This window comes from Lithobates pipiens, unplaced genomic scaffold (genome assembly GCF_037356315.1).
Source record: "Lithobates pipiens isolate NorthernLeopardFrog02 unplaced genomic scaffold, aLitPip1_a1.2 Scaffold_3, whole genome shotgun sequence".
In the NCBI taxonomy this organism is placed as follows: domain Eukaryota; kingdom Metazoa; phylum Chordata; class Amphibia; order Anura; family Ranidae; genus Lithobates; species Lithobates pipiens.
Window position 1 is genome coordinate 26,112,504 of NW_027507790.1, and position 72,089 is coordinate 26,184,592.

General features: G+C 42.8%; 1 protein-coding gene across 1 annotated transcript; it reads left to right on the forward strand.

Annotated features, from left to right (window-relative positions):
• Positions 1 to 27,133: 27,133 nt before the first annotated feature.
• Positions 27,134 to 54,432, forward strand: LOC143940235 (olfactory receptor 11L1-like). The gene is made up of 2 exons (XM_077461407.1): positions 27,134 to 27,203; positions 52,940 to 54,432. Exon 2 carries the CDS (start codon positions 52,970 to 52,972, stop codon positions 53,921 to 53,923), a length of 954 nt encoding a protein of 317 aa, XP_077317533.1. The 5' UTR covers positions 27,134 to 27,203; positions 52,940 to 52,969; the 3' UTR covers positions 53,924 to 54,432.
• The last annotated feature ends 17,657 nt before the right edge of the window (positions 54,433 to 72,089 follow it).

The window sequence follows — 72,089 nt, forward strand, 5'->3', positions numbered from 1 at the left end:
TATTCTTTATTAAGGCTAGGATTCTTTTCCAGAAAGGCCTAATTCTGGGGCATTCCCACCAGATGTGGGCCATGGTCCCCATCAGGTGGCACCCCCGGAAGCAGCTGGGGTCAGCTGAGGGAAACATTAGGGAGAGTCTCGAGGGGGTTAGGTACCACCTGGTAAGGACCTTGACATTGGCTTCAATTAGTGAGACATTTCTAATGCCTTTAAAGGCTCTGGAGAAGGAGGCCTGCCACTGCTCTACCGTCATGCTAAGTGCCAGTTCAGTCTCCCAAGCTGTCATGTAAGAGGATCTATTAGGTTGATGAGCAAGGGCCTTGTATACCACTGAGACTGCCCCTCTCTGTTCCGTGGCTTGTCCGCACCATGATTCGTACGGAGTGCAGCCTGAGGAGGCCTGCTTACCCATCCAAAGCTGTAGAAGGAAATGGCGGATTTGGTAGAACCTAAAGCGTTCTGAAGGAGGCATCTCTAGTTGGTTCACACAATGTCCCAGGGTAATAGGGCCCCGAGCGTCCAGAAAGTGCCCTATGCGATATAGACCCTTATCCAACCACCATCTAAAAGCCGTGGGCTCCTGGCCCGGTGGGAAGTCCGGGTTGTTGAATAATTGAGCTAATGGTTTTAGGTGCGAGATGAGGTGGGGGGGATTTTTTCAACCTGTCCCATAGATGGAGCGATTGTGAGAGAATCGGGGATAGGATGGGGGGCCTGAGCCTTGGGGGGGACCAAAGGAGAGATTCAATGGTGTAATCCGGGGCTGCTTGATTCTCCAGGGAAACCCAGTCTGGTTTTTCAGAGCTATTGTAAATTATTGAGATCTGTGCTATTCTGGCTGCCTGAAAATACCAGAGCAGTCTCGGCAACCCCAAACCTCCCTGCGATTTGTGGGTGTACAAGGTCTGCTGGGGGATCCTATGGCCTCTCCCTCCCCATATAAATTTGTTTATTTTAGTTTGGAAAGACCTTAGGTGATCCAGTCTGATATTGATGGGTATAGCCCTGAAGAGGTATAACAATCTCGGGAGCAAAGTCATTTTGATGGAGTGTATCCTACCCAACCATGATAACTCTCCCTTCTCCCATTGTCCCAGATCCTCCTCGAGTTTTCGATAAATGGGGGGGAAGTTAGCGTCGTATAGCTGTTCCACCTTGGCCGTTAGGTTGATGCCCAGGTATTCTATAGAGGAGTCGCTCCATTTAAATTTGAACGAGCTCTGCAGCGCTAATTTAGTTTCATGTCTGAGAGAGATATTCAGGGCATGTGATTTAGTGTAATTAACCGTGAGACCCGAGACGACTGAGAAATCTTGAAGGAGTTTACATAGATTGGGGAGGGAGACTGTCGGCGAAGTAAGGAAAAGAAGTAAATCATCGGCAAAGAGGCCGCATTTGTGTGTCCCGTCCGTGACGCCTTGTATGTCAGGGTTTGAGCGAATTGCAATGGCCAGGGTCTCGATCGCCATTGCGAAAATTAGGGGGGATAGCGGGCAGCCCTGCCGGGTGCCCCTCGCTATTATTAGCGGTTCTGAGTGCTGGCCCTGTATGCGAATCAAGGCTGTAGGATTAGAGTACAGCGAGCCCAGGATTCCTCTAAAGCGGGGACCAAATCCCCATTTGTCTAGAAGGAAGAAAATGTACTTCCAGTCTATGGCATCAAAGGCCTTGTGTAGGTCTAGGGATAGAAGCATCCCTTCCTGAGCTTGTTTACCGTTCCAGCCAGATTGGAGGAGGGAGACAATGTCAACCGCTCTTCTAATTTGGTCAGGTCCCTGTCTGCCCGGTATAAAGCCTACTTGGTCTTTGTGGATATAATATTTAATAAAGGAAGAGAGGCGATTAGCTAAAATTTTGGTTAGAATTTTGAGGTCGTTATTGATGAGGGAGATGGGCCGATAATTTTCCACTTCTTCGTGATTTTTGTTGGGTTTGGGAATAACTGTGATGAAGGCAGTGTTGAGGTGTGGGTCTAAGGGGGATCCCTCCGTTTTGGAGTTAAAAAATGTTGCCATGTGCGGGGCTAAGATATCCCCAAAGGTCCTATAGTACGGTGTAGATAGTCCGTCAGGGCCAGGGGCTGAACCAGGTTTCAAGGCCTTAATGACTGCCAAAACTTCTTCCTCCGAGAAGGAATCTTCCATAATGTCTTTATGTGCTGTGGTCAGGGACGGCAGTCTGAGGCCTTGAAAGAAGGCAGTCATAGCTGGGGCCTTCTCTGTGGCGTCTTGGCTATATAGTTTGGCGTAATAATCTTGAAAAGCCCTCAAGATCTTAGTCGGGTTGGAGGTAGGGGGTTGGCCGTTCAGTCTTAGTTTGGGGAATGCAAACGATTTGGATTTAGGGGTGAGTTTACGTGCTAGCATAGTTCCTATTTTATCTTTATGCATGTAGTATTTGGCCCCACTCCATCTAATGTGTTTCTCTGCTGATGCGGTGAGTTTTAAGTTAAGTTCTAATCTGGTGTTATCTAGTTGGTCTGCCGAGGCCTTTGAAGTGTGTTGCTTATGCGCCCTTTTAAGATCCGCAAACTTGGATTCCAGGTCACGGATTTCTAACAGTCGTTCTTTTTTGAGGCGGGAGGAAAGCTTAATCAGTTCTCCTCTGATAGTAACTTTATGAGCCGCCCAAATAATTTCTGGGGAGATGCCTTCCGTTGCGTTGGTGGAAAAGTAGTCCTTGATAGAGTCGGCTATGCATTTGGCATGAATGGGGTTACTGAGGATAGACTCGTTTAGACGCCAGTGTGTTCCTCCTTTGTTGGTGAAGACATTGCGGATGGACAGAAGGACCAGCGAGTGGTCCGACCATGAGGAATCTATAATGGATGCTTTTAGGGCTAAAGGAACTAGCGTCGGGGGAATCAGGATGTGATCGATCCTGGCATATGACTGATGCGGGGACGAATAGTGTGTGTAGTCCTTACTCTTAGGGTTTAATTCCCTCCAGATATCCACTAGACTTTTAGAGTGGAGGAATTTTGCAATTTTACTGCTCATTTTTGAGGGTCTAGTCGCTTGATCTTTAGTGGGTTTAGTCTTGTCAAGTCCCTGGTCGAAAGCTACGTTGGAGTCCCCACCCATAATAATTTTGCCTTCCAGCATCGGACCCAATGTCGAGTAGAGAGATTTGAAGAATTTGGCTTGACCCTTATTGGGAGCATAATATGAGACTATGGAATAGAGTATTCCTTCAAACGTTCCCTTCACTAGGATGAATCTACCCTCTGGGTCCCTATATTCCGAAATATGTGTATAGTTGCAGTGTCTAGAGAAGAGGATCACAACCCCCTTGGTTTTTGTAGGGGCATTTGCCAGGAAAAACGTGGGGTAGGAGGAATGGATAAATTTAGGTCTATATCGAACAGGGAAGTGCGTTTCCTGCAGCAGAACGACATCAATTTTAAGGGCTCTATACCATTCGAAGGCTATTCTCCTCTTCCTGGGGGAATTTAGGCCTTGGACATTGTGTGAGACCAGTCTCAGATCCCTGTTAATAGTGGGAGTGTTAGCCATTAGGACAGAGAGGGGAGATTATCAACCAAATACATCCACTTACCCTTTGGGTGGAGATACTCCGGACCGAAGCCTCCAGTCTGATGCCGAAATCAAGGATGGCCCCGGAACCAATCGCTCTATTCGTCTGCGGACACGCTTGGGGGAAGAGAAGGAGAGAACATGAGGGGGGGAAGGGAAGGGAGACAAAAAACATAGAAACGTGTCTTCTACGAAGACTGGTGTAGGGTCGGTGCGAGGGATCCCACCGACCCCCAACAAGAATATTTTGGGCGATCCCGAGGATCGTCCAAAGGCCCATGCCAAAGAGGTGTAAACTACCTCTATGAGATGGGTGAGAGCACATTGGGCCCACCCCGGACCCTAACTGAAAACTATATGAAACAGTGTAAAACTTAAGAACTGAATGCTATAATATTAAGAGCAGCAAAATCCTGCCAACTGTTGGACCCCGGATGCTTCTGGAGAGCAACTGTCGAGTGGGGAGAAGACCCAACCGGGCCCGGCTAGGTCCAAACCCAAGGTTCAGAAATCTGAGGCTATGGCGAGGAGACAATGAAATGAGGGGAAAAACTACTACCCTCCCCCGATCTATTGGTCCGAAGAAACCATATCCACCTCCCGCCCCCCGGCCAACAAACTAAGGATCAACGGGAATCCGAGGAGGGGGAGGGGGAGCCTGGGGACTTGTAGACCCATTAACCTAGAAATACCATGTAGACTTAAGAACACCAAAGGCCCAATAATGAAAAGAGGGTCTGCTCGGGCCTAGGGGGGCAGGCCAAAGGTAGGCCTGAACCCAGAGGCGGGCAGAGGGACTCTTCCCAAGCAACCCAGTGGCCACCAGGAAGGTGTATCCAGAGCTTAGATGAAATCATACCGCTGTGGGGGTATAGGGGGACGAACCCGCTAAACTGCCTAGAGGCCATCCCCATGAGAGAAACTAAAAAAAAAGCTGAGTGAAAAGAAATCAAAAATGAACAAGGAGGAAAAAGTCAATGCAACCGTGAGGTGGGAGGTTATCCCTCCGTCAATCGAGTGGGCTATTGCCCGAGGAAGTCCACTCGAGGTTGGGAAAAGTAACGAAGAGGTTGGCTTCTCAGTAGACATCTATCAGGGGGGGCCTCCGTCCTTGCTCTTCTTGGTGCGGCCGTTAAGCCAGAGTGGGGATACTGGGCTGGACGGGGGGGGTCTCTTGGCTGACCCGGCCGAAGAAGAAAAGTCCATGGGGAGCTCCTGGGAAATCAGCTTCAAGTGTAAGAAGAGTTTTTCTCCATCCGTCATATTGGAAAAGGAGTAAGATTTGCCGTTGAGGGAGAACTTCGCTGCAAACGGGAAAGTCCATCGGTATTTTATGTCTTGCTGGTTGAGCACCAGCAGGAGTGGTTTGAGTGCCCTTCTCTTTTGTATGGTGGAGGGAGCCAGGTCTGCGAAAATCTGTATGTGATGACCCTGAAATTGGAGGTCTGATTGCGATCTGGATTGGCGCATCACTTCTTCTTTAGTAGTATAGTAATGGGGTTTCACAATAATATCCCTGGGGGAGCCATCCTTTCTGGGGGGCCCTAAGGACCGGTGCGCCCTGTCTAGGTCCAGACGTTGCGGCGGAATTTGTGGGGCCAATTGGGAAATGATATCCCGTACCGTAAGGGGGATGTCAGCAATGGACTCTGGCAGGCCACGGATTCGGAAGTTGTATCTCCTGGACCTATTCTCAAGGTCGTCGATTCTTGCAATGGCAACGTCAAGTTGATCCTGGATAGTTTTAATATGGGCTTCATTTTGGTTGGTCCTGGAGACCGTAGTGTCCATTTTGTTTTCTATGGCCTCAATTCTGGATCCCAGATTGGCAAAGTCAGATTTAATGTTATTAGTAATCTGAGTAGCAGTATTAGCTAGCCCCCTGTCAAGTAATTCCGAGAATTTGGAGAAAAGATTCGCTTGGAGAGTGGAAATGTCTGTCAGGGAGAAGTTCGGGGATGCAGGTCCCTGTGGCTGCGGTGCGGCTGGGCCCTCCGGGGAAAGAGGGAATTCCTCCATGTGGTGGCCTATGAGAGATTCGGTTGAAGCAGGTGACGGAACCTGTGGCGAGCAGGGATCGTCGGGTGGTTTATGTCTGCGTTGGGGGCCGCTCTGTGCCACCTGAGAGTAGGACAGTGTGGCCGGGGTCAGCACTTGCCTGTGTTCTGGCAGTTTGTCCGTGTAGGCCGCAAGTGTCTGTGTAGCTGAGGTGGCGGCGGCCATCTTGGTACACCCTCTCCCCGCTGAACGGTTGAAATGCGGCACTAGATCTCGTCTTGCGGGGGGGCCAGGCATCCGCTATTGTGCTCCGACCTTTCCCACATTCGGGGGAGTATCTGGGGGGAAGCTCCGTGCGCTGAGTGCGGCGTCAGGTGGATCGGCGGTCCGGGGTGGTGCGGAGCTCGTGGCTCAGGCGGCCATGTCGGAGCTCTCGCGCATGCGCACTCTGTTGTAATATTTTTGTTCTTTACAATGACATCACTGAGCATGCCCATATCTCCCATGATTTACGGCATGCTCTGTGTGCTTATCTATCTATTATCAGGACTTCCTACAGCACAACACTTAAGTCCCACAAGACTGCATAATCACGCAGAGCTTCCTGCTCCAGCCCATGTGACCATGTGACATCACATGGAGTGGAAAAAAAGGCATCTGACAGCATTACTGCAGTCTTATCAGCTGAAGCTGATAAGACTGACATAGGCAAACACTAGATAAAAATAAAACAGAAAAGGGCTTGATGGCGCTACCTGTATACTACACTAGATATTAGGCACAAGTAAATTCTATGAAATAACCAAGTCAGCTATGAGCATGGAGCAGGGTTGCCATAGAAACGTTGGATTGAGAAGGAGGCTTAGTTAACAGTACAGGAAGTGCTCATGGTAAGGGTGAAAAAATACACTCCACTGTGGACTCAGAAAACAATACTTAAGATGGTGCTGCCTAACCCCTGGAAACACGTTTTTTAAAGTTTCTTTAAACAGTAAGTAATTTGTGATTTGGGCTGGATCACAGTGGCTGTAGTTTGATAATTACTTATTATAATAGACTAAATGAAAAGAAGCATCAGAGTGGGAGAGTTTACTTCCTCTTTAATAGTGTTAAACTCAAAATGCAGACTTCAAAATAGCACAGTCAAGCAACTTAAATAGATCTAGAGTGGCCTATGCACTCGGGCATAAAGGGGAATTGATCTGACTTAACAACGGTCAGTCTGTTTCCCTCAAATCCTGAAATCACACACCAGGGCAGTTAAATGTGAGGCAATAGGCCACAATTTATCACTTTAACAATTAACGTGACAGTTCCCCTTTAAAGGTGATATATATGGAAAATGTACAGCACTAAGCTAATAATGATCAATATCAAAAATAAAATTGACATATGAAAAAATGCAATATAAATAGTGACACCTGTTCCGTGAGAAATTAATGTCCAAGGTGTAAACAAAAAAAAAGGGGACACAGACAAGTCCCAAATGTATTCTAAAAGGGTGATGTTCAAAACATAAATGGATAACAGTCACAGAAATCTTGAGTGAACATCCAAAATGAGACAGAGGTAACATAGAAGATCCGCCACCAAAAGCACCAGTGGTTTACCAGAAAGGATAGACTCATACAGTTGTACACCTGATGGGTCAAACAGGCTTTACAGGATGACCAGGGAATTCATGCTTACTATGTGGATACGGTCTTCAGGCAAACACTACAAAACGATGGATAAAGCAGGTAAAACAAACAGGGCACATAGCATAATTCCATAAGGAAAATTTTTTATTGTAAACATAAGAGTTGCACTTACATTTTCCAAATTAAAAACAAGCGCACCAAAATAGACAGGAACAAGGGGATCATCGTAACAATCTGACGTGTTTCGTCTAAATAGGCATCATCTGGGGTGCTGTTCCATGATAGTTACCACCTTTATGTAGATATATGAGCCCTCATAATGAACAGCAGCTCTGACACCAATTGCTGACACTTCTGAGGTCACTTCCTGTTTTGGGTAAGATGGCGCCACCATGTGTGTTTCAAGCCTCATTCTGTGTTTCATATATCTACATATATCTCTAATTCAATTCGACCCCGTCTCAAGCCCCCTTTCTCTTTCCCACTTCTTTTCTGTCTCTGGCCCTCTTGCTCGCCGCTCTGTTCTACACTATTATTCCACTCCCCCCTTCCCCACTGTCCCCCTTTTTTTATTGTTGTTCATTTTTGTTTTGTTTTTTATTGTTTTTCTCTTCCCCGTTCTGCGGACAACACCACTCCCCCTTGTCTGCCTTTGCCCCTGGGTCTCAAGGCTCGGGCATAACGCACTGACCCCAGGCCCTAGCTGATGGGCCGGTGTCAGTTTATAGTCTATACCCTCATAATATACGTTTTATTCTGTACTTTTATGCAAACCTCTTTCTTATGTTGTATGTCCATATCCCCTGCATGGGAATTCGGCATCTGGTTATCTCCTTTTTCATATTTCAATAAAAAACATTGTACCAGAATAAAAAAAAATACAAATTTTCGCTCGATTCATAAACTTTTCATTAAAATAACGAAAGTTCGTTATAATGAATTTATAATTATGAAGAGCTCCCTCCATCCCTGTGCTGTGCTGACTTCCTGAGTTTTTAACCTTTAGTTTCGTTAACTTTTCGTAAAAATAATGAATGTTCGTTACAAAGAATTTATCATTATGAGGGGTTCCCACCATGCCTGTGCTGTGCTGACTTCCTGCGGTTTTAACTTTTAGGTTTGTTAACTTTTCGTAACAATTACGAATTTTCGTTATGAATATGTATCCGAAATTTGTAAACTAAATTTTGTATTTCGTACAGAATTCGTATGCATAAAAATCCGTATTTTGGATTCATACGGATGTATGAATTTCCGGAAATTTGTATGAATTTTCAATTCGTACAAAACTAATCGTACATGTCTAGTAAATAGCTCTTCACTCTCTCTGTTCTTTAGGCTCTGTAGTTAAAGGCACACTGGTCTCTGCTTCATCCACAGCTTTTTCTTCTACCTGCATATCAGCCTCAGCTGCTTCTTCATCAATGGAAAGAGAATCCTCAGGGGGCCTGATGCTGGCTGGGAAGATTGAGAGTCTTCCAGATCTTCCAGAGGCTTATACTGAGGCACACATTCAGGAGCCTCTGGTCCGAGAATCCCAATGTCTGTCACCTTGGGAGGAGACAAAGTGGGGGTCCCTGGCATTTGGCAGGGCCACAGCCAATCCATTCCCATCTCTGCAAGAGGCAAGGTGCAAGAGGGACCTACTGAGACCTAGTCACCAGCCTAGATCTCTGAGAGGCTATGGATGTGGACTGTGAATCTGGCTGTGGTAGCACACAAACTGCTTTCGACAGAGGCAACTGAAGTCTTCAGCGGGCCTATGCTCCCTTCTGGCTGGATTTGATACACTGGGAGTCCTGCCAGTTGTTTGCAAATGACATAGGACTGTGACTTTCAGCGGTCAGCCAACTTGTGCTTTTCAAGGACACCCAAATTTCTTAGCAGTACTCTGTCACCTGGTTGCAAGTCCTGCACTCATACCCTGAGGTCAAAGTTTCTTTTGTTCCTCTGTCCTCAGGCATCAGAGGCAGCTTGGGCTTTGTCACAGGCAGTCTTCAGATGTTTCCATAAGTGGTCCACATACCCTCTGTGGGAGGTTGTTGAGGTATGGTCTAAGGATGTGACGAAGGCCAAGTCTACTGGCAGATGGACCTCCCGTCTAAACATCAGACGATAGGGAGAGTATCCTGTGGTATCATTTCGGTGCTGTTATAAGCATGCACAATAGCAGCTATATGTTTTCTCTAGTGCTACTTTTGTTCTGAATTTAAAGTCCCAAGCATATCCAGGAGGGTTTGGTTGAACCTCTCTGGCTGAGAATCCCCTTGAGGAGGGTACAGGGTGGTTCTGGACTTCTTAAGGCCTAAGAGGTCTAAAATTCTCTTGATGAGGCTGCTTTCAAAGTCTCTCCCTTGTTTAGGGCAGGCCATAGTGTACAAAGAACTTCTCCACTAAGATCTTGGCCACCGTGGATGACTATTTATCCTTTGTGGGAAATGCCTGGGCATACCGAGTGAAGAGGTTAGTCACTACCAGGATATTTCCCTGTCCTCTCATATCAGGCTCCAAGCACAGAAAGTCAATGCATGCCAGCTCTATGGGTCCATGACTCTGAAGATGGCCCATTGGGGCAGCTTGGTGAGGCAGAGTCTTCTGTTGAATGCACCTGATGCAGGAGTGGCTGTAACCTTCAACTTCAGCCCGCATGTAGGGCCAGTAGAATTGGTCCCTCACTATGTGGAAAGTTCTTTCGGGTCCTAAGTGGCCCTGACTGTCATGCAGGGCCATTAATAATGTCTCTCTGTGTTTTTCTGGCAGTAACAACTGCCATCTTCCTTTGAGATCATCAGAGGGGCCCCTTCGTTAGACCACCCCTTTATGCAGCTGCAAACAATCCCACTCTTTGTGCAGTAGACTGGCCTCCTTTGGGGAGTCAGTAAGGAGCATGTCAGGGCGTTGGCATTCAATACCAAGCTACAGAGGGGGACTTCAAACTGGTCTCTTCGTAATTCTTTCTCAGCTTTGGCAGACCTTCATCCCCAACTTGGGGGACAGTGCAATAACATTTTGGGACACAAGCAGCTGCAACTCCAATATCTTCAGCCCTGAATCCTCCTCCAGCTTGGTGTTCTGCTCCTTGACATAATGCTCATACCCCTTCAAGTGTCAGCCAGGCCCATTCTCCGGGAGGGTCACTGGAGCAATGGGGTCTTCCTGACAGAGCATCCGCATCTTTCTTCCTGACCCCCAGTCGATACTTCAGGTTGAAAGTAAAGCCCGATAGGGCAGCCAACCACATGTGACCTGTGGCATCCAACTTGGCGGTAGTGAGGATGTAGGTGAGGGTATTATTTTCAGTCTTGATCACAAACTCTGCTCCATACAGGTAATTCCTCAGCTTATACACCACTGCCCACTTCAAGACCAGGAACACAAGTTTGTGCGTGGGATAGTTCTTCTCGGCAGATGCCAAGCTCCGACTCACATAGGCAACAGGCCGTAGGTGGCATCATATGGCTTGGATGGATCTGCATAGGCCAGGACTGGAGCAGTTGTTAGGCTCCACTTCAGATGCCTAAAGTAATTTTCATATTGGGCAGTCCACTGTTCCTGAATGGACTCTGTGTTTTCTGGGCCCTCCAGCTAGGCAAAGTGGAATGTTGGATGCTAGCAGTATCCTGGTAGGCAAAGTGGAATATAGTGACTGTTCAGCAGGGTACAAGTGTTCCTACAAATGTGAGCACTGGTGAGGCAATGTTGCCTGACTACCGTGTCTTTAAAGATGGGCAAACGCCCGCCCACCCATCCTGTGACCAAAGGATCAAGCATCAAGTTCCCCAAAAGGCCTGACTGGCCACCTTGTACCCAGATCTGCCCACACCCGCAGGAACGCCTGGAGATATAGTCAGGATCCCTCTCAGATGGGATGTCCATCACTGCCTGACTCCTGGAACCATGGCAGAATCAGCACACTGACCTCTGGAGCTGTGGCAGGATCAACACACTGACCTCTGGAAGTGTGGCTGGATGGATCCCCTCTGTGGGTAACAACAGCCCCTCAGATCACGTCTGTGTCTTTTTTGTAGTCCTGCCCCTTTAAAAGTCAGTGAAGCTCTCTCCCTCTGTGTGGAATTAATCCAGAGGCAGCCAGCTTGGAGAGGTACATACTACATAAGTATTTAACCAATTCCCGACCGTAGAACATCCATGGATGTCCTTTGGTTGGGGTAGTTTTATACCAGGATGATGCCTGCAGCTACTGTACATCCCAGTATCAGAATTTGTAGCCTATGATTGGCTTCTAAGCAGAAGTGATTTATGTGGCTGAACAGCCTCTCAATCACTTCTGCAGGCAGCACAAATGTGTCCCCCTGTCCCAACGTCACCTTTCCTGGGCTCACCTATCTGATCCAGCGCTCGGGACCATTGAAACTGGCAGCAACAAAGACGCTACACAGAGAGAGGAACTGACGTTGTTCACCCTTCTCTGTGACCCCAGAAATTGGAAGGGATTTTGCCACTTCCAGTTTTGGCCCTTTGTTTGGCTGGACATTAGTGGCCAGATAAGCAGCCGATCAGACCAATCTGTGTCTGATTGGCTGCATTGGAGGTCTAATAGACCCAAGATCTCCCCATAGAGAGGACCTGTCATGGCCCATACTTTCACAAGGGATGTTGTTCATCATCAAAGTCAACATATGGTCATACCCCACCTAGAAAACTGCATATTGTCATATCTCCTCATCCAAAACTCAATATATACTCACAACCCAACACTACACAAAATCGCACCAACGCCCAGAAGATGAAATACACTCACCCATTCACCCAGAGCACTATATTTACTCCAGCACACTACATACATATACTCACACCCCAAACAGAACACTATAGATAATACTCACACCCCACCATTGCCCAGAACATTTATTCCCTTCTCACAACCCATAGAGTTACACATACACTAACATCCCATCCTACCACTTTGCATATTCACATCTCTACCTTGCATCTTATTTTTATCCCATCTCCCTCTTTGCAGAGAGAGAACTGGGCCCTATACGTTTTATTGCAGGCAGTGCTTTAATAAACATCCTCCACCTCCCCCCCCCCCCATAGCTTTTCTTGAAAACAAATACCCCCTCCCTCACATGCCACAATCACTATGTGCAGGAGATGGAGAAACTGTGACCACCACAGAAAATGTGGATGATCATCCTGTGTGCCAGAAAGGTTACTATTTCTTCATAATCCCATTCTGTTATGCAATGCATGTGAGGGGTACCGAGCCTATTACTTTCTTGGAAGGCAGATTATTAACACTGGAATGAAGGGTAACCATGTGAACCCCAAAAGAGACAGAAAAGAGAATGAACTGTCAAAATAATATGCGGACAAAACAATGCAGTGACTGCTAGTACATATAAAACACTGTTGCATTATTACACGTTTATTACAATACAGATACTATTTGGATGCAAATTGTATGATGACATGAGATGACTGACCAAAAACACTGATATATGTTAAAAGAGCCTAGGCAGAATAGAACGCAGCTGGCTATTTGCAAGTTTGTAAAAGGTTATGTCTGAAAACCAAGAACAGCAACGATCCAAATTATACCAACATCTTTTTTACTACTGTTTATGGCACTCTGAGCTCTTCTAAGCTATTTGTAATTTCAGATCAGACTATTCACCATTGAATAGTCAACTTATATAAAAGTTTAAAACAAGATGGGAACATGTTGGTTTTGCCAGTTAAAAATATTTACTCTTTTTAATATTGTGCATGTATATACTGTGTATATATATATAAAATTATGCATTTTTGCACTGCAATGCACAACTTAAATGATAATGCATACAATAAATCAATAAGTCTCGCAGTCCCTATTTTTTCTTGTGGTATAAGCTGCTTTTAAAGCCTACCGAAGATAAGAAACTCATCTTTTAAAAAGCAATTGGAGTTGCTAGCTGAAAACAAAAGTTAAATAGTTCTGAAACAGTGAGTGATGCTTTTTTGGCACCATCCACCATCCGTCAGGATCGTGGTTTCAGTTTTTCTCCTGAATGACTGAGACTGGATTTACTGTCTACTTTACTCTTTCTGTGGTACTACAACATGTAAAATCATTCCCTGCATCTATTACCTTTTCTACCACCACCCTCTAATTTAGAATGTAAGCTCTAGGAGCAGGGCCCTCCTGTCCCTTCTGTATTGAACTGTACTCTAATTGTGCTGCCCCCCCTCTACTTTGTAAAGCACTGCGTAAACTGTTGGCACGATATAAATCGTCTATAATAATAATGTAAAAGGCCCAGAGATCCTGCATCATTTTCCATTCCACGCTTTGAATTGTTTTCAAGCTTTATCTTTACCAGATAATCAAGTCCTCAGTCTTCTTGCACTTCATTAATTTAATCTGTTCTCTAGTCCTAATCTTTCATTACTGCTATATTTCCCTCAAAAACTTTTTTCAGGATTCTATTTCTCATTTTTATGATAAAGTCACCTGGGGCGGCCCGCCCATTAAGAGCGCAGGACGCCACGTCCCCTTTCCATTTTTTTTTCAGAATGCCAGGCGCATAAATTACAGCAGCATTTTTTTAAGCACCTGATTAGAACCAGAGTCTCTAATAGGCTTCAAAATAGGGTGGCCTCCAGAAGCAGAGCATTGCGCTCGGAGCCCACCCAGGTGCGTTAGAATAGCAAATTAAAAATTCTAACACTGAATTGTCTCTCTGCCAAAAAGGAAGCATGGGTGTTAGACGTGTCTCCCAATTGGCCGAAAGGAGAAGCATCCTGATTGGCCATGGAGGAGATGGGAGGAGACGGAAGCTGCCAAGCAGGGGAAGGAGATGCCCGGTCATGATGCCTGCCCAATGACTTGCCGGCAATAAAAAATAAAGAAAAAAAAAACATCATTGGGTCCCCCTCATCCATACTAGGCCCTTAGGGTCTGGTATGTATTTTAAGGGGGGCATGCTGAGTCGAGACATCATTGAGGGGCCCTGCCCTTTAGTTATTCAAGAACTGTCAGACGACGGTAGCCTTTGCCGTGTGCGGACGTCTTTTTTTTCTTTTCGAGACGGTGGCTGTGTTCATCGGTATTGGCACTAGATTTACTTCAGAGGGAATTGTTTTTTTTAATAAAGGAATTGTCAAAAACCGTCTCTGTGTTTTAATTTCTGACACCTTTTTTAGCGAATGAGTAGGGGTACAATGTACCCCATATTCATTCACATGGGGGGACCAGATTCCGATAAGCTCCCCACCCATGGACCTCCACAACCACTGGTCAGGGTTGTGGAGAAGAGGCCCTTGTCCCCATCAAAATGGCGTCAAGGTGCTGTAGGGGAGCTCACCCACCCCTAACCACCCTCCTATATTGAGGGCATGTGGCCTGGTATAATTCAGCTTTCCGAGCTGCATGCTCGGGCCATGACAGTTTTTTTTTAATGTTGACATGGGGTCCATTTAAAATCCATACCAGACCCGAAGGACTCCAGGCTGTTTTAATTTTTTAATTTTTCATTGCCTACATCCCTTTGTTTACATTCAGGTGTCAGTGGGGAAACCTGCTGATAGCTGATAAATCATTGGTTGTTAGGGACACGACAGGTGGATTCCCAGCCTGCTCCTTAGCAACCAGCTATTCTTCACACAGAATTTGGATCGGATCCAACATGTCACTCGTGGAATGGCGACAAACTTTTAGCCTTAAAAATCTTCATAGGCAACGTTTTAAAAAATTCTACAAGTTGCACTTTTAGACTTACAGAGGAGGTATAGGGCTATAATTATTGCTCTTGCTCTACTGATCACGACAAAATCTCGCATGTTTGGTTTGAACACCACTTTCATATGTGGGCGCTGCTCACACATGCTCGGCGGGACAAGGCGCGTTTTTATTTTACTTTTTTTTTTACACTTTTATTCCTATTACAAGGAATGTAAACATCCCTTGTAATAGAAAAAAAACATGACAGGACCTCTTACATATGAGATCTGGGGTCAAAAAGACCTCAGATCTCATATTTACACAAGAAAGCAAAAAAAAAAAAAAGAATTGATGTCTTTTGAAAAAAAAAAAAGTCTCTTTAAGAGCTATGGGTGGAAGTGACGCTTTGACATTGCTTCCACCCTGCAGGTGTATGGGGGGAGGGGGGGCATCTTCCCCTCACTTGCCTCCATGCCAAGCCTGGGGCAGGACACGATCTCCTCTGCTGCTGCCGACCGCTCCGGTAAGCGACGGAGAGCACCAGAGAACAGCGAGGAAGGGCCCTCACCTGCCGCCAATAAAAGTGATCTTGCGATGAATCCGCCACAAAGACCTATTTTATCTTGAAGCGGACCACCTGCTGAAGAAGAGGATACCGGTATTCCTCTTCAAAGTAGTGACGTAAAACGACAGCAGGCGGTCCGTAAGTGGTTAAAGTCTATGGGACCTGAACATGAAAAAAATCCCAATTTTAAAGGCTCATATGCAAGTTATTGGCCATAAAAAGGGTATAGAGGCCTGGGTACTGACCTGGGGGACATACAGTGCCTTCAAAATGTATTCATATCCCTTGAAATTTTCCACATTTTGTCATGCTACAACCAAAAACGTAAATGTATTTTCTTTGGATTTTATGTGATAGAACAACACAAAGTGGCATATAATTGTGAAGTGGAAGAAAAATGATAAATGGTTTTCCACATTTTTTTACAAATAAATATCTGAAAAGTGTGGTGTGCATTTGTATTCAACCCCCTTTACTCTGATACCCCTAACTAAAATCTAGTGTAACCAAGTGCCTTCAGAAGTCACCTAATTGGTAAATTAGAGAGTTCCTTCCCATCCTAGGGCATATATATTGTTTAGAGGGCCCAAGCTAGTAAGAGCAATTTAACAGTAGAGAAGCTGCTACCGACCAGCAGGATAGGTATAAAAGCAGGTCACCCTGGTCAGGGGAGGGTTGGCAGCCTTAGACTTGGGGGGCAGGTCCAGTCAAGTGGCCCATTAACATCTTGCCGATCAGCTGCCGTCATTACACGGCAGCAGGTTAGGTCCCTGGCGCTGGAGCCGATGCGTGTGGCCAGTGGCCGCTATATCCGCTGGCGACCTGCGATCGCTCCTGAGAAAGACAAAACGTGGATCGGTCAATGTAAACAGACATCCCTGTTCTGACAGGGGAGTTAGAGAGAGATCTGCTGTTCCTAGTGATCAGGAACATCGATCTCTCTCTACTCCCAATAACTACACTGTCCCCTACAGTTAGAAACACCTCCCTATGGAACATTTAACCCCTTGATAACCCCCTAGTATTAACCTGTTTCCTGCCAGTTACATTTATATAGTAATCAGTGGGTATTTTGGAGGTAATCAGTGAGTAATCAGTAGAGATATTTATTATAGCAAAAAGTTTAAAATATTGGTTGTTTTTTTTTTCAAAATGTCACTCTTTTTTTGTTTGTAGCACAAAAAATAAAAACCATGACTAAATACCACCAAAAGAGAGCTCCATTTGTGGGAAAAAAATACGTAATTTTTTTGGGGTACAAAATCACACAACCATGCAATTGTCAGTTAAAGCAATGCAGTGCCGTATGGCAAAAAATGGCCTAGTCAGGAAGTGGGTAAATCCTTTCCTGGGCTGAAGTGGTTAAACCACTGAATCAGCTCACCATCATCAGTGCTCATCAATGCAGCCTGATCAGTGTCCATCAGTGCAGCCTCACTAGTGCAGACAGTGCTCATAAGTGCAGCCTGATCAGTGCCCATCCATGCAGCCTCTCCAGTGCAGACAGTGCCCATCAGTGCAGCCTCACCAGTGGAGAGAGTGCCCATCAGTGCAGACAGTGCCAGGCATTAGTGCAGCCTGATCAGTGCAGCCTGACCAGTTCAGACAATGTCCATCCGTGCAACCTGATCAGTGTCCATCTATGCAGCCTCACCAGTGTAGACAGTTCCCATCAGTGCAGCCTGATCAGTTCAGACAGTGCCCATATATGCAGCCTGATCAGTTCCCATCTATTCAGCCTCACCAGTGCAGACAGTGCCCATCCATGCAGCCTCACCAGTGCAGACAGTGCCCATCAGTGGAGCCTGATCAGTGCCGCCTCACCCATGCAGACAGTGCCCATCAGTACCGCCTCCCCCATGCACAGTGCCCATCAGTGCAGCCTGATCAGTGCTACCTCACCAGTGCAGACAGTGCCCATCAGTGCAGTCTGATCAGTGCCGCCTCACCAGTGCCCATAATCAGTACAGCCTGATCAATGCCGCCTCACCAGTGCCCATCAGTGCAGCCTGATCAGTGCCACCTCACCCATGCAGATAGTGCCCATCAGTGCAGCCTAATCAGTGCTGCCTCCCCAGTGCAGACAGGGCCCATCAGTGCAGCCTGATCAGTGCAGCCTCACCAGTGCAGACAGTGCCATAAGTGTAGCCTAATCAGTGCCGCCTCACCAGTGCCCATCAGTGTAGCCTGATCAGTGCCACCTCACCAGTGCCCATCATCAGTACCGCCTGATCAGTGCCTATGGAATGTGGGAGGTCTGCTGGGGGGGTGTTAGGGTCTGTGTCTGTGTTGCAGCTAGGTACTTACTTTCCTTGCACGGCCTCTTCAGAGGGGGTGATAAATCTCAGTCACTTCTTCTCTTCTCTGCCACTCCTCAAGCCAGGGCCCAGTCCCAGCCCACAACTACTCAGGTCACGTGTGATGTGCCGGCTGCCTCTGATGTGGGAGTGGGATGTGGGATGTGGGAGTTGTAGTCTGCTGCGCTGCTGAATTCCTCCCACCGCCAGGAACTTCGGTGAGGCCAGAGTACAACTCTCAGAGTGCAGCACAGTAGCCGTAAGGTAGGCGGCCTGGGGGAGATTTCCACCCTGCCCACCGGCCCAACCTGCCCCTGTGGATGATGCAGACTCACCTGAGGTGTAAGATCTAAGCACTAACCAGTATTCATCGGTATTCATCCTAATGGTGCAAATGAGTTTTGATCTGACTTAGTACCAGGTCATGGTCCTCAGGATCTCCCCACCAGGAGGTAAGCAAGCTGGAGTTCAATAGCAGAAGTAGTATGTTAGGAATCAAGCAGACGCATAGTCAGTAAACAAGCCAAAAGATAGTAACAAGTGGTTGCAGGTTGTGATCAAATGGAAGCATTGTCAAGGAACAACTCAAAGATCAGTAACCACCACTGGTAGTGAAGGTATGGACAGCAAGAGGCAGTTTGTGGGAAAAGCAAAGGGTCCAAGGTTCAAGAGAAACAAGACACAACGCAAGGTTGTCTAACAAATCAGATGGAGAACTGTCCAGCATCTTAGGTGACTCAGCAAGAAGAAATACTGCCAGATAGGGATGAGCTTCGAGTTCGAGTCGAACTCATGTTCGACTCGAACATTGCTTGTTTGTGTGTTCTGCTAACAGTGAACAATTTGGGCTGTTCGTGGCAAATTCGAAAAGCCGGAACACCCTGTACAAGTCTATGGGAGAAATCTAAAGTGCTAATTTTAAAGGCTAATATGCAAGTTACTGTCCTAAAAAGTGTTTGGGGACCCGGGTCCTGCCCCAGGGGACATGGATCAATGCAAAAAAAAGTTTTAAAAACAGCCGTTTTATCAGGAGCGGTGATTTTAATAATGATTAAAGTGTAACAATAAAAGTGTAATATTCTTTTAAATTTCGTACCTGGGGGTGCCTATAGTATGATTGTGAAGGGGCGCATGTTTCCCGTGCTTAGAACTGTCCCTGTACAAAGTGTCATTTCGCAAGGAAAAAAGTCTTTTAAAATCACTTTCCATTGTCGGCTCCCGTAATACAGAGAACACTCAATGAGTGTTCTCTGTATTAGCTGACAATTCATTCATTGATAAAAAAAAAATTAAAAAAATAAATAAAAAAGCGCGGGGGTTCCCCTGAATTCAATTACCAGGCCCTTCAGGTCTGGTATGGATATTAAGGGGAACCCCGCATCAAAAAAAAATTGAAGTCTGGGTCCCCCTAAAAATCCATACCAGACCCTTTATTCGAGCACGCAACCTGCCAGGCCTCAGGAAAAGAGGGGGGATGAGAGAGCGGCCCCCCTCCTGAACCGTACCAGGCCACATGACCTCAACATTGGGAGGATGCTTTGGGGGTCTGTGACCCCTCAAAGCACCATGTCCCCATGTTGATGAGGACAAGGGCCTCATCCCCGAAACCCTGGCCGGTGGTTGTGGGGGTCTGCGGGCGGGGGGCTTATCAGAATCTGGAAGCCCCCTTTAACAAGGGGACCCCCAGATCCCGCCCCCCTGTTTGAAATGGTAAGGGGGTACAAAAGTACCCCTACCATTTCACAAAGAAAGTGTAAAAATGGTTAAATAAGACAAACACACTTTTGAAAAATTCCTTTATTAAAAAAAAAAAAAAAAAAAAAAGATTCCAGTGGTGCTAATCCACTCTTGCTATCCAGCGACGGATGATCATCTCTCCGGGTTACATCAGAGGGGGGCGGGGTCACCCATACGTCACTGGGGAACCCCATGGCTTCCCTCACAGCGTCAGAGGGGGCGGGGTCCCCGCCCTCCTAATATAAGAAACGTCAGCGCTGGGATCCCCACAGTGTCGCAGTGGAGACAGAAGACGGATGCATGTATGGACAGCCCTGGACTGAGAGATCCCCCGTCGCAGGATCAGATCAGCCATCACTGGACCCCGGAGAGATTATCATCCATCACTGGATAGCAAGAGTGGATTACCACCGCTGGAATCTTTTTTTTATTTTTAAATTTTTTTAATAAAGGAATTTTTCAAAAGTGTGTTTGTCTTATTTAACCATTTTTACACTTTCTTTGTGAAATGGTAGGGGTACTTTTGTACCCCCTTACCATTTCAAATGGGGGGTGGGATTCAAATTCAAATAGGGTGGGGGCGGGATCTGGGGGTCCCCTTGTTAAAGGGGGCTTCCAGATTCTGATAAGCCCCCTGCCCGCAGACCCCCACAACCACCGGGGAGGGTTGTGGGGATGAGGCCCTTGTCCACATCAACATGGGAACATGGTGCTTTGAGGGGTCACAGACCCCCAAAGCATCCTCCCAATGTTGAGGGCATGTGGCCTGGTACAGTTCAGGAGGGGGGCCGCTCTCTCACCCCCACCTCTTTTCCTGCGGCCTGCCAGGTTGCGTGCTCGGATAAAGGGTCTGGTGTGGATTTTTAGGGGGACCCCCACATCAATTTTTTTTTAATTTGATGCGGGGTTCCCCTTAATATCCATACCAGACCTAAAGGGCCTGGTAAGTGAATTCAGGGGAACCTGAAACCCACACTTTTTTTTTTTTTTTATCAATCAATGAATTGTCGGCTAATACAGAGAACACTCATTGAGTGTTCTCTGTATTATGGGAGCCGACAATGGAAAGTGATTTTAAAAGACTTTTTTTCCTTGCGAAATGACACTTTGTGCAGGGACAGTTCTAAGCATGGGAAACATGCGCCCCTTCACAGGTGTACTATAGACACCCCCCAGGTACGAAATTTAAAGGAATATTACACTTTTATTGTTTCAGTTTAATCATTATTAAAATCACTGCGCCTGAAAAAACGGCAGTTTTTAAAACTTTTTTTTGCATTGATCCATGTCCCCTGGGGCAGGACCCGGGTCCCCAAACACTTTTTAGAACAGTTACTTGCATATTAGCCTTTAAAATTAGCACTTTAGATTGTGAACGTTCGAGTCCCATAGACTTTAATAGGGTTCTAAAGTTCACACGAAGTTTAGGTCTGTTCGCAGGTTCTGGTGTGAACCGAACAGGGGGGTGTTCGGCTCATCCTTCCTGCTGGACATAGCAGCAGTTGCAGGTTCAGATATGAGTCCTAACGCCAATATTCTGTGCATATTGTGCCCCTGTATGCTTGTATAATACATAGATTTATTTTAAATTTCTGCCTCAGCAGTCATTTATATTAATACTTATTTTGTTTGGGTTTCCCTTTCAGGTATTATATCCTACATATGTCCCAATGAACTTCATATACAATATCTCACAAGTGAGTACACCCCTTACATTTTTGCAAATATTTTATTATATCTTTTCATGTGACAACACTGAAGAAATGACACTTTTCTACAATGTAGACTAGTGAGTACTCACTTTTGTTGCCAGCGGTTTAGACATTAATGGCTGTGTGTTGAGTTATTTCGAGGTAACCGCAAATTTACACTGTTATACAAGCTGCACACTCACTACATTACATTGCAGCAAAGTGTAATTTCTTCAGTGTTGTCACATGAAAAGATATAATAAAATATTTACAAAAATGTGAGGGGTGTACTCACTTTTCTGAGATACTGTAGATCACTCACAGTAGTTACCTGGATATTTAAGACCCTTCTTTGCCTAGTCTCTTTCAGGCAGCATTTGAGCTGTGTTAAAGGATAACTATGTGGTACCATTTATACTCTAGCCAGGAATAAGGAGTCCAAGCTAGGATATTAGTTGTGTTTGCAACAGAAGGTAGAAAAACTACATCTCTTGATGAGCCCTGGCCATATACACTGTTTTAGCCCATTCAGCTCTACCCACTGCTTTCAAGGTCCATCCACTGACTCTGCATCCCAGATCATTAACCCACATCTTTATTGCTTTAACCCTTTTCATTTTTATGAGGCAGATAGACAAAGAGAAGCAGAATTACTGCCAACAACTGTCATAGCTGCCCATGAGACTGCTTTGGGGTCTGTTGAGCTTCAAAGACAAGGGTGTGCAAACTCACCTGGCCTGCAGATTACACCATGTGAGTAATAATGCTAACATATTTAACGTATTTTGTTCAAACGTCTTTTAATAAAATGTGCTGCTGTTTTAAGTACCTGTTAAAACTTAGTTAAAGTGTTTGTTAACTGCTTGCCGACCAGGGTGCGATGATGTAGGTCGGGACAATGACGCGGCTGCGCAAATGGGTGTACCTGTATTTCCCCTTTAAGACGCGGCCCAGTGGGCATGCGCATGCCCGTTGCGTACTACGTGAGAGTGCCTGCGGGTCCTGTGGACTGGATGTCCACTGGGTGCCCACAATTGTGGCACAGAGCAGCAGAACAGGGAGATGCCTATGTAAGCAAAGCATTTCACTGTTCTGCCTAGCAACATGACAGAGATCTACTGCTCTCTGTCACCCTGTCATCGGGAGCAGTGATTTCTGTCATGTTGTAGTGAGCCAATCTCCCCCACAGTTAGAATCACTCCCTAGGACACACTTAACCCCTTGATCACCCCCTAGTGTTTAACCCCTTCCCTGTCAGTGTCATTTGCACAGTAATCAGTGCATTTTTATAGCACTAATCACTGTATAAATGTCACTGGTCCCAAAATAGTGTCAAAAGTGTCCTATGTGTCCGCCCCAATGTTGCAGTCATGATAAAAATTGAAGATCGCTGCAATAAATTACTAATAAAAAAAAATTATAATAATTATAATAAAAATTACTTAAATCTATCCCCTATTTTGCGCTATAAACCAATCAATATACGCTTAATGCAATTTTATTTACCAAGAATAAGATTACATCTCGGCCTAAACTGAGAAAGAAATTTGTTGTTTTATATATTTTTGGGGGATATTTATTATAGCAAAAAGTAAAAAAATATTGTTTTTTTTTTTTAATTGTTGCTCTTTTGTTGTCTATAGCGCAAAAAATAAAAACCGCAGAGGTAATTAAATACCACCAAAAGAAAGCTCTATTTGTGGGGAAAAAATGACGTTGATTTTGTTTTGGTGCAACATTGCATGTCCTCACAATTGTCGGTTAAAAGGTCACCCTGGCATATTGCAAAAAGTGCTCTGGTCAGGAAGGGGGTAAATTCTTCTGGGGCTGAAGTTGTTAAGGTACATTTTTTCTGCTATAGTTCACATTAATATATAACATTAAGCTCCTCAATGCATGTCATTCTTAAAAATATGCTGTATATTAGTTTACTTCAGGTCCGTTCGGCGCTCAGCTGACTTCCCTGCTGCGATAGCTGCAGGGGGAGGTGCTGGGAAACCCCCGCAGATGTCATCCAAGCTGAGGACAGGAGACTGGCAGGCAGTCTGAAGTAAGCTATTATACCAAATATTTTTATGAATGACATCCACTGGGGAGATTAGTGTTATATATCAGTGTGAACTATACTAGAAGAAAAACACTGTTATATTTAGAGCAGGTTAGGTGCATCGGAGAGCTGACAGGCAGAGAGGGGAGGGGGAGGAGGACATAGACACAGGAGAGCAGACTGTAGATGATGGAGGTGTGTAAACGAACCACGGTGCTCAGCTGCCCTGATTATTGTGCTTAGTTTACAGAGGGGAGAGTATAGCCAGGCAGGATCATCCAGGTATTTTGGGTGATACGAGGGGCCAAATTACACAGCACAAGCACTGGGCTGTATAACATGCTTTAACCACTTGACCACCGGGCACTTAAACACCCTTAATAACCAGACCAATTTTCAGCTTTCGGTGCTCTCACATTTTGAATGACAATTACTCAGTCATGCAACACTGGACCTATATGAAATTTTTGTCCTTTTTTTCACACAAATGGAGCTTTCTTTTGGTGGTATTTAATCACCGCTGGGTTTTTTATTTTTTGTGCTATAAAAGAAAAAATACAGAAAATTCTGTAAAAAAATGAATTTTTCTTCATTTCTGTTATAAAATTTAGCAGATTAGTAATTTTTTCTTCATAAATTTTGGCCAAAATTTATACCACTACATATCTTTGGTAAAAATAAGTACAAATTGGTGGATATTATTTGGTCTTTGTGAAAGTTATAGAGTCCACAAGCTATGGTGCCAATATCTGAAAATTGATCACACCTGAAGTACTGACGGCCTATTTCAATTCTTGAGACCCTAACATGCCAGAAAAGTACAAATACCCCCCAAATGACCCCTTTTTGGAAATAAGACATTCCAAGGTATTTAGTAAGAGGCATGATGAGTTTTTTGAAGTTGTCATTTTTTCCCACAATTCTTTGCAAAATCAAGATTTTTTTTACTTTTTTTTTTTTTCACAAAATTGTCATATTATCAGTTTATTTCTCACACAGCATATGCATACCACAAATTACACCCCCAAACACATTCTGCTATTACTCCCGAGTACGGTGATACCACATGTGTGAGACTTTTACACAGTGTGGCCACATACAGAGGCCCAACATGCAGGGAGCGCCATCAGGCGTTCTGGAGCACCCAGGACAATTCTGACATTTCTCTCCTACATGTAAAAATCATCATTTATTTGCTAGAAAATTACATCGAATCCCAAAACATTATATATGTTTTTTTAGCAAACACCCTGGAGAATACAATGGTGGTTGTTGCAACTTTTTATCTTGCACGGTATTTGCGCAGCAATTTTTCGAATGCTTTTTTTGGAAAAAAAACAGTTTTGTGCTTAAAAAAAAAAAAACACAGTAAAGTTAGCCCAATTTTTGCATAATGTGAAAGATGAAGTTACACCGAGTAAATCGATACCTAACATGTCACTCTTCAAAATTGCACAGGCTCGTGGAATGGCGCCAAACGTCGCTACTTAAAAATCCCCATAGGCGACGATTAAATTTTTTTTTACTGGTTATATGTTTTGAGTTACAGAGGAGGTATAGGGCTAGAATTATTGCTCTCGCTCTAACGTTCGCAGCGATACCTCACATGTGTGGTTTGAACACCGTTTTCATATGTGGGCGGGACTTACATATGCGTTCGCTTCTGCATGCGAGCACATGGGGACATGTGTTCATTTTACTTTATTTATTTTAGTTTGACATTTTTTTTCCCCAAAAATACATTTTTTGATCACTTTTATTCCTATTACAAGGAATGTAAACATCCCTTGTAATAGGAATATGGCATGACAGATCCTCTTTACAGTGAGATATGGGGTCAATAAGACCCCACATCTCACCTCTAGGCTGGGAAGCCTGAGATAAAAAAAAAAGATTCTGGATTTGATCGTATTGGCAAGTCGGTAGAAGCACCGGAGGGCGGCGGGAGGGGGGGGGGGTGTCTATGGCTGGGTATTGCAGGGTATCACCGACTATGGCTGGGTATGGCTGGGTATCTCAGAGTATGGCTGGGTATCTCAGAGTATGGCGTTGCAGAGTATTGCGTTGCAGAGCATTGCAGGATATTGGAGGGTGTTGCAGAGCATTGCAGAGTGTTGCACGGTATTGGTGGGTGTTGCAGAGCATTGCAGAGTGTTGCAGGGTATTGGTGGGTGTTGCAGAGCATTGCAGAGTGTTGCAGAGCATTGCAGAGTGTTTCAGGGTATTGGCGGGTGTTGCAGAGCGTTGCAGGGTATTGCAGGGTATTGCAGAGTATTGCAGGGTATTGCAGGGTATTGCAGAGTAATGCAGAGTAATGCAGTGTAATGCAGAGTAATGCAGTGTAATGCAGAGTAATGCAGTGTAATGCAGAGTATTGCAGAGTAATGCAGAGTATTGCAGAGTATTGCAGAGTAATGCAGAGTATTGCAGAGTATTGCAGAGTATTGCAGGGTAATGCAGAGTATTGCAGGGTATTGCAGAGTAATGCAGGGTATTGCAGAGTATTGCAGGGTATTGCAGAATAATGCAGAGTATTGCAGAGTAATGCAGAGTATTTCAGGGTATTGCAGAGTAATGCAGGGTATTGCAGAGTAATGCAGTGTATTGCAGAGTAATGCAGAGTAATGGCAGGGTATTGCAGAGTATTTGCAGGGAATTGAGGGGTTAATTTTCGGTGAGCAGCGATGTGGGCACTGCAGATGCAGCCCACATCGCTGCTGACACCGATCTCTTCCCCCTCCGCTGTTCCGATCGGTACAGAGAGGGGGAGGGAGGAACCGGCGTCATAACATGACGCCGTTTGTTTACAAGTGATCACTCTGTCACGGATGCTCTCGAGTGCTCGCCCCAGGGGGTGCGCGAGAGCGGAATTCTGGGAGGACGTCATATGACGGCCTCCCAGAGTTAAGAAACCGCCCTGTAGCCGTCATTTGGCTATAGGGCGGTTATTAAGTGGTTAAAGAAACAGGATCAATATTTTATTTTTTTAGAGTTAACAAACTCTTTAATGTAATTTTGTTCTGATTCCTCCTACTCTTTTTCATTTTATGTCAATTTTGTCGGTAGCATTTTATGCTTATTCATATAAGTTCTTAAATGGAAGAAAAAAGTTATCATGATGCTAATAAAAACGTGTCTCTGTTTTCTATGTAAAAGAGATTATCATAGGAACATTGCATAATTCACCAAAAGAAATCAGCAGGTAAGGGTTTTAAATATGTTTGCCAGTGGCCACTATTAATAAAGGGGCTTGTTTTTAGGGGGGGGGGGGGAATGTCAGATGCCACAGAGATTTCAATAGAAATGGAAAGAGTGTCAAGCTGTGGGTGGAACCCCTCAACATTTTGCTATGGGTTTCCGTGATTTAAAGTTTTACTTCTGATGGGGTTTCTCTTTTTTATTGTAAGCAGAAACTCACCAATTCACCATGCTACCATTATCACATGCAGGTCTTAATGGGGTAATTACACCACAGGTATCCAATTTTTGCCTCTGATAGTCTTGCTACCTTATTTCAGGATGACTCTAGCCTTCATTGAACTAAATATCTACAGATGCCACGTAATTAAGGACCATCTTGAGATGTATATTGTAGATAGAAAATCAACTAATCAACAGATCAACTAAACTGACTTATCATATTTTCAAAAAGTAAATACAAATGGAAATATGTAGTGTCATTGTTTGAAAGGTCATTCATTGCTATTTTAATATTTATGTTGACTAGAATAGAAGGATTACATTTAGGATTACACTTAGGAGTTTATAATTAGGCATGCAGTTAAGTCAGTTATTACAACCTGTGCATTGGGACTAAAACATGATTTCATAGTCTCATTTTCTGGTGTACAGATCTATATTGTCTTGGGGCTGTTGCTGGAGTCCCACAACAATTACATCATTTAAATTTGGGGTTTAAAAGCTGTTATATTATAAAATGCTGAATGCAATTGCTACATAGGAGTTATAAAATTATGAGCAAAACAATAATTTTCAGGAGGTAAATTGACAAAGCAACTTAAACAGGTATTTTTGCTATGCTTCGTTTAGGGCATTTAGAAATAACCGCGTAGTTCTCATGCAAATAACAAATCTGTTAACTGCAGTAGAATACCCATTTTTTTTAATTCCCCGAGTTTTTGTCTGAAGATCTGTCTAATCTACTGAAAGTTACCAAATTCATTAAGGTCATTGTGATTTATGAGTACAATTAGTAAATTCTCCTTATTTGTGAATATGTTTGTTCATCACTACTAACAAACACATCACTAAGATGAAAATAACACAGAGGTGTTTTCGATAAGATACGGGCATATTCACTTGGAATACCAATTTATGAGCAATTGAGATTAAAAAATACAGTGATTGCAGCTTCATCAAATTTACCAAGATAAGTAAACATTCACTTTTTCAATTGAAAATCCTTTACTACCTTAGTGTGTCAACCCCAATGACTTCAGTGACTGTTTTAAGTTAATTTTGGTAATGTTGTAGTATTAGTTACATAATTTACCAGTGTTTATATTGGACATATTTTTTGTTTTTGCACTGTTTTGTTCAAAAAGAACAGTTTTTACTTTTTCTGTCCTCTTCTTAGCCCTTGTACACACGGTCGGAGATTTCGACAACCAAATCCATCGGATTTTGTCCGACGGATCTTGTCCGAAACTGTTGCATACACACGATCAGACAAAGTTGTCAGAAAATCCGATCTTTCAGAACGTGATGACGTAATTTCGTTACGTTCACGCTAGTAGCCAATAGCTTTGATGTAGGAATTTGATCTGAGCATGCGTGGCACTTTGTCCGATCGGAATTCTCTACACATGATCGGAGTATGTCCGATCAGAGCATTTTGTCCAAAAATATTTCCGGCAAGTTGGAAAATTTGGTCCGACGGATATTCCGACGGAAACAGTCCGATGCAGACCACACACAGTCAGAATATCCGACAAAACACTCTGATCGGACACATTCCGTCTGAATCTCCGATTGTGTGCACAAGGGCTTTAAAGGAGCATTTCTCACATGTAGTTACATGGTTAGGTTGAAAAAAGGCACAAAGTCATCAAGTTCAACCAACACACATTTTCTATTTCTGCCTAAAGTATCTTATAACCTAATCACACAAATCTCATATAATCTTTAACACATTAATGTTATTTTTAAAGTCTTTTTATAATTGCAACTTGCATTAAATTAATTTTGAATTATCCTCCATGTAAGGTCCTTTTTCAGGCACTTCCTGTTATAAGGTTAGAATGCTATGTTTGTGCTTCCCAACTGTACTCCTACCTTGTCTCCTTGCTATGCAGACTTCTTATGGAGGATACAAGAGGTTGTTTTAGCACACATTACGCAGGCATGGTCCATTGTTGTTACCATCAGGAAACTCACCCAAAAAAATGCTATGCAGATATTTCAAGAATGCATTAATGTAAACTGAAAGTGGTTGTACAGAGGCTGCAGGAGATAAGGAGCACAGATATAACAAATGATGAATAAAAAGGTGAAAATGGGAAAAAATATTTGATTTTTTTTGTTATAAACAGGGCTTTAGCAAACTGCATTTTATCCAGTCAGCTTTTACATATACAGTACATTTAGAGAACACTTTTTTTCACTTTCTTTTTGTGTCTGTTCTGCATACCCAACAAGAAAAAGATTGGCTAATGGTTTCTCACATGATATATAGCATACCTTGCTTACACTGAGCATTTTATTATAGTGGCTGGCTGTATTAATTACTGGAAATAGAAGGCGGCACATTGTTTCTATATATGAAATTTAAAGCAACTGTGTTGTGAAATTAATGTAAAAAAATGAACTAGGTATAATGAGTAGCACAAGGTTAAAGATTTTGTTCAGGGCATAAATGGGAAAATTCTGTTGGCCACTGAACCAGAATTGTTGATGCCTGAGCCAATTTGTGTATCTGTCACAGAAAGGTACATGACTCTGTCAGTGCTGACTGTTGATTGACAGTGCACGGGAGTGGAATCTGTCCACTGCCATGTGCTGTCAATCAATAGTCAGGCGGACCTTTTGGGGAGCTAGTCTTTCAGTTCCCCATCATATTTAGCCCACCCATTTACACAAGTAATTTTGCCAAATGTGGGAAACACCATATTTTAGTAACAACATCACCACTTTCCCCAACTCCTTTGATTAGATTTGGCTTTCAGCTAGGGAATCTCACAGCCAATAGCTGAATGAGGCCAGAGGTAGAGCCCTGTGCAGGAAGTTTTTGTTCTGTTGTATGGTCTTATGGCTGCACCATCTTTAATGCATCCTTTAGGGTGTGCCCCCCAAATATCTTGTTTGTCTGTGCAGGAAGTTGTCACATTCATTACAGCTTCTCAGTACAGACATGCCCCACTCTGAGCTCTAGCATACCTACAAACGCCAGTTCAGAGGTGGTCTTAAATACCACCAGTTTCTTAATCTACAAACGGGTGATGAATCTTTAAGAATATGCCTCTACCATAGCAACAGGTTCTTAAAGTGGCAGCAGTAGAAGTATCCATGTAAAATTGTCGCTTGTGTCGGTAATGTTACTGACACTGGTACAAATGCTTGCCTGATTTAGGCACAGGTAGTTCTCTAATAAACTACTGCCAGAAAAGTGCCTTTAAGTCTTTATCATTATTAAAGGACATTACTTACCTTCACTGTGCTGTGTGCTTTGTTCTGCTGTGTTCTCGTTTAGCAGAAAATGTTCTGTTTTAGAAGCTGGTAATACAAAATTTTCCATGAATAGAGGATATGTAGATGATTGAAAGTTTTCCCACCTCCATGCATAGATCATGTTTCATTCATAGAAACTGCAATACTGGCTTATATTATTAAAGGAGCTGGGCAGAAAGGTCCTGAGTTCTATTAACCTCCTCTGTACTAAAAGATTATAGCAGTGGGCATGGGGGGCATTGGAGGAGGAAGATTTCTGCTAAACAAGGACAAAGCAATGCAATGTCACATCTTACTGAAGGCCAGTTATGTCTCTTGTGTGCATTCTTTCTTTTTAAAGTAAACTTAGGCTTTAATTTCCTGACACATGATTAAAGCGGTATTTCATCCAAAAATTGAACTTCCGCTTTAAGGGAAGGTGACCCCCATTTTTGGGGGGGCTCTCTTTTTAGAGGGTTCCAGCTCCCACTTCCTCCCAGGGCACAGTGGCATTGGAAGTAAGTTCACCTCTTCCCCCTCCCTCTCATCAATCATCTGGGACATGTCATTGGTGCCAGAGGATTGCCTGACCAGTTACAGCGCACTGTGCGGCTCGCGCATTTGCAGTGCATGCCTAGCTCTGAAGCCACAGCCCGGCACTCACAGTTACAATGCGGACGCCACAGAGTGGAAGGGGAGATGAGCTGGGCTTTATTCCCCTGCATTGCTGGACCCTGGGACAGGTAAGTGTCAGATTATTAAAAGTCAGCAGCTGCAGTATTTGTAGCTGCTGACTTTTAATTTTTTTTTTTTTTATAAACGTCATCATGCAATTTTATTGATCTGTTGATCTCATGACAATATGGTCCAAGTATCAAGGAGTGGGTTATGCAATCCTTTGATCAAAATTTGGCCATAAAATTGAAAAAGCTAATGCTGAAACATACTATTTTTATTATTAGAGACAGGGCTGAATGATTTTTGAATTTTTAAATATCGTTTAAAGAAAGAAACAGAAAAACAGGAGAAATATTTACAGAAAAAGATATTACAAAGATAATCGATGGCAACAGTAAAATAAATGGGAATTAAGATGAAGTCATTATCTGATCTGTGGTTCTGACAGAGTTCAATTCGATATGATAAGTCCAATTCTGACAGTCACTGGCCTTCAGAGTGACTCTAAAGCCCGATACACACTATCAGATTTTCTGCTGATTTTTGTCTTCAGATTTACCAAAACCATATAATATGAGGTCAAATCTTAGGAGTTTCAATTTGTATGCAATCAGACAGGCCCTTCTACTACATGGTTTTGGTAAATCTGAAGACAAAAATCAGCAGAAAATCTGATAGTGTGTATGGGGCTTTAGCATGCATGCGTCATTTTTATGAAGAATCAAGAGCTCTCAAGTTGCAGATGCAACCAGCTTTTCAGATCCATTAAGAGGGTATTAGCAGAAATAACACAGCCAATCAAAGGATATGAAGGATGGAAGGTAGAAGTGCATGTTACAGTCTGATAACCAGTATATTTTTGCATATCATGAAATCACTGTTTGATATAAACTAACTAAGATTACTGATGAGGGAATCTGATTGGAAATGATTTAAGGACAATTTGGACGAACAAGCCTAAAACTAAGCAAATTGTGAACTTTATTGTGAACCTCATTTGAAGCAATTGTGAGGAGAATTTTTAAAATCAGTTCTCTCAATATTCAAGATTAATGGGCTAAGGGATGGTAAAACAAAGAACATAGGGAAAACCCAATCAAAATGAGTGTAATTTAAGTGCCACATCCCTAAATATAGACTAGCATCAAACAAATGGTATTGTCGTGGGACTTTTAAGGAACAGCATTAATTTACTGTTAAAAAAAAAACACTTTATTAGTTCATATTTGTTTAAAAAGACAGTATAAATTCTTATTGCACAACAAAGTTTTTTTTTATATATCATGATACAATACAAAGCTATAAAAAAAGCCCAACATTGACAATGTAGCTTGTTCACATATAATAGTCTTTACGGCTCAACATGTTTCTTGGACATTGTCCTCTTCATCAGGAGCCACTGATACAGACTTTATATATTATGCAATCTAAATGAGATAACAATTATCAGCAATCACATTTTAAACAATTAATAGGTGGTTATACCACCACCCATTGCACTACCATTCTCTCCCCTACATGTTCAAATGTACATGGGGGGAGGAGCAGAAGAGGCCAGACCAAACCCTCCCTCCTTCCTCTCCGCTCTCCAAAGGCTTGGGTTAGACATGTACAATTCGTTTTGTTCCGAATTTACAAATTTTTTGTTATTTGGTGATTCGGATATATCTGAATCTCCAAATTACAATATAAACAAATTTTACCAAATGCTCCAAATAACCTAACAAACTTCGTCCAAATTTCAGAAATTTGAACTGAAATTTGAATCAAATTTTACAGTGAACTCCAGTCGAATTCTAACTACACATATTGCTGAAAACAAAGACCGTGTGTGTTATTAGAGTACCATTTCAAAACAATTCTGTTTTTGTTAAGCCAAAGGTTATTTAAAGAGTCATTGTAATCATTTGATGAAGATTGTTCTTTTGTTTGTTCACTTTGCTGCATTCAAATCGAAAACAATATAACAAAATCCGTAAATTCGAACAAAATTAGAAAATTCCAAATACGAATTCAACGAATCAACCAAATTGAACAAAAAAAATAACTAGATTAACGAATCAAAACAAAACTAAATAAATGTTTTCATTATGCACATGTCTAGCTTGGGCATAATATTATAGAAATAATTGACAAAGCTTTAGCATGTAGTTCAAATGCCTATGTTAACCATAATAAAAAAAACGTAATTTACCTAATTTTTATGGCAAATAATTTATGCTTATGTTTCTATCATAGCGGAATGGTATTCATTTGTTCCAGAATAACGACATGCTATCAAGTCTCTATAAGGTGTAGATATACGTTAATGCAACTTAAAAAATTTTTTTTTCTTGCAGATGGTTTTAAATAGTTTAGAAGGGAAAATGGAAAGGGGGGACTTTACATTGTGGTTACCTTGTAGGAGTTGTGTCACAACATACCAAATGGTATAGCTGCAATCTGTAACTATCCAATGTTGTGATATACCTTAAAAGAAATAGGCGAAAGCCTAAAATTTAGCAATGTCCATAGTTAGTGATTCAAGTTTGGACTTTAAGCATGTAAGGAGTCTGTAAAATTAGATAAAAACAAAGAGAGGGGCGCCTCTGAGTATGTATCAAATTGACATTTGTTATAAAACAAGTCTCCACTCCCATGTAAAACTGCAACATAGCGTTCAGGTCCGTCTGTGGATAGGAAGGGAGTAGAAGGACTACAGGTCACAGCAGGTCCATATACTGTCAGCAGCACATCAAGTCCAGTGGAGAATGGAGATATGGTGAGGTACAGCAGCGACTCCTTCTTCTTTCAGTAATACACACCAAATTTCTCCAGGAGAGAATCAGCAGGGGGTTTCTGCGACCAGGTGTGGGTTCCAGGAAAGGGGTTGATGCTTACCCTAGTCGCCAGCTATCATGGTGTTAGTCCAGATCGCCCATACGGCTTCCGTTAGTTGGTAAAGCACAGCCGTGTATGGGAGTCGATACTTGTTTTAGAATAAATGTAAATTTGATACATACTCAGAGGCGCCCCTCTCCTTGTTTTCTTCTCAGCTTTTTTTGGACCTTGATTCTGGTCCTGTCGGTGGCAGCCCTGACAAACCTATATATGTGTATAACTACACAGATATCCATCCCTGCCCCCTTGGACTATTAGGAACTATATATTGAGGTATTGTTGCATTGCGCCTTTTTTACTTGTTTTATGTAAAATTAGATAAAGACATCTACAATGGCATAAGGACATGCCTATACTGTCTAACATGTCTAATTTAAATCCATTTTGAATTGGACATACCATTAGCAGCTTCGCTATTGGGAAAATGTAGCCAAAAATGAGTTCCCAGCCTAGAGAGGAAGAGGGAGAGACTTAGGGCAGGGTGCCATCCTACATATGAAGGGACACTAACTACACATGTGTCTGGAACCCACGTCACAGGGGACATGGCCGCCGGGGCCTGATGCGTCTGCACATGCGCTAGCACATGCCCGGACAGCATCCCACATCCCGGGATAAGGCCGATGCCCACAACAGCGGCACCTGGGTGCCAGAGGTGGGCCTGTCATTGGACAGGCCCAGAAACCACCACCTCCAGGGTGGTGTCCCATTCCCAGCAAGGGGATGAGTCCGTGACATTTTCAAGATCATTGGGCAAGGGCTAGTAAAACAAAGTACATAGGGAGCTGGGCACTGCCAGGTGGGACATATATCAATGCAAATAACTTTTTAAAGAATATCATTGCATGGGGAAGCCTTAACTGTTGTTTACAAAGGTGAATTTTCCATTATTATAATTACATGCTCCTGCCAGCTTGGTTTTTGTTATAGAAACTGGCATTGGGACTACCAAAATCAAACAACGGGTATGGGGAGCTAGGTAGTTCTCTGGGGAACATGTACCAATACAAGAAATAGTAAAAAAATACTGTTCAGCTTGGAGTAAAGGACAACGTAAAAAAAAGTACAATTACTTTAGATAACATGCTTGAGGATGCATTTCTTAGCTACCTTGTTATGTTTGTAAACAAAGCTACTGGAACTCCCCTCCAAATCCATACCAGACCCTTATCCTACATGTGGGTTTGATAAGAGGCATCCTCAAAAAAAAACTAAAAAACATTGGCATGGAGTTTCCCTCAAAAATCTATGCCAGACTCTTATTCTTGATGATGGTCTGGTATAGCTTTTAAAGTGTAACCCCACCAAAGAACAAGAGATACATGTGTGGCGACCACCCAAAATCCATACCAGACTCCTATACATGCATGTAGCCTGAACAACTAAGAAAGGATGTCAGTGAGTGTTTTTTTTCCTCCTGAACAATACCAGGCCACATTCCCTTTACAAGGGGAAGGTATCTTGACAGAGTAAACCCTCCTGGCAGAGCACATTCTCCCCATTTGGCCCAGTGGTTGTGGGGGTCTGCAAGGGGGACTTCAGAATATGGAAATTCCCCTTTAAAATAATAAAGGACCTTTAGAAATATCTGGTGTGTGTCGTTTTCTTTCTCATTGCCATGTTTGTGAATGTGTAATCAAGTATTTTATTTACCGCTCATTCACATGGGGAGCTGGTACGTGGGGAATCCTTATTTTAAAGGGGGCTCCCAGATCTGATATGTTCCAACTGTGGGGATGAGACCTTTGCCCGCATTAACATGGGAACAAGGTGTTTTGCTGGAGGGTCCTTGGTATAGGGTAAGCAGGGTACCCTTTCTATGTTGAGCACATGTGGTCTGGCATGGCTCGGGATGAGGGAGCATGCTCGCTACCCTGCCTTTTCCTGTCCATTCCGGTTTTATGGTCAGATAAAGGGCTAATACACTTTTATATTTAAGAACTTGGCAGCCAGCTTGGTGCTATTCCCCCTTTGTTTTATCAATCTATTTCCCCTGTTTGCCATTTTTTTGCATTAACCTCCCCGGGAGTATGATTATTTCAGATTTTAGGTGCTGAAAGCGGTACAAATATTTTGCATGAAAATTTGGCGTTTTATATTGTAGTCCTGTAATTCTTAGGAATAACTCACTTAAATCTGTCCAAACCAGAGTCTAGCAGACATCCCAGGTATAATAAAGTTTGAAAAATGAAATCATAAATTATAATATAATAAATAACTATAAATAATTATACCAAATAATAATATAACAATAATAACAATTATTCAATAATGTAATAAAATCAAAAACACTGAAGTTTGCTCAGTTGCAGAATTGTCACTGTCACGGATCTCCCCACAAATCGCTATCCCTCAACTCTGCGAGTGATTCCAATTTATTATTGCTGTTTCCTAGCGGGTCTAAAATAATTTTTGATGTAAAGGGACAGTTTTGGTTGCTATGGACAATCTCCAGTTTCCAGGCATAAAGAACAGTTTTTATATTATAAAATTGCATGCAGAGCACTGGGCAGAACACTAGGGACAAAGGGGATGTGAAATAATTACATGCAGCAATGTAATCTGTAAGATTACATTATACTGTATGTATACTGTGTGTTTTACTTTTTGAATTTGGCGCCTTTCTCCGTCCCCATGCGTCGCACCTCTCACAGGGCACGGAGCTTGGTTCCGTGATAGATCGAGCAGAGCACGGCTCGCTCGTACAGCAGGGGGACATCGCTGGATCCAGGGGACAAGGTAAGTAAACTCTCCCTGGATTCAGTGATGCGGTCCCGAGTCTGGCTTGGGGTTACCGCTAATGGTATAAAATCTCCACCCCGAGCCAGACTCGGGAATACCGCCAGGGGGGTTAAACCAGATGAGGAACCTTTCTTCTGAAATTATATTTCAAGCATAACAAGTCATATCTGTGTATATATGGTGTTGATTTAGTAAAACTGTAGCACCCAGAACCTGGTGCAGTTGTGCATGGTAGCTCCTAACTTCAGCTTATTAAATTAAGCTTTGACAAAGAAAAAACTGCAAGCTAATTGGTTTCTATGCACAGCTACACCAGATTTTGCACTCTCCAGTTTTAGTAAATCAACCCCCAATGACAGTGTTAGTCAATTGCTGCTTTGTGCAATACTATATTCAAATGTTTCTTTCCACATATGAGTACAATGCAGCAGTTTGCTCACTATAGCAACATTAATACTTGTTATCATTGAATTCTAGTTGACTAATTAACTACTAGATTTAAAGCCAACCTTAGCCACCTCCACTAAGAGAAAGCCCAAATTATGTTGAAGCACATTAAAGGGGCATGGCCTAAGAAAGAGACTGTGCCAGCTAGATCGCATAAAGTTCATGGTATGATCTTCCCTAGGGATGAGCTTCATGTTCGAGTCAAACCCATGTTCGACTCAAACATCGGCTGTTCACCCGTTCAGCGAATTTCGAACATTATGGGCCGTCCGCTCCAAATTCGAGTGGTGCATCGCGGCCCATAATTCACTACGTCATCGCAGTGCATTGCTGGCTGATGATTGGCCAAGCATGCACTATGACCCGTATGCTTGGCCAATCACAGCACGGTGGCTTTGGCCAATTATGGCTCAGGGGGTTTAGTACACGCCCCACACTATATAAGGCCACCTGCGCGGCGGCCTTGAACAGTGTGTTGTGTCGGCGGAGAGATAGATGGAGAGACAGTCATTTGAAGCTGTTGCAATTACAGTCAGTGCATTGTGCCACCTGCACAGTGTACACCTAAAGCTACCCCAATTGCTGGTGTTCTTCTGATCCTATACCACAGGCAGCTACTGCAGCAACTACAGTCGGTGTATTGTGCCACCTGCACAGTGTACACCTAAAGCTACCCCAATTGCTGTTGTTCTGCTGGTCCTGTACCACAGGCAGCTGTAGCAATTACAGTTGGTGTATTGTGCCACCTGCACGGTGTATACCTAAAGCCACCCCAATTGCTGGCGTTCTGCTGATCTTATCCGCATGCAGCTGTAGCAATTGCAGTCGGTGTATTGTGCCATCAGCACAGTGTGCACCTAAAGCTACCCCAATTGATGGTGTTCTGCTGATCCTATACCGCATGCAACTGCAGTAATTACAGTCAGTGTACTGTGTCATCTGCACAGTGTGCACGTAAAGCTACCGCAATTGCTGGTGTTCTGCTGATCCTATACCACAGGCAGCTACGGTAATTACAGTCGGTGTACTGTGTCATCTGCACAGTGTGCACTTAAAGCTACCCCAATTGCTGGTTTTCCCATAGTAATAATACTACAGGTAGGCAGTTGAGTCTGCTAGCTGCAGTATAATCAGTATATATGTCCCAGCTTTGTGCAGGTACATCTCCCTGCAGGCCATTAGTATGTCTGGAAGGCCAACAAGGAGAGGCAGACAGTCACAAGCCATTAAAAGGGGACAGGCAGGCTCTGTGTCTAGAGGCAACAGTGCTGGTCATGGACATGGTGCATCCTCATCAGCATGTGAAAATGGGACACGCTTGTCCTTATTTTCGGCAGCTGGATGTGTTGAGCTGCAAAATGCAGAAGACTTGGTAGAGTGGATGACCAAGACGTTCCCATCCTCCTCATCCTCTCTCACCCAGGCTCAGGGTACTGGCAAAGCAGCTGCCAACGCGGCCTCTTCCCTCATCTCAATGGCATCAGTCACTCCTTCCCTAGCCCCACCATGTCCTCCTGAGGAGTCCCCCGAACTGTTTGAGCACAGTGTTGGCCAGCATTTTGAAGGCTCTGATGATGATGCCCAGCTAGAGGAAGGCAGTAACGTGAGCCCAGAGAGAGGGGATGCCCAAGAAGGACAGCAATCTGGCAGTAATGTTCCCCCAGCTGCAGCATACTGCCGGGTTTGCTCCAGTGATGAGGAGGGAGGGGGTGATGAGGTCACTGACTCCACGGGGGTGCCTGATAGGAGAGAGGAGGAGGCACATCTCCAACAAGGCAGGATGCCCTCCAGAGGCCAGCTTAAGGGCAGCACACCGACTGCATCACACCGCAGAGCTCCACATGTGCAGGGCACTGCCTCTGCACGTTATTCCAAAAGTTCTTTGGTGTGGGCCTTTTTTGAGATGAGTGCATCAGATCGCACCATTGCTATTTGCAATATATGTCTCAAGTGTATCTCGCGTGGCCAAAACAGATACATATGTCGACCTGCCATGCAGTTCATTGGCAAGCAAACCTAAAAGACCCACACCAAAGAACAAAGCGGTCCTCTCCTTGCTCCTCATCATCTGGGATCTCCAACCCCACTATACCTTCAGTCCTCTCTGAAACCTGCACTGAGAGGAATGAAGGCGTAGACTTAGGTGTGTCACAGCCAAGTATTTGCGGGCAATCTGCCATCGGTACACCAACGTCCGATTGTAGCAGGCAAATTTCCCTGCCCCAGCTTCTGGACCGTCAAAATAAGTTCTCTCCCAGCCATCCACATGCCCAGCAGTTGAATGCTAGCTTGGCTAAATTACTAGCACTTCAACTGCTGTCTTTTCAGTTGGTAGACTCGGCCCCCTTCCGTGAGTTTGTGGAATGTGCGGTTCCTCAGTGGCTGGTTCCCAAACACCACTTTTTCTCACAGAAGGCGATTCCGGCTCTCTACCGGCATGTGGAAGGCAATGTCTTGGCCTCGCTGGACAGGGCGGTCAGCGGTAAGGTGCATATTACCGCTGACTCATGACCCAGCAGGCATGGACAGGGACGTTACCTATCTTTCATAACGCATCGGGTCACTCTTCTGGCAGCTGAGAAGGATGCAGGACAAGGTGCATTAGTGTTGGAGGTTGTTCCGCCACCATGCCTCCAAAATGCTACTACTGGTGATTGTGACACACCTCTCTCCTCCAACCCCTCCTCTTCTTCTTCCTCCATGGCCTCTTCCAGTGCTTTGTCCTCAGAACCAGTGGTGCTCCATAGGCGTTCAAGGGGCTACGCAAGTACTCAGGCAAAACGATGCCATGCCGTGCGTGCGCTGCTGTGCTTGAGGGAGAGGAGCCACACTGGGGCAGATATTCTGTCAGCTCTGCAGGGGCAGGCTGAGAGGTGGTTGATGCCACGCCAACTTAAGCCAGGAATGGTGGTTTGCGACAATGGCACCAACCTCCTCTCTGCCCTCCGACAGGCACAACTGACCCATGTGCCCTGTCTGGCTCACATCCTTAACTTGGTGGTGCAGCGGTTCTTGGGCAGGTACCCGGGCTTACAGGATGTCCTTAAGTAGGCCAGGAAAATCTGTGTGCAATTCTGCCAGTCATATAATGCCAGTGCTCGGCTGGCTGACCTCCAAAAGGAATTTAACCTGCCCAAGAACCTAATCTGTGACATGCCTACCAGGTGGAACTGAAAATTGGCAATGCTGCAGTGGCTGCACATGCAGCAGAGGGCCATCAATGAGTACCTGTGTGACTATGGCACCAGGACAGGGTCAGGGGAGCTTGGTTTTTTCCCCATGCCAGTGGGCCATGATCAGGGATGCATGCACTGTCCTGTCACCATTTGAGAAGGCCATGAGGATGGTGAACAGTGACAGTGCATGCATCAGTGACATTGTCCCTCTTGTCCACCTGTTGGAGCACACGCTGCATGGAATAATGGACAGGGCACTTGAGGCAGAAAAGAGGCAGGATGAGGAGGACTTCCTTGCCTTTCAAGGCCCCCTTTATCCAGACAGTGTTCCTGCTGGCCTGCCGATCACACAGGAAGAGGAGGAGGAGGAGGAGAAGGAGGATGGTGTCAGTATGGAGATGGAGTCTGGCACTCAGCACCAGCAGCAGTCTTTTAGGGCTCATTTACAGTCCCAAAAAACCCGTGGACTTGTATGTGGCTGGGAGGAGGTGGCTGCAGATCATGTCGTCCTTAGAGACCCAGAGGACTCCGGACCGAATGCCTCAGCTAAACTACACTGCATTGCCTTACTTATCCTGCAAAGCCTGCGGAAGGATCCTCGTAATTCATTGGATCAAGGAGAGGGATCATTACTGGCTGGCCACTCTCCTTGATCCACGGTACAAGGGTAAGGTTGCCGACCTTATCCTGCCGTCGCAGAGGGAGCAGAGCATGAGACATCTTTGGGAGGCCTTGCAGAATGCTCTGTGCAACACGTTCCCAGAGACTGGGAGGTTACAAATTCCTGGTCCTGGACAACGTGTTGCTGAGGCTTCGATCAGTCACAGAAGGAGCGGTGGAGAAGGTGGCCGTCTAAACTATGCCTTCAGACAATTTTTTAGTCCGCAGCCCCAAGGTATGATCGGTTCCAGCAACCATCGCCAGCGTCTGATTTACATGGTGCAAGAATACCTAGGGGCAAGATCAGACTTGGAAACCTTTCCCACCGAAAATCCTCTGGGTTACTGGGTCTTGAGGATGGATCACTGGCCAGAGCTTGCAAAGTATGCAATTGAACTTTCGGAATGCACATTCAGTTCTGCTGGTGGCTTTGTAACAGATCACAGGGTGCGCCTGTCCACTGACTCAGTTGATCGACTGACCTTCATAAAAATGAATCAGTCTTGGATCACCACCAACTACCAAGCACCTGAAGCTGATGTAACCGAATTTTTTTTTCTAAATGTCAGATCCCTTCAAGACTGCCTATGCTGATGCTGAGTTACTATCCTGTTATGCTGAGTGACTATCCTCTTCCTCCTCAATGATCCTGCTGATAGCTTGGAAGAACATTTTTGGTTCTGCACGCTGCCACCAGTGGCTAAGGCCCATTTTTTTTGCCCGTTTAAAAGGGGCATGTAATTACAATTTTTGATGCAATACTTTGCAGCAGGGCTCATTTCTGCACTCCAACTAGAGTATCTGTGAGGGGTTGGAGTATCGTGACACCAGCACCAGTGCTTAACCACTACAATACAGGGCACTTTCACCCCCTTCCTTCCCAGCCCAATTTTCAGCTTTCAGCGCTCTAGCGCTTTCAGTGACAATTGTGCGGTCATGCTACACTGTACCCAAATGAAATTGTTATCATTTTGTTCGCACAAATAGAGCTTTATTTTGGTGTTATTTATTCACGACTCCGTTTTTTTTTTTTTGCGATATAAGCGCAAAAATAGCGGAAATTTGGAAAAAAAAACAATATTTTCTTTTTTCTATTTGAAAAGAAATCCAATAAAATCAAATTTTGTCATAAATTTAAGCCAAAATGTATTCTGCTACATGTTTTTGGTAAAAAAAATTCCATTAAGTGTATAATAATTGGTTTGTGTGATCACGGACATATGTACGCAAATGATCATGTACATATGTGTGCAGGTGATCACGTACATATGTGTGCAGATAATCATTGGGACATGTGATTTTAGTGGGACATATGTGGGGGACATGTTTTTATTATTAGGGACATGTGTTTTTATTATTTGGGGACATGTATGTTTTGGGGACATGTGTGTTTTGGGGACATATGTGGGGACTGTGTTTGTACTGTGTGGTGTGTTGTGTGTTTACACTACACTGATGATCAGTGAGTAAAAAGCTGTAAAAAGCAGCCCATACTCACTGATCATCAGCCGGCTGCAGCGTTCTGCTCTCCTCTCCTCAGCGGTGACTTCCGTGTGAGGAGAGGAGAGCCGATTGCCTAGCAACCGGCTGTTTGTTTACATCACATGACGGCCGTGATTGGACACGGCCGTCATGTGATCAGGAGGGCCAATCACAGAGCCCTCCTGCCGATCTGAGATGTGCCGTGTCCGGGTGACACAAGCACATCGGGATCACGCCGCTGCGCGGGCGCGCGCGCGCGATCCCGCTACTCCTAAAGGACGTTCCTGAACGTCCTATCAGGAGTAGACGGCTCCCACCCGGCCGTATATATGCATTGGCCGGGTGGGAAGTGGTTAAGGCCCAATTTTTCAGCCTCTGTTTAACAGGGGCGTGTAATTACAATTTTTCTGCCCCTGCATGTAATTACAATTTTTGATATAATATTTCACAGCAGGGCCCGTTCCAGCGCCCACCAAGAGTAACTGTGAGGACTTACAGTGTTATGGCACCAGCACCACCACCAAAGGCCCAATTTTTCTACCACTGTTCAACAATGGCATGTAATTACAATTCTTGATATAATAGTTCACAGCAGGGCGTTCCAGCGCCCACCAAGAGTCACTTTGAGGGTTTACAGTGTTGTGGCAACACCAACACCTTAGGCCCAATTTTCTGAAGAGCATATGGGGCAGGCCCCTACTTTTAGACATCCAACTTACAAATATCTCCTACTTGTAAACGGAAGGAGACAACAGGAAATGAGATGAAATCTACCCCTAGGAAGGGAAATGCTCTCCTGTAAGAGTTGATGTGGGAAAAACGTGTCTCCTCTCTACTCCACTGATGCTTTATCCCAATCCTTGTTTTACTAAAAACCCAAAATTTTCAAAAAACATTGGTCATTGGGACAGAAAGTGAGGTGCACAAACGAAAAAAAAAATGTTACAGGGTTGATAACCCTTCCCTATATTTTCCAAAAAGCTTAAAAATTGATTTGTTTGACTGGAGCTACACTTTAAAAATGTACCAGTTCAAAATTACAAACAGATTCTACTTAACAACAAACCTACACAGTCCCTGTCTTGTTTGCACCGCCTGTATACTGCTGTTCTGATTATTCTCCTTAATATCCATACAAGACCCAAAGGGGCTGGAAATGGGGGGGGGGGGGTACCCATGCCATTTTTCTCAATGATTTTCATCCATATTGCCAGGGCTAGACATTACATTAAAACCACAAGCAGTTTTAAATTACTTTTTTTCCGTTAGAAATGTCATTTTGTGCAGAGACTGTTATAAACACTGGAGACACATGCCACTTCACAGGCATACTATAGACACCCCCCAGCACAATATTTAAAGGAATATTTCACTTTTTTTCACTTTAAGCGTCATTAAAATCAGTGCTCCCTAAAAAACTGCAGTTTTTAAAATTTTTCTTTGCATTGATACATTTCCCCTGGGGCAGGAGCTGGGTCCCCAAACCCTTTTTAGGACAATAACTTGCATATTAGCCTTTAAAATCAGCACTTTTGATTTCGAACATTCAAGTCCTATAGACTTTAACGGGGTTCTAAAGTTTGCACGAATTTGTGGTCCGTTCACAGTTTCTGGTGCGAACCGAACTGGGAGGTGTTCGGCTCATCCCTAATCTTGGTGTGGCTTTGCTCTTTACTTTTTTTTTATAGATGCACCATGTGCCTAAATTAGATATTGTTTCTGTTTGCATAATACCATACTACATTGAAGTAAAGCTGTCATAAACCATTGCAATTAAAACTGAACATATGGTTAAAAATGCATAAGCAGAATTTACCTTCAGGTAAAGTTGCATAGTTATCATGTAAAATCAGTATCACTACACCCACCCACACCCACCAAACACACACACATACACACACACTACAAACACACCACACACACTACACACACCCACCCACACACACCACACACACACTGCACACACCCACCCACACACACCACCCACACACCACCCACACACCTAAACACCACCCACACACCACCCACACACCCACACACCACATACACACCATACACACACACCCACACACCACACACACACCCACCTCCCACACACCACACACAGCCACACCACACCCACACCACACACACAAACCCACACACACCCACACACACACCTCACACACCCACACACCACCCACACACCAACACACCCCCACACACACACACCACACACACACAAGATGACGGACACATTTTCAACAAGCAGCACGGAAGAAAGCCCGGAACCACATATTTCCGTATCAAGGAGGATATTTAAGGCCACAAACATGACATTTGAAGAAATGGTGGACATCTTGAGAAAGGAGGATTATGATGGCAAAAATGGTCCCTATCCCCAACCCAATTTGCGGAAGGACAAAATAATGTCTTCAATTGGGAGCACTCTGGAGAAGAAATTTGGTGTTCGAAGGGCTAAATATCAACTGAGGAAGCGCTGGTCTGATATAAAATCGAGTGAGCTGGATCAGTACAGAAGAATTTAAATGGCGCTTAAAAAAAGTAAGTACTTGTCGTTTGCTCTTATGTTAATACTTAACTTGATCATTTGTAAATATCGTTTGTATAGTCAAATGTATGTAAATTTTCAGATACTACATACGGCGTTTAATAAAAATCGTTCGTTTGTCATAAAGAAATTCTCTGTATTTAGCTGGTACAAGGTTATATTTATTATATTATTATTTATTATATTTTTATTATTGTTAGGATAAATTGTATTGTCAGACTCAGTTTAGGATATTGTTGTGTAGATGTCTTTAGAGCTACAAATTTTTTAGAACTTTATTCAGTGTAATGTAAGGAGAGGACACCACAGCTGTTTCAACAACTGGACTCGGAAGCACTAGTGTAGTGTGGGACACCATAGAACATTTTTAGGGTAACCCACGCAGGGTCTCCAGGGGATGATTCGGGTGTCTCCATCTGTGAAACTTCGCCAAACGATGTAAAGTATTGCAGTTTGGTTAAAAGAGAATTCTAATGATGTCTTCAATTAGGATCTTGCAACAAACAGCTACTAATTGGACACCACTTTGAACCAATGTTTCAGATTCCTATTTCTGTACTCAAATATCACTGTGCTTAAAAGTATACCTTTTGTTTCATTCTCATAGGGGAACAGAGACTCAGACATGAGTCAGAGCATCCCAGGACCCCCCGACCTCAACAGCCTGATTGGGCAGTTAGCCCAAGCCCACATGAGGATGTGGAGGAAGAAAAGGTGGTGGAAGTGGATGAAATATGCACCCCACCAAGTGAGTGTCTGACAACCCAGCTTAAGGTAATCAATTAATGGCTGCATATTTTGTTGCCAAGTACTGCAACGTGGCGACTAGCCTCTACTCCGGAGTGATGGCTTGCCGCATGCAGGTATCCTGCCTGCTGATATAACAGGTCAGCAAAGCCAGCATATGGTGAAAAACGGGGTCCGTCATCCTGAGATAATTCCTGAAATCCTCAGGATTATTCTCACGGATCTCACAGAGCAAAGGCATATGTGAGAATTGATGCAGCCAATTCTTCGTCCAAGAACTCCTCCTCGCCCTGTTCATGGACTGGGCTCAGGTCAAAGTATTAACCCTAACACCAAGCCCCCATACAGCACAAACTCGAGAACGAGTACGTCCACGCTCCATGGCTTCAAAACGGTCGGCTGGTCAAACAAACTTAACTGAACGCACTGAAGAACAGCAAGGCCTATGAAGAACGACCTGAAAAACAGGAACCAGAGAACCAGAAGTGCCTGCAAAGAGGTACAAACTGATCCACACGCACTGAAAAGCAGATACAAACCTCACAAGAACAGACTGAACCTCAGAAAATGATCAAATTAAGCTGAATTCTAAAAAGCGCGAATCGTCTCTAACCAAACTTCTACTAACACGAGATACACATGAGATTAGCAGAAGGAGCCCAAAGGGTGCTGTACTGGGTCTTGGACTTCCTTTTTCTAGTCACGTCGTACATGCTGTATGTCATAGCGTTAGAAACCGCTGGACTTTTGGAGTGTTCATGTGTGGCCAAGTCTGTTCCCTTGAAAGTCCGGCGAACCTCGGCTGGAAAGTCTGGCGGATTGTTTGCCGGATCAAGTCCGCCAGATAATCCGATCGTGTGTATGTGGTATTACTAGTCATACTCCTGCCAGCTGCCGAGCTTGCCTATTAGCCAGTTGGCCAGTAATAACAGAGGTTTACAGATGGAGGGTAGTAGGTGTAAGTTCAAACTTTTATAAGAAAAGTCACATTTTTACACATTACATCATATTTAAATTACCTTCAAAATAATTCACATATTATTATTATTATTATTATTATTATTATTATTACCTGTACTTATATAGCGCCTTTATTTACACAGTACTTTACATTAGACTCGTGCATGATGGAAAATTTTGTTTTGGTTTGTTTCCATTCATAAAATTCATAATTTTGTTACATTCGTTCTGTTACGTTAATTTATTTTTGGATATGTCTTTATTTCTGTAGACTATAGATATTTGTTATAACTAATCGAGTCTTGTTATTGTATAATTGTTGCATTTTCGGAAAATGTGTAATTTATGTATGTATATATATTCGTGACAACAATTTGTATTTCAGAAAGTCATTTGTTTATTGAATCTATTAACACACACAATGACAATATCTCTTCTCCTATGCTCAAATACAATACAACTCCCTTCTCACTCATTTCTCAGGAATGCACTTTGCCAGTAATCCAATCTCCAGCACAAAATGAATCAGCTGATTGGGCTGTTATGCCCTGTACACACGATAGGATTTTCCGTCAACAAATGTTGGATGTGAACTTGTTGTCGGAAAGTCCGACCATGTGTATGCGCCATAGAACATTTGTTGTCTGAATTTGCGCCAACAAATGTTTGAGAGCAGGTTCCCAAATTTTCTGATAACAAAATTTGTTGTTGGAAATTCCGAGCGTGTGTACACAATTCTGACGCACAAAAGTCCATGCATGCTCGGAATCAAGCAGAAGAGCCGCACTGGCTATTGAACTTAATTTTTCTCGGCTTGCCGTACATGTTGTACATCACCGCACTCTTGACGTTCGGAATTTCCGACAACATTTGTGTGACCATGTGTATGCAAGACAAGTTTGAGCCAACATCCTTCGGAAAAAAATCCATGGTTTTGTTGTTGAAAAATCCTATTATATGTATGAGATGACCTTTTGTTTCATTAGACCTTTAACAAATTATCAAATAATGCCAAATTCATGCATTATTTTTGTTATAATTTCTTTCGTTAATTGAAATTCATAATTTTTTTCTTAGAACATTTGAATGCATCTGAAAAAAATTGCACATATCTACTTTACATATATATATATATATATATATATATATATATATATATATATATATATATATATGTAGGAAGGCCAGTATGGTGGCCTGAATTTATGGGAGGAGCCCGGAGGGTATTTAACCAGCCCGCTCGCCTGTGGTCTTTGTCGGTTTCCGGTGCGCGGCACTACGTCACTAGGCCGACGGCTCGTGTTTCGTTTCCATTCTGACAAACGTCTCTCTCGTGGTTTTCTTTCCCGTTCGTTTTGTACAACGTCGCCGGCTCTGTACAACGTCGCCAGCTCGACTGCCGCAGGTAAGGGTCTCGATTGACCTTCCTGTACTATTTTTAGTGTCGTTAAAACCTGAAATATCGAATCGTTCGTTATGATACCGGTTGTTATCACTCAATACGCTCTAATTTTGCAGCGCCCTTCATTTCACGGGCGTCATTTCGGTAGATATTGCTGGTAGGAAAAAAACTGCACTGTTTTAGTACTTGTTATATAGTCTCGTTACCGTGTTCCACAGTCAAAATCGTTGCCAGTCGTGTCTCACGGCACAACGACTCGTACCTCTGCCATAGCTGGCTCACGTAGGTCATTTCATCATTTCACTCATTTCAGTCACGCACGGCGCTCCGATTCGAATCCAGTTGCATCCGCTAAATGCGCCGTTTCGTTCTGGTGTGCCCCTACTTGCTCGGCCTCATTTCGGTACATGCTCCAGAGCCCGCTCGTTGTTAAAACGACCCGGGTCTCTGTCATGGGAGTCATTTCACCTCACCTATTACGTTCGAATCGAAACCAGTCGCTTTTCTCAAAACGCACAGGTTCGATCGACGTGTCCCAGTTGCGTTGGCCTCATTTCGGTACATGCTCTAGAGCCCGTTCGTTGACGGTCGCAGGTTGCGTCCTCTCCGATTCGTAGCTCTATCATGGGAAACATTTCATTGTCACATAGTACGTTCAGTTCGAATCCGGTCGCATCCCCGTGCATCGATTCGTCCGGACGGCCCCAAGTATTTTTCGGCCTCATTTCAGTACATGCTCCAGAGTCCCGTTCGTTGTCAGTCGCAATCGCGGCACGACCGGTTCGGGCCTCTGTCATGGCAAACTTTTGTCACTCATTTCACTGTCACCTACCGCACTCCGATTCGAATCTAGTCGCATCTATGATGCACCGATTCGTTCCGATGTGCCCCAGTTGTTACGGCCTCATTTCAGTACATGCTCCAGAGTCAGGATTCATTGTTGGTTGCAGGTTTCGGTTCTCTGATTCATGTCTCTGTCATGGGAAATCGGTTCACTGTCACGTATCACGCTTCCAATACGAATCCAGTCGCATCGTGCGCTAATTCGTCTCGGCGCGCCCCAGGTATTTCAGCCACATTTCAGTACATGCTCCAGAGCGTACACGGTTAACGGTCAGTCGCAACAGCGGCATGATCGATTCGTGCCTCTGTCATGGCAATCAAATTAATTTCGCCGCCACGTACCGCACTCCGTTTCGAATCCGGTTGCATACGTAATGCACCGATTCGTTACGGTGTGCCCCAGTGCTTTAACCTAATTTCAGTGCATACTCCAGGGTCCGGTTCCTCATCAGTCGCAGTCGCGGCACGATTGACTTATGCCTCTGTCATAACACATATTTCATTAATTTGACCGTCATATACCGGGCCCCGATTCGAGTCAGTCGCATCCGTGAGGCACCGATTTGTTCCGGTGTACTCCAATTGTTTTGTTCCGAATTGGCTCGGTCGCATTTCGTTACATGCTCCACAGTTCATCTCATCACTTTTCGTCTGAAACGTCGGTTATCGCAATCAGCCTATGTCACAGCAAACATTTCACTCATTCACTGCACACTCTTGTCACTTGAGTCTAATCCACTCATACCAACAATACATTGGTTCGCACCCGTCATGTCAGCATTACAGGTATCGTTCGCATGTTGCCTGTCATTCCTCCAAGTCTGACACTCACTATAGATCGATCCTTCGTGTTTCGAATTTCAGCCAAGGGTCTCGATTCGTTCGTTAAAACCTTCACCTCACTACTACTCCCCCTGATAGTCGCACAATCCAATGCATCTTGGTTTCCTTTCATACATCTTACGATCGGTTCCTATCAGGATTTGTTACATATAGTTACAAAGATTCGTGTCAGTTTCATTTTCATACACGCTACAACCCGTTTCAATTCCAGTCGCCCCAGCGGCAAATTGATTCGCACCGGGTTCATCCCGTACTCTCCACAGTCTCTTATATATTAGATTAAATTCATACACTCTAAAACGGGTTTTGTCAGATTAATTTCATGCGATCGGCTCATATAAGATTCGGTTTGTTCGACCGATTCATATCGGATTCATTCCATACACATCCAAGAAACAACTTCTTGCAAATCACTGCTAGCACGCACCCAAGCATACGCTCCCTGCAATCATTGCAACAATGTTTCCAGGCACAGACTTCTTGTAGTCGTTGCAAGCACGCGTTCAAGCATGGACGTCTTGCAATCGTTGCAAACACGCATCCAAGCATAGACTTCTTGCAATCGTTGCAAGTACGCATCCAAGCATAGACTTCTTGCAATCGTTGCAAGCACGCATCCAAGCATAGACTTCTTGCAATCGTTGCAAGCACGCATCCAAGCATAGACTTCTTGCAATCATTGCAAGCATGCATCCAAGTATAGACTTCTTGCAATCATTGCAAGCACGCATCCAAGTATAGACTTCTTGCAATCGTTGCAAGCACGCATACAAGCATAGACTTCTTGCAATCGTTGCAAACACGCATTCGAGCATAGACTTCTTGCAATCGTTGCAAGCACGCATTCGAGCATAGACCTCTTGCAATCATGGCAAACACGCATTCAAGCATGGACCTCTTGCAATCATTGCAAACACTCATTCAAGCATAGAACTCTTGCAATCATTGCAAGCAGATGTCCAGGCACAAGCTTATTGCAATCATTGCTAGCAGGCAGTTCTGGCTAGCTCAATAGATTGCTTTAGGAAAGCCTGGATACTTTCCTAAATGTACATTATATAACGGGGTACTTATGTTTATAGGTAAAGTTGATCCAGGGAAAAATCCGATTGCCTCTCGAGGGATCAGGAAGGAATTTTTTCCCCTGCAAATTGGACTATGCTCTGCTGGGGTTTTTTGCCTTCCTCTGGATCAGCTGTGGGTGTAGAATTGGGTATGTTGGGTTGTGCGATACTTTGTTTATTTGATTTGTGGTTGGACTGGATGGACTTCTGTCTTTTTCGACCTGGCTACCCATGTATCCTACCATAACTCCTTGCTATCGTTGCAAGCACGCATCCTGGCATAACTCCTTACAATCGTTGCAGGCTCGCATCCTGGCATAACTCTTTGCAATCGTTGCAAGCACCTATCCTGGCATGACTCCTTACAACTATGGCAAGCACGCATCCTGGGGAACTCCTTGCAATCGTTGCAGGCACGCATCCTAGCATAACATCTTGCAATCGTTGCAAGCACGCATCTTGGCATAACAGCTAAGCAATCATTGCAGGCACGCATCCTGGCATAAACTTCTTACAATCATGGCAAGCACGTATCCTGGTGTAACTCCTTGCAATCGTGGCAGGCACGCGTCCTAGCATAACATCTTGCAATCGTTGCAAGCACGCATCTTGGCATTACATCTTGCAATCGCTGCAAGCACGCATCCAAACACACGTTCGAGCACAACTCCTGCAGTCTTCGCAAAGCACATGCGGTAACACGAATTTCTCAGAGTCACTACGAACACATCTCCAGTGACAAACTCCCGTGCCATTGTCGCAAGCACATGTTTAAACACAACTTTTGCAATCGTGCCAAGGCTCGCGACTTAGCATAACTTCTTGCAATCATTCTTTTGCTAGCACATTCTCAGTGGCCCACAAACTGGTTTTCAGCAGCACTTAATTGGCCACTTGTCTTCTGTGGCTTTTCTTACAAGCCATTCACCGTTCCCTGTCTGTCATCTCTCCCTTAGGACAGTTGAGTTCAACTTCCGTCCTGCACCAGGATCGTGTTGACACACGCAACTGGCTTCTTCTTGTTACACAGTCAGGCTATACCTAGCCAGCGTTCAGCATTTCTTATCCTTACAGGACCCGGAGAGCCATCTGTCTTTACGGCCCATACAGTAAGATCCCCACTACGAGGCATCTAGAGGCATCAGCCCATAGCCAACGGCATACACTCGCCCATCACATCTGCCATCTTTAGGGACACATAAAATCCTCGCACATTCCCCAGTCTAGTCATCCAAGCGGCCATCTACCGGGCCCTTTGTGGTTTTCACGGCCTACCCAGTTTATCTTTAGTAGCACTGGCAGCCAAGTTCTACACAGACACCACCTGACGAATGGTCAAAATCTACAATACGGGCCATCCCCCAGGGTCAATCTTTATGTCACGCCTCCTGGTCTCCCTCTCACGGACGCAGGACCCCTCTTAGATCCTTAATTTAGATGCCGTAGCATTAGCAGTCCTATCTATGTCGGAAGGTTCCTTACTGCATGGATTAGTATAGCGATGTTTATACCATCTACGATGCCCTGTCACCCCTGGTAGTGACGGATGCCGCAGCCTCCACAGGCTTCGCTGCAATTTTTGGCCACCACTGGCTTACAGAACCATGGCATCAGGGATACTCCTAAACCCCGGGTTTACTTGGACTTCCTCCCTCTTCAAGCTATACCCGGTCATGACAGCCTCTCGACTCTGGGGTCATGTCAAGACAGGACAGGCCATGGCTTTCACCACCGACAACTGGGCCCAGGTTGATCTTGTTGATGAAGCTAGGTCAGGACCGCTCTCGGTTAGGTCCTTCTACGCAGCCTACACCTCGACCCCGGTCCATACCGTGGTCACTCTTTAGTATTTGAGCACCCTTGGCAGCATGTTGGCCTGGGTCCCAAGTCACGTCATTGAGAGACTAAGCAGTTGGAACCCTGCCTACCTCGCCCAGTACATCCCCAATCCTCGTGTGGAAATGGCACAAGCATTCACCAAACTCGCTCATCTAATTAAGCTAAAACGAATAAAACTACACCCCTACCTGAATGTTTTTGCCCCCTTATTTTGGTATACCGACCATCAGACCAGGGCACACTTCAGGTCCATTTCATGTTGTTAATCTTATGGTAAAGTCTATTGGTTCATATCCGTATCGGCCATAGGGCTTCGACCATAAATATATATATATATATATATATATATATATATATATATATAGTACATTCACATCAGTCCTTGCCCTCAAGGAGCTTACTTACAACTATGTCTCCCTCCTAATTCACATTCATACATACACATACTAGGACCAATTTAGACAGGGGCCAACTAGCCTACTAGAATATCTTTGGAGTGTTAGGAAACCGGAACAACCAGAGGAAACCCACAGAGATGCATGTTTTCATTAAATGTAAATATTATCTTTATAAAAGTCTGGTAAACTACATGTATCATTTTGGACTAATGACAACTGGAGAAATTTGTGGGCTGCCATAACCTTCACTTTAATGTATTCACAAATAGGTTGAGTACATATTAACAATAATTCTAATTGTACATTATACATTGTTTGAACTCTGTTTCTTAAAATGGAGAAGCGTTTTCTTATAATCGTCTTCCATTCTTTATTTTTTTTTAGATCATGCCTAATTTGGTAATCCTATAGAAAATGTATTCAGAAAACATAACTGCATCTGTAACTGATTTTCTACTGCTTGGATTTAAGAATCTCCACACATTTCAGATTCTTATTTTTATTCTATTTTTTGTCATTTACATATTCACATTATCTGGTAATCTTTTGATTATTTTGTTGGTAGCAAGCAATGCTCACCTACAAACGCCAATGTATTTTTTACTTAGTAATCTATCCTTATCCGAAGTTGTTTTTACAACAAATATTGTTCCCAACATGCTACAGAACTTATTATCACAAGATGGATCCATATCTTTCTCAAGATGCTTAACTCAATATTATGTTTTTAGTTCTACTGCTACAGCTGAATGTTTACTTCTTGCAATCATGTCTTATGACCGATATCTGGCAATATGCAGCCCATTGCATTATGCTTCACTAATTAATTTCCAAGTCTGCAGCCAATATGCCACATGGGCATGGCTAACTGGTTTTACGATATCAGCGATAACTCTTATCCTGTTATGTGAATCAGATTTTTGTGGCCCCAATATGATAGACAATTTTTTCTGTGATCTCACGCCTCTCATAGAGCTGTCATGTTCAGACACATTCATAATAGAAGTTGAATCATTTTTATTTGCAACACTAGTGACATTACTCCCATTTGTTTTTATTATTGTAACATACATTTTTATACTGTATAATATTATCAACATCCCATCACCAACAGGTAGAAAGAAGGCTTTTTCTACCTGTAGTTCTCATCTTGCTGTTGTGTCAACCTATTACGGAACACTCATCACCATGTATGTAGCACCATCAAGACAGCAAATATTTAATATTAGTAAGGCACTATCATTACTTTATACTGTAGTAACCCCACTTCTAAATCCCATTGTATACAGCCTTCGGAATCAGGAAATCCACAATGCATTAACTATACTTTTAAAAAGAATAAAACATGTTGCAAAAACTTTAGTTTAATTACATAACAACTTTTGATCGTTATACTTAATGATACTGCAGTAATTTTAAAATATAAATATGGTTCTTGGACTATCCTACTGGAAATGCAACTGCATTTTTTTTTATGTCAATAAGAGTTTTTAAACTGCAGTAACATTTGTTTTAATAGTAAGATGGAGCATTTAATATTTGCCATAAATAAATAAACAGTGGGCCTTATTTTCAAACGAAAACGTGAGTACACCTTTGCATCGATTACCATGCTCCCACAAATCGCACGGATGTGCATGCACACAGAATTTTGTGATGAGATGTGCTATTGTATGTATGCTCCAGCATCTGAGCATATAACATATAGCTAAATCTAAAATGAAAATATGAATTTTGTAAAGGTTTTGGGTCTACCCAACCTCTAAGCCCTTGTACACACGGTCGGAGAATCTGTCGGAATGAGTCTTATCGGACCGTGTCGTCAAAAAATCCGACTGTGTGTGGTATGCATCGGACTGATTCCGTCCGAATCTCCGTCCGACCCAATTTTCCAACATGTTGGAAATATTTCCCGACCAACTGGGCCGGACGGACCTAATCCGATCATGTGTAGAGCATTTTCATCGGACCAGTGCCACGCATGCTCAGATCAAATTCCTACATCAAAGCTATTGGCTACTAGCCTGAATGTAGTCCCATCGTAACGAAATTACGTCATCACGTTCTGAAAGATCGAATTTTTCGCCAACTTGGCCCGACCGTGTGTATGCAACAGTTTCGGACACAATCCGTCTGACTAAATCCGACGGGCAAAATCCGACAGATTTGGTTGGCAAAATCTCCGACCGTGTGTACGTGGGCTAAAACTTTTATGTGCATATCATCTAGGAATAAAATATCATCAGGGGTACATGGATAACAGTATAGGAGACTGTAAAGAATCCTAATTTGTAAAATGCCTCAGTGAAAAGTTTGTAAAGGGGTATTACGCTGTGCATGCAATAATCCTAGAAAAAAATTTCAAACAGTGGCTAGCTTTTACAATTTTGTGTATGAATTGTATGAATTTAGAATTCGATGATAAAAAAAAAAACATATATACACTGACATGCTATTTAGCCTGGTGTATACATAGTCTGCTGTTTAGTTTTTTCTTCTTTGTATTTTAATTATTTTTTAAAGTAAAGGATGCACTGTGCAAACTAAAATTAACAACTTCAATACAAGGCCTTTTCACCCCCCTTCCTGCCCAGGCCAATTTTCAGCTTTCAGCACTCTAACATTTGAAAATTGCACGGTCATGCAACACTGTACCCAAATTACATTTTTATAATTTTTTTCCCAACAAATTTGTGCTATAAACAAAAAAGCAACAATTAAAAAAAAAAAAACACAAATTTTTAATTTTTGTTTTTACTAAAGGCAAATCTACTTTGCACAATGAGTGCACTGCAAGTACACTTGGAATGACACTTGGAAGTGCAGTCGCTGTAGATCTGAGGGGGATATGCAAGGAAAATAAAAAAACAGCGTTTTTGTATGTATATGATTGGATGATAAAATCAGCAGAGCTTCCCCTCATTTCAGATCTTCGCCTCAAATCTACAGTGCCTGCACCTCCAAGTGCACTTCCAAGTGCACTTGCAGTGCACTTGTAGTGCAAAGTGGATTTGCATTTAGTAAATCAACCCCAATATTTTTAACTATTTGCTATAATGAATATCCCAATTTTTTAAAAACAAAAACACATTTTTTCCTCAGTTTAGGCCGATATGTATTCTTCTACATATTTTTGGTTAAAAAAATCGCAATAAGCATATATTGATTGGTTTGCACAAAAGTTATAGTGAATACAATAGGTTATTGATTTATGGCATTTTTATTATAATTTTTTTACTAGTAATGGCAGTCATCTGCAATAATTACTGTATAAATGTCATTGGCAGGGAAGGAGTTAACACTAGGGGGCAATCAAGGGGTTAAATGTGTTACCTAGGGAGTGATTCTAACTGTGTGGTGATGGGAGTGACTGGGGGAGGAGGCCGAATGGTATTCCTATGTACTAGGAACACACGATCTGTCTCCTCTCCCCTGATAGGACGTGGATCTGTGTGTTTGCACACACAGATCCACGTTCCTGCTCTGTCACGAGTAAGGATGAGCTTCAGCGTGTTCACACAGCCCACGTGCAGAGTCCACAAGGAAGTTGGCACTGCCCTGTGCTAATCACAGGCAGTGAGACATTGTTCCATGCGTGGCTGCAGAAATGTCTCACTGCCTGTGATTAGCACAGTGCAGTGCCGACTTTCTGGTGGACTGTGCGAACATGCCGGAGCTCATCCTTGGACATCACAGCCACCGGGCATGCACATCGGCTCCTCTGTTACGCAGGCATCCCCTATATCGCTGGGAACGTCATATGACATCCCCCCAGGATGGGAGAGCCCATCTTCAGATGTCATGTTACTATGATATTTGACAGGCGGCACAGTGGTGTAGTGGTTAGCACTCTCACCTAGCAGTAAGAAGGGTCGCAGGTTCAAATCCCAACCACAACACTACCTGCCTGGAGTTTGCATGTTCTCCCTGTGCCTGCGTGGGTTTCCTCTGGGTACTCTGGTTTCCTCCCATAATCCAAAAGACATGCAGGTAGGCTAATTGGCTTCTGTCCAAAATTGGCCCTAGTATATGAATGGGGACCTAGGATTGTGGGCTCTTTGAGGGTAGGGACCGAAGTGAGTGTGCAATGTACAGGGACAATTGTAGACACTCAGGTTGAACTGGATGGACTGGTGTCTTTATTCAACCTTACTAACTATGAACTATGAAACTATATTATAGGCGGTTATTAAAGTGGTTAAACTGCATACATTTAACAACAGTTAAACTTGTTCAAAGACAGCCACACACAAGCAGGCCTAAAGCCTTGTACATACGGTAGAAAAATCAGAAGGGGATTGTTGTTTGACAGGTTGTTGTCTGAAATTCTTACTGTTAATACGCTCGTTTAGACAATTGTTTTCCAATTTTTGGATGATAAATTTTGGATGACAGGCTAGTAAATTTTTGGCGAACGACTGCTCCACGTCTGATATTCGGATGGTCAGTACACAAATCCGTTACACAAAAGTCGAAAATACAAACACGCATGTGTGGAATCAAGGAATGACTGGGTAAAGTTCGGTCTTGTAAACTACCGTTCGTAATCTAGAATTAACATTATTGATGCGGCAATTGATAAAATTCTCATCTAAGATCTAAGTTAAAGGGGAAAATAATGAAGCTGCTTTGCATGTAGTTTAAAACGTATTTTAAAAGGCATTTGTTTTGTATGATTTGAAAATCGCAAATCAACGCTCACCAAACTTACATGAAATTAGCAGAAGGGGCCCAAAGTGTGGCATTTGAGAAATCATTTTACTCTCATAGAATGTCACTATGTTCGTGTTTGCCAAAAGACAATTTGTGTACCGTTAGCATGCAAGACAAGATCCTGGCACATGCCCTTTCGACAAAAATCAGAAGCTCGGTCCTCCAATAATTGTACCGTGTGTAAGAGGCTTAAGATTCAAGTGGAAAACATTGATTCCTGCTGTAGTTTATTTGATTTGGTAAACTTGTGTATATATCACATGCTATTGAATGTACCTAAAACATACATGTAAGCATGTACTTGTTGAATGATTTTTTTCAGCTCATGTAGCAAAACAATAATGTATGTGTTCACAAAAACCTATGTCTATCAAATAGAGAAGAGCCAAGGTCCCGATGATCATGGCTGATCTCTCAGGTGTGCCAGTTTATTAAGCTGAGCTGAGGAGTGGAGAACATGTTGGCGCATTGTTGGCAGAATTTAGCATTTTTTGCCATGATTCCAAATTGCTGTAACATTGTGTCAAAATATGCAATGAGCTTTTGGGTGCCATTCATTATTAATGGCACCTCAAATGCAATCAGCAGACATGCATTTTGTCACACATTTTGTCATTTGACAAATACACTACCAATGTGCCAAAATGCGCTTTGAAAAAAGGCACAATGCCCCATGCCCAAAAAATGTTCAATTTGACTTTTTGGGCATTTTTTGTGTGCATTTTGATACAGTTTTCAGTGCACTTTTTGCTGCTTTTTTCAACACACATTTTCGCTTGTTTTTTTTTTTTAACGCACTTTAGCACATTTTTATGTGCATTTTGGTGCTTTCTTTGGCTCATTTTTTATCTACGTTTGTGTGTGCATTCCAGAAACACATGCAAAATGTATTATTTGCTTGCGGTGCCATTAATTGTTAATGGTATCCCAAAAGAGGCTAGAAAATGTGCTGTTTGCCAAAATATGCATGAAAAGCAAATCAAAATACAAATGTGTCAAGCTACATGCTAAAAGAAGCACCAAAATGTGTGTTACAAACCACACCAAAATGTATGTTAAAATAACCTGTGTCAAAATGTGCAGTAAAGGGCCAAAATGTGTATTTAAAGAAGCGCCAAAATGCAAAACAAACCCACGGGCAAATGCACGTTAAAAAAAATACAGCACGTTAAAAAAAAAAAATTCACGTAAATAATGCCAAAATTAGCAGCAAAAAAGGGCCAAAATACACATTTAAAGAATGTTCAAAAATGTGTGTAAAAAAATGAGTTAAAAAAAGCGCCAGTGCTTTAGGATGAAATCACATGTTCAGTGACGCAACTCACCAGGGAGGAGCCAGGTGCTGTCACTTCTAGTCGCAGCCGAGACCGGAAGTCCCCTTATTTGTGAAGCTGTATTGAGCTATTTTAACTGTAAGTTACTACTTGTTGTTTTTAATAAATTGCACTGGATTACTACACCAGATTTCTGCACAGATGTCAATGTAAATCGCAGCCTGAAATCGCAAAAAATATTACAGAAACTGCCAATTAGGACGGTGCCATTGATGGCAATTGCCACCGATTTAACATGCGATTTGACATGTCAAATTGCATGTCAAAACGTTCATATATGAACCAGGGATCATTGTTGAAGCTTAACAGAACAAGCTGAAGTTAGAAGCTGAAGGGTGGCCGTACATTATACAATTTTCTTCTACAATTCTCCTTTAGATTGACCAAAACCATATAATATGAGGCCAAACCTAAACACTTTCAACTTGTATGAAATCGGGCAGGCCCTTGCACTACATAGTTGAAGACAAATCTAAAGGAAATTGAATAAGAAAATTGTATAATGTGTAACCAGCTTTACTTTCAGTATTGTGTGTCTAAAGTACAATTCATTTAGCTTTTTACTAAACAAATTAAGCTACACGAATTAAAGACTTTTAGAGCAAGAGAACAATTCTGCAGAAGTACTGCTATGTATTAAAAAGAAGAGACTATGTGAATTACTTTAAAAATGCCTCTGCCCCATGATAATTTAATCGGAAAATTAAAATAAGTTTTGAGCAGCTCAGATCTGCACAGACAGCAGTTTTTATACCTTCTGTCAGCATTCTTAAAGAAGTTCAGATTAACCTTTATAATGTGTATATAATAGTAATAATTTACATAATTTGGCAGTTGATTTGCATAGATTTAAAGGCACCTTATTCTACATGCAGCGAACACAAACAAAATGGCATTGATTATTCACTTGTTATCTTAGAAAAGATAATTTAAAGAACAATAAGTAGAAACAGCAAATACATTCAGTTACTTTACTTATATTGCTTTAACATTCTCCAATACTAAACTGTCCATCAAATGATTACAATGTAAGCTTCCTTTTATTTTCCTTTGGGAATGTATTGAAAAAAATAAAAATAAAATAGCAATCAATACGTATTTAACATGAGCTCTCATTAAACACACCTTAAATATATATTTACTGCAACATGCTTGCAATCCAAAGGATTATTATGGTCACCCTGTCTTGTAGTTTTTTGTAGCAATGCAAAAATGCAGATTGTTATGTCATCTTTATCCTCCTAGACTGCAGTTTGGACATTAAATCAGTTTTTTCACCTTTATTCCATCAGGAAGAATTTTACCCACTAAGAACTGAAAAACAGGTATGTGTATCATGATAATGGCCAAAATTACAAAAAAAAAGTAAACAAATATGCATTATAACTGCCTTTTTAGGTATTTGTCTGGTGTGTCACTTACATTGTTTTATGTTAGCAATAATGTTTTGTAATTATTTTTTTTCCTCATTTATAAAACAATAGACCCCTCTCTCTCTCTCTCTCTCTCTAGATATATATATATATATATATATATATATATATATATATATATATATATATATATATATATATATATATATATTACACAACCTAGGATTACAATATGTATATAGCACTACAAAATGTGTAATATCAATAAAAATGAATATCTAGAATATTCAAGATTGCGTTTGTGAGCTAATAAAAGTCCTGGGTGGCTTAACTCCAATGTAAAAATGCATATAAAAATAAAGGAGAAGGCCTTCAAAAAATACAAGGTTGAGGGGTCATCATCAGCATTCCAAAGTATGCAATAAGAAATGTAAGGGTGAAATCAGGGCAGCTAAGATAGAAAATGAAAGGAACTTAGCAGAGGAGAGCAAAAAAAATTGCAAGTATATAAATAGTGAAAGAGGGAGGTCAGATCATATTGGCCCCATAAAGAATGATGAGGGGAATCTGGTTACAAAGGATGGAAAGATGGCAAAGGTATTGAATTTATTTTTCTCCTCAGTCTTCACAAAGGAAACAAGGGGCTTCAGTAACCAAAACTGCAAGGTTTATCCTCATGACGCATCACAGCTTCATGGCTAACAGAGGATAGAATTGGGAATAGATTTGAAAAACTTAACATTAATAAGTCACCGGGACCAGATGGCTTGCACCCGAGGGTCCTTAAGGAACTCAGTCAAGTAATTGCCAGACCATTGTTCCTAATTTTTATGAACAGTTTACTGACTGGAAACGTTTTTTTCAAAAAGGAAAGAGGGTGCCCAAAGGACAAGCTGAGCTAGCTACACACCCCGTAACAAACATGGAAGATAAAAAAAAAAGAAGTTCCCTGTGGGGTTTTTTAACACATTTCACTTTAATGCAATTTTGTGGTTTATTACCACTTTATTTTAGGCACTGACTTCAGCCAATTATAGACATTTTTTTCCCCTCAGTATAACACCAGGGTGTTTTCACTCCAAATCATTGCGGACTCACCTGCAACACCATTTTATGCTAAATTCATTATACAATTAAATCACTATTTGGTAGTTTTAATAATTGACACTAAATGAATAAAACATATTACATGGATTATTAATTAACATAACATATAAATAATGAGCACGTGGTGCATACTAAAATTGCATCTCATGCTTTACGTTTTTGTTTTACCTGTTCCCTATGCATCTACATACAAAAAAACAAATTTGCCATGTTTATGTAAGTAACAATACAGACTATGATTATGTCAATCATTTCTTTCAGGTGCCTTGCTCCCCCAATAGTGGACACTCTGCTGCTGTGGGTGGACTCTCTAACACTGTCACCACTTGTAGGCCGGTGAGCTCTCTGGCTGGTCCCCCCTGCCCCCACTCAGGTGGGTACGTGTGGTGTGGATGTAAATACAGCAATTCCTGGAATCACCGTTGGGGAGGAAGCTTGTTTGGTGCTTTTAGAATAAAAGACTCTGGTTTATGTGGAAAGGACTCCTCTGGTAAAGGGTAAATACTATTGGTTAATGTACATGAATATATAACAGTGATATAGCTCAATGTTAAATAATTGTCATCTTGATATGCCTGCAGAAATGCGGAGATAAAAGAAAAAATCCCCCCCTGAAGAAGGCCATAAATCGTCCAAGGCTGAAATTGCATTGGGGTATCAAGCATGCCAGATGGTTATTGAAATTACAAAATGGATATTGATTTTAATACTCTTTTAGAATGAATGTATGTATTATATTTGTACTCTGTACCTTGTATCTTTACCATAGTAGGATCTATTGTCTGCTGTACACCAGAGCTCAAAATTTTATTCCTGCATGTATTGTATATGGTATGACTATTTTTTTTGACCAATAAAACCAAGTAATTTTTTATGAATCTTTTGCATCCTCATTGGTGCTTAAAAACCCCACGGGGAACTTCTTTTTTTTTTTTTTCTTCCACTGACTCGAAAAATACCAGCTGATTGGAGAACAGCCAATGTAGTACCAATATTTAAAAAAAGGACTAAGATATATCCCTGGGAACTACAGACCAGTTAGCTCTTGGAGGGGATGATAAAGGATTATATACAAGATTTTAGTAATGAAAAGAGTATCATTAGTAGAAATCAGCATGGATTCATGAAGAATCATTCTTACCAAACCAATCTATTAACCTTCTATGAGGAGCTGCCATCTTGATAAAGGAAGGCCCATATATGTGATGAATCTGATTTTGCAAAGGCATTTGATACAGTTGCCCATAAACATTTACTGTACAAACTAAGGTCTGTTGACATGGACCATAGGGTGCGTACATGGATTGAAAACTGGCTACAAGGGCGAGTTCAGAGGGTAGTGATAAATGGGGAGTACTCGGAATGGTCCAGTGTGGAAAGTGTCATCCCCCAGGGTTCTGTCCTGCTACCAATCTTATTTAATTTATTCAACGACCTGGAGGATGGGATAAACAGCTCAATCTCTGTATTTGCGGAAGATATTAAGCTAAGGAGGGCAATAGTTTCTCCGCAGGATGTAGAAACCTTGCAAGAAGATCTGAATAAATTAATGAGGTGGGCAAATACTTTGCAAATGAGGTTTAATGTAGAAAAATGTAAAATTATGCATTTGGGTGGCAAAAACACAAATGCAATCTACTCACTAGGGGGTGAACCTCTGGGGAAAACTAGAATGGAAAATGATCTGGGGGTCCTAGTAGATGACATGCTCAGCAATGGCATGCAAATCCAGACTGCTGAAAGCAAAGCCAACACAATATTGGCATGCATTAAAAAGGGGATTAACTCCAGAGATAAAACGATAATTCTCCCACTCTACAAGACTTTGGTCCGGCCGCACCTGGAGTATGTCACCCAGTTCTGGGTACCAGTCCTCAGGAAGGATGTGCTGGAACTGGAGAGAGTCCAGAGAAGGCAAACAAAGCTAATAAAGGGACTAGAGGACCTTAGTTATGAGGAAAGATTATGAGCATTGAACTTATTCTGTCTGCAGAGGAGACGCTTGAGAGGGGATATGATTTTAATGTACAAATACTTTACTGGTGACATCACAATAGGGATAAAACATTTCTGCAAAAGTAAAATTAAAAAGACACGCTGCCATTCACTAAAATTAGAAGAGAAGTGGTTAAAAGTGGGTTCTTTATTGTAAGAGCAGTAAGAATGTAGAATTCTCTTCTACAAGCAGTGGTTTCATCTGGGAGCATAGATCATTTCAAACAAACTATTAGATAGGCACCTAAATTACCTTAAAATACAATGCAATACTGACATAAAAGCACACACACAGGTTGGACTTGATGGTCTTTTTTCAACCTCACCAACTATTCATTCATTTGAATGGGCAGCTGTGCCTGCATTGCACACAGAAAAATAAATCCTACATCATTTTAAAATGCAGCAGCCAGGAAATCACATGGTGCTTTTGTACTATTCGATTACCCCGGCGGTTCTCACGCCGGCAACATGCTGCATTTTAAGAAGCATGTGGGTGAAATTAAGAATGAATGGCAACCTGCATGCTTTTAAAGACCACAGGTGGTTGTGGGTGCAGAAATAGAAGCAACTACCCACAATAGTAGCCTTATTGTCTATCGTGTAATACCTTTTTCTGTAACTACATTGAGCGAACTTATAAATGCAACACTTTTGTGTTTGCCCCTATTTATGATGAGCCATACCTAAAGATCTACGATTTTTCTATGTACACAAAAGGCTAATTTCTCTCAATTATTGTTTGCAAATTTGTCTAAATCTGTGTTAGTGAGCATTTCTCCTTTGCTGAGATAAAGTCCCCAGATGAAGTCATGAGACATGACGTAACGGGTAGGGAGTGGCCGTAAGCAGACGAATACCGGAAGTAACGTGAACAGGCATTCCAATCTTTCTGTTTATTTGCCTATTTTAACTGTTTTTAATGTAAGAGTCCAATTTACAGCACTTTAATAAATGTATTCTCAGTTTATTTAAACATACTACACCATTGGAGGCTCTTTTTCTCTTCTCTCTATAATTGCATTATCTACATTGTACCCGAGTATATCATGACAGCTACATGGAGATAAATAGAGAATGTGGAGAAGCCCATGGTTAATGGATGGGAATCTGATTAGGTTCCATCTGAATGCTGTAGAAAAACCTACTTGCTGATTTCTTCATATATATGAGGTGAGAGTTCTGTGAGACCACCATTAGGAGACCACTAGGAGACCACCTGTGGAGTTGTTTATAGACTTTATATAATTTATCCTGTTTTAGTTCACTTAAACGGATGGAGTGACCTATGTACAGTGCACATCCCTTTGGAGATATTACACTTTGCACTTTATTCTGGTACTTTATTATTGTACACTTGCAGTGTATATTTCACATAGTGCACTTTATTTTTGTTCTTATTTGCACTTTATATATTCGCAGTTTTTAGCGACTGTTTGATACAATTGTGCTATTGGTGATTTTATATGAGCGAGCGAGATCACTTCAGCATTTATTTTATAGTTTGTGTATTGTGAACACTTTTAGGTTTTGCTGCTGGTTTTACACATTATTATCACCTATTTTTACCCTAAGATAAAATTGTTATTTACTCATATTAGTGCGAAGGACATTTTCACTCGCATCAGTACTGCAGACACAGAGTACTGCTGACACTGCCCAAGAAGGCAGGGGGAGTAGCGGCCCCAGATCCATACAGATACTACCAAGCATCCCACCTCGACAGAATAATTGACTGGTGTAGACATGGAGAATATAAACTGTGGATGACCATTGAACAGGTGAGTCCAGTCCCACTAAATAGAGCTATATGGTGTTACACTGCCTTACCAGCTTCGCTTAAAACACATCCCATGATAGGTACTACACTGCGAATAGGCTTTAAGATCTGCCAAACCCTAGATACTCTACTAAACTTTCACCCTTGTTCCCCTGTTAGAAGTTTTTGAGTTAATTCATATTTTAAGTGATAAAAGTTTCTGAAAATATATGTAAGTTATGTGTACGGTAATAAGTGATTGGTCTCTGAAGGTCACAGAACAGCAGAGAGTACAGAGAGGAGTGGTTTTGCTGAGTAGGTATTTCTATTTTTGAGTTACTATGTCAGAACAATGGGTGGAGTTATGCTACTTATGTATAGACTGAACCATATTAGGTATATATGCAAATATGGGTGTTATTAGGATAAGCTGATATAACATCATGAAACAGTATAAGAATGGAGTAGGATTATGGAGAGGGGGAGATCGGTGGGAAGAGAAGGAACTCTACACTTTGAAAATGTAACACCAGAAGTACCTACCACCTTAGAAGCCAAAACCATGCCATATGTTACCAGATGTCAATCTCGTCTTTGCTTATCTTTCTGAACAATAAACCAACTCCTGAAAGTACGTTGGAAATGCCTTGGATGAAGACATACATATCTCCGCTACACACCCTTTAGGAGAAGGGATACTGATTCACATATTACACAAAGACTTTGCTAGTTATTAAGAAATGCCCCTGTGAGTATAGTAGAATACTAGAGTAATATGTATTTTACTAAGAAGAGTAGAGTATGTAGAGTTTCTACTCTCTACGCCATTTCTTTCATCCTCATATTGGGAAATCCTGACTTTCCCCAGGCCTAGAGCCACAAGTGTATGGGAATCTGAGGGATTGTTTTCAAGCTTCACATTTTTTGACCCCCGACAATTGGCCATCTGTAGACTCTCTGGTGCAACAGGGAGGAAAATTTGAAATATCTTTTTGGCAAGCACTATAGGTTCACCATTTTCTTAAAAACAATGGGAACCATGGAGGGATTTCGACGCCCGCGTACAAAATTTGAGGTATATTGCGAGGAAGGGGAGCCCCTTCCTCGTACTATTTCTAGAATGTACGCATTGTTGATGGCACCCCCTGAGGATTTTATAAAGCCAGGCTTAAGCAAATGGGAAAGAGATCTTGACCAAATCTTCACAACAGTCCAGCGCCAGAACATTATATATCTGTTGTTAAAATCATTAAGGTGCACAAAAATTCAGGAGTCTAATTATAAGTTACTAAAACGTTGGTACTAGACCCTTTAATTCTTAATACATTTTTTTCCAGATGCCTCAGACTGTTGTTGGAGAGGTGGTGAGGGACAAGGGACCTTACTCCATATCTTTTGGACATGCCCAAAAATTAGACAGTTCTGTCTGGAAGCACAGAGGATTACCTAAAAAATCACAGAGTTTCAGATCCCAGATGATCCAGCATTTTTCTTGCTACAGAGCTCACAAATCCCACTTAAGAAATATAAAAACTCGGTACTTTGCCACTTGGTGAATGCAGCGAAAGTGTTAGAAGGACCCTTGACCACCCCCATCTCTATGTGGCTTAATAAAGTTAGAGGAGAGGGGACAATGGAAAATCTTGTGCTCATGACCTTGGATAGAATAGAACAAGTTACTGAAATATGGACCCCGTGGGAAGTATTTGTACAGTCGGAAGAGGGGAGGAGGCTACTCGGAAGTGAGGAAGGGGGGTGAAGACTGATTAGGTAGGAAGTGTGGGAGCCTGGACAGATGTTTCAATTTTTATTTATTTTTTTATGTTGTGTTCTGTATGGTTTGTTTATTATGGTTAAATTGATTAATATAACAGGAGAACTGAAACTTTGGAGGCATATCAATGTAGAAATATGAGGAGAGGGTTAAGTATGTTTGCAAAGTATGTAAGGAAACCGTGTACTCCCGGTGACCAATTTTTGTCATGGAATATACATGATGTCACTGTATTATGACTACAATGTATTGTTGTTCTATTTCCTTTTTTCACTTGTAAAAATAAAGAATTTAAAAGAAAAAAGGCACATCCAGTTTAACCAATTCATCTGTATTTAAAACCTCTATCATATCTCCATCACACAACATGTATTACAGATTTTGCCGAATTCAGAATTGCTACAACAGATAGGTGCTGCTTCTGTTAAAACATGTGGTTAGGCTTCCTGTTCTGGCACCATATGTATTGCTAGCAACTCCCACCGAGCTTGCCTCTCTAATCCACTCATATAAAGCCTGCAATCAGCCGCTCCACACCCGACTGCCCCCTGTCACCTCCTGGAGCTTTTTTATGGCGTGGTTCCTGGAGAAAACTGGGCCCCAAGAGGTCTCCAATTCCTGTAGTCTGCTCTCACAGAAGTAGCCCCAGCTGTAGAAATGGCAGACATTGCTGACACAGAGCTAAGAAGTCCAGTATACCCATCATAGGAGAGGATACCCCAGGATGTGGCTTCTCTGCTCTCAACTCCAATAACAGCATCAGTAGTACTTGCTGTCCATACAGGCATTGAGCAGCTAAAGAATGAGCTAAGGGAAAACTCTCACAGGCTTTCAGAGATAAAGCAAAAATGTTCTTCCCTGGAGGATGAGCTGCAGCAAGCCCATATTATCATTCTGCAACACTGAAGATCCTATCAATCCCTAATGGGGATTGTAGAAGGGAGGACAATCAATCAAGAAGGAACAACTTACGGTTTATTGGGTTCCCAGAATCCTACAGGGAACCTCTCTCATGGACCCCCCTCCCCCCTGTACTGTAGAAAGAGCTCACTATTCAGACACCCCTTCAAATAGGTGCACAACACCTCACACGGTAATTGTGAAGTTTCTGAATTACACTGACAAGCAATTATTTCTACAGTGTTGCCATAATGCTCACTATCAATAGATGGGTATAAGATCCTGCTTTTTGTTGATTTGTTGAATTACACTGACAAGCAATTATTTCTACAGTGTTGCCATAATGCTCACTATCAATAGATGGGCATAAGATAGTGCTTTTTGTTGATTTTTCTCTGGAAGTGATAAATACAATAATGTGCTGTGCTTCCCTTATAAACATAAATATTGTGCTCTTGTAATCAAAGTAAAGTAAAACATGTGAAATGACATGTGATAAATACCGTATTTATCGGCGTATAACACACACCCGTTTCCCTAAAATCAGAGGAAAATCAAGGGTGAGTGTTATCAGAGGCATATCTAGTGAAAATGGCGCCTATGGCAAGAACTGAAACTGCGCCCCTGTCAAAACAGATTATGGATTGGCACTACATAAAAATTACAACTGCACCTGATGATCACCCATATATACAGTAACATCAGCACCCTTAATTGCGGCCCTACCAGCACTTATAAATGCGGTAACATCAGCCGCCATAAATGCGGTAACATCAGCAGCCATAAATGCGGTAACATCAGCACCCATAAATGCGGTAACATCAGCACCTGACTGTACACATGAAGATGATCATGACTGTGCTGCTGTACTAGTACCTGCTGCTGCTTGGGGGGGTTCCAATTGTTTTTCTTATCTCTAGTGTCTGTGTCTCCCTCTTCTCCTGGTCTCCAGCATCCATGTTCTCCTCAGGGCCCTCATCGTCACTGATGACGTTACTCACAGACCTGGTCACCTGGGACTCTGGGAGACCCCCGAGAAGAGAAACTGAAGCTGCTGACCGGCTGCGCATAGGAGGGGAGGCGGAGCCTTACCCTACGTAGGTGACCCGGGCGCTCACTCTGGCCAGAGCCAACTCATTGGAAGCCATGGGGGGCGCCCGGGCGCCTGTCGCTTCCCTCCTCACTCCCTAATGTAATGTTCTGTGCCGGCGCCGCGCTCCAGCAGGCCAGTCATGGTGCCAGGGACAAGATTAGTGTGGGAGGCGGCCAGAAGAGGACGGGTGGGAGTCATACTTTATTTTTTGTGCGGGCTGTCTTTTTTGATGCCCCCCCCATGGCGCCCATGGCACTTGCCATGGCTGCCATACCCTAGGTACGCCACTGTCTGTCGGTGAAAAAGACCGAGCTGAGTGCTCGGCTCCACTCTCAAGCCGAGAGGAGCCGAGTACATATGAGTACACAGGCTCTGTCTATCTTGGCAGCGGCAAATTTAAACTGTTTCATGCCTCACATGACACTGGACAAGGCTGCAAACGGCACTGGACAAGGCTGCAAACGGCACTGGGCAAGGCTACAAATGGCACTGGACAAGGCTGCAAATGACACTTGGCCAGGCTGCAAATGGCACTGAGCAAGGCTGCAAATGGACACTGTTCATTCCGCAATGATGGACAAGGCTGCAGATGGACACTGATAAGGCTACATTGATGGGCATTTAAATGAAAATTATTTTCCTTAAAATTCCCTCCTATACTTTCAGTGCATGTTATAACCTGGCACATGTTATACACCATAAATACAGTAGTTAACATATCCAGTCCATTCAGTGTGTCCTTCATACTTAAATAAATTATATATAACCACATATAAATGTGCCTAAAAAATTCAGTGCTTCTTCATCCAAATCTCAATATATGCTCCAGCAAACCATGTGTGGTGGATTACAAAAACAAAAAAACCATACTCTCTTGGTGCTCACACTCAAATTGTGCACTCAATTAACTGCTTGACTTCCGGAAAATTTTACCCCCTTTGTCACAGAGCATTTTTTGCTATTCAGCACTGTGCTACTTCAACTGGCAATTGCTCGGTCATGCAACATGGGGTCAAGGTACATTGGGGGGAGACCCCCTATCCAAAAGCACCCCCCTATGTTGAGGGCATGTGGTCTGGTATAGTTCTGGAGGGGGGCTGCCCCACTGTGTTTATTTTTTACCTGCTGAGGAAGTAAAAACAGATGCACCAAATTCACTCACTTAATATTTGTTGAGTTCTATGGCTAGTGGGTAATGCACAATCCTTCCTTACCCCACTTGGTGATAGTGGGGGGGGGGGGGGCTTCAAAATGGGTATGCATAAGGATAAAGATAGATCTCTCCATGGTAAACAAGCCCTTCCTTCTCCTCAAGCTTCTTCTACTTTGCTGTCACAGACCATAGCTGCCTACCTAACCTAGTCAATGCATGGCATCAGCTCAATCCTGCAGACAGGGAGTACACATATTTTCCCCTCCACCTGATACATTCTGGCTAATCTCTTCTGTTACACCTCAATGAACCCCCAATTGCAGCACTCAGTCTTTCAGGACCTGGTCATATCCAATCATAGTCCTGTGTCAATGGAGCTGGAAAATGTTGTCCCTATGGCATGGCAATTCCCTTGCTATCTGACTCAGATTGAAGATTTCAGGTACACCATCCACAATGTCTATTTCAAATATATACTGGAGAATTTCCTGCAGAGGGATAACTCAAATCTCTTCTGGGAGGCCGGTAAGGCCTTTATAAGTGGTAAAATTGTTTGCTATGTTGCATCCTATAGAAGAAACATTGAAATATCAAGAAGCCAGTAGTTGCCTTTGAACTGCCAAGAGGGTCTTTATCTTTAATAATACCCCATAACAAATAAAACAATTGCATGTTGCCAAACGCAAGTTTGACTTCTGGATAGAAAAATGTGAACTTGTTAAACACTCCTACACTGATCTCCAATTTCACAAACATGCTAACAAAGCTGGGACATTTTGGACTAGATTATGTAAGGGTTCCCACCTCCTAACACACATTACCTACCTCAAAGATAGTAGAGGAGTTCCCCAATCCTGCCCTAGTGAAATTATTAAGATTATGGAGGCTTTTTATTCTGCTCGCTATGCTCATGATCCTTTTGATCAATCAGTGGCCTCTACCTTTCTAGATAATTTGAATCTTTCTGCCTTTTCCCCATCTCAACTAGAGTCCTTAAATGTACCTATTACCCAGAAAGAAAAAACCCAGATTACATCCCGTTTAGTGAATAACAAAATAAGTGTTCTACTATTGTGCATATATAAAGAGTTAACTGTGGTGTTAACAGACCCCAGTAACTACTGCTCTTAGACCACTTTTCATTAGACTGTTGTCTCATGACTCGGAAAATCTCATTTCAGGGTGAGGTTGAGAGTGTCATCATCCCAGAACTGTGTTAAATGATTTTTCAAAATACAAGTATGCTATATACAAGGCTACTCCTATGTCTAGATTTTTACGAACTTCCTTATAAAAAGTAGACTTGTTTGAAAATTTGAATCTTTTGTGAATTCATGCTGACTATTGCTTATAATATTGTTTTCTAGCAAAACAATATTCTAATCAGTGGCGGGTGGTGTTTTTTTTTTTTTGGGTGGGTGCAACAAACAAACTCTGGCACTTACTCCATCTAGGTTGCGGCAGCATCTCCTGTGTCCTCTCCTCCATCACAGCGGCTCCTCCTAGGCATCCAATAGGATTACCTGTCCTTTCATCCAATCGGGTGACGGGTCTCAACACCAACTTCCTGATTGGCTGGGAGGAGGATCATTCGCTATTGTAACACCCTTTAATCAGGTTCTTAAAGGAAACACCATTAGAATCTATGTATCCGGTGTCCTGCAAGAGTCCGGATTCATGGATGGGGGGGCGGCACCCATGCTCCCTTAATGGACGGGCCACCCCTGATTAAAATATTGTTTTCTGTCCTTTATCAAACTCTCAAGTATCTTCTCAACTATAGAAGTTAAACTAACTGGTCTGTAGTTACTCTTGGTCCCTTTTTAAACATAAGAACTGCATTGATTTCTGGGCCAATCTATTGATTCCAGGCCAGACAAGAGTCTGTAAAAATAGGAAACAATTACTTCAAAATGACAGAGCTCAATTTTTTGAGGACACATGGGCATGGACAATTTGGTCTAGGTGCTATTTTCACCTTTATTTTGTCTAACTGTTTCTAGACCAAATCAATTTTGGTCCATTCTGGTTTATTTGAGTCTGTAACAATAAACCAGAATTCTCCTCACTCCTCTGTTCCAGGGACTCTGGAGCTTCAATCTTTCTCCTCTCACCAGTTCCCCAGTCTATTATATGAAACAGAAAGGCAACAACATAGTGTTCTCCATTTAAACCAGTTTTTATTTCCCTTACTACTAAAATGCACTTACGGGATTATAAAAACCACTCATAACTCCACCACAGTCATGACATGACGTTTCTGCCCTACTAGACGTGTTGTGCCCTCCTATTGGGCTTCTTCAGTAGACCTACTGAGATTAATTAGATGAGCG

Excerpts from the sequence above, each read along its gene's own strand:
- LOC143940235 (XM_077461407.1), top strand. The coding sequence starts at position 52,970 with ATGTATTCAGAAAACATAACTGCATCTGTAACTGATTTTCTACTGCTT.